The 70,079-nt window shown below is 54.2% G+C and overlaps 1 protein-coding gene and 1 non-coding gene across 2 annotated transcripts; one reads left to right on the top strand and one right to left on the bottom strand.

Moving 5' to 3' along the window:
* Positions 1-10,927: 10,927 nt before the first annotated feature.
* On the top strand, positions 10,928-54,664 carry BRINP2 (BMP/retinoic acid inducible neural specific 2). Its single transcript, XM_044439225.1, has 7 exons — positions 10,928-11,196; positions 34,561-34,751; positions 35,980-36,179; positions 44,213-44,318; positions 48,414-48,650; positions 49,951-50,173; positions 53,551-54,664. The coding sequence occupies exons 1-7, from the start codon at positions 10,928-10,930 to the stop codon at positions 54,662-54,664; spliced, it is 2,340 nt and encodes a 779-aa protein (XP_044295160.1).
* On the bottom strand, positions 37,487-37,559 carry TRNAK-CUU. Its single transcript has one exon. It is a non-coding gene; the product is annotated as a tRNA-Lys (tRNA).
* Positions 54,665-70,079: the final 15,415 nt, after the last annotated feature.

Here is a 70,079-nt window from a genome sequence, read left to right as displayed (position 1 = left end):
GAGGTGTTGCTGGGCCCCCAGCTGATGGAAGAAGGCCCACCATGCTGCCGAGGCCATCCGAGTCTCAAGAGAAGAAGATGACTCAAGGAGGACCTGCAAGCCAGAAACTGCTCCCTCCAGGAGCGCATTGAGTAAAGGCCGGCAGCCTCCACCTCCGGAGCATTAAATTGCCTCGTGGTTCTGTGGAGGGATTTTGTTGAGTGCCATGGCTTCATGGCAAAGCAGGCTCTTTGCCCACCAAAGGTTCCCTCCTCAGCCCTTGGCGTCTGCAGGCCAGGCGTGGAGAGAAGACGCCTGCCTGGCTTGGCCTGGCGGCTTTGAGGTGCAATGGTCTGCAGTCCTTAGCTTCCCAGCTGGTGTGCCCTGGCTGGGATGATGGGAGCTATAGTCCAAGGCATTTGGAAGTTGAGGGAAACATGACCAAGTTCTGGTCCAGTGCTGTGGCCTTAGGTAAGCCAAATGTCTTTTCCCAACTGGCAACACTGGTTTGGCAAATATGTTCCATTTCTGCAAAACTAAAAGTAAACAGCATGTTTGCATCTTTTCTTTGAAAGCCAATTTGCTGTTGCTTTTTTCCCTGCTTTTAGCAGATTCTTTGCTTCTGATCTCAAAACCAATTCAAAGTTTGCTCATCTATGCAGTTCTGCCTTTGCAGAAAATAAGGATAATTGGTATTGATGTAATTCTTTAGAACATTGAAAGTGTTCCTATTACCATCTGTAATTGTGCTATAGTCCTTCCTTTTAGGCTTCCTTTCTTGTAGTCAGATGTGTAGACTACAACCTCCAGCATCCCAACCAGCATGGGATGATGGAGGTTGCAGTCCAGCACATCTGGAGAATGCCAAAGTGGAGAAAGGCCGTGAGCTGGTCCCATCCCTGCTTCCCTCTGTTTCTAAAACTTTCACACAGCCATTTGAAATACCGCTCTTTTATTGAGCCTGCATGGATAACAGAACAGTTTGTGCTCTAAAGAGCCTTCCACCGAAGCTGGAAAGAGAAGCCTCTGCCCATGTAAAGAGCTGAATCCAAAGTGGGGATGATCCATGATCCCTCCCTTCCAGGAAAACTTGTGGCTCAACCCTCAGGGTGGTTCTGGCCCAAGAGCCCTTCCGCATGAGCTGCACTTTTCTCCGGATGCCTCCCGCCGGGTCAAGGACTGAGTCTCGCATCTTGTCCCGAAAACCTTTCCTCTGCTCCCCAAGGGGGCTGATTCTCATGCTTGGCCTGACCGGCCTGAGCTGAAGGAGCTTCCATGGCATGCACCACCTCCTCCAAGGAATGTTCTGCCATGGGCAAGAGGCGGCCCCCCTCTCAACAGGAAGGCTGAAGTGCACCCAGGCAAGCCAGTATTATTACCTGTCACCCTTATTCCAGATGACTGACTGAGGCTGAAAGTTCCTGGCTTTTCTACGGGAGAATCCCGTCCACAAAAGGGCTTGGACTTGTTACCGACAGAGTTCTTCAACACTGCAGTGCCCATTTAAAATAAAACAGTGAGCAGGTGGCCGATCTCTTCTCCTCTCTTGGGCTGGGAAACACCTGCCCAGAGTTCCCTTTGGAAGCCCGTTTCAGCCCGGCCACCGCTCTGCCGTCGGAACAGTTTATTCCCACTCCTTGCAGGTGGCTGGTGTCGCAGGGCCCGCGGGAGCGATGATTGCCGCTGTGTTGAATTGTTTGTCACATTTTCCATTTGGCTGCCTCGGAATCCCCCCGGGAGCTCGCGTGTGCTAGCAGAACCCCCCAGAGGTGAGAACCGTTCCCTGTTTGCAGCAGGGAAGTGGCAAAACAGCGGGCGAAGCATCGGGATGTGGAGAGCTCTCAGACAGTGGGCACAGCTTCTCTCTCCCTGGCAGGCCGGGGGCTGCATTTGGGGGGCACAGCATGGGTGGCTGAGGCCCCTCGCAAAGCAGCGGGGCCGCAGGCGGCACCTGCGAGAGGCGACCATTCCCTGGGGGGCGGCTGGTGTGTTGCAGGAAGAGGTGGTGGTTCAGGCACTGGAACAGAACGCGTCCGGGGGGAAATGGCGTGCGCCTCACCGGTCCCCAGGCCCACCTTAGCTCACCAGGTTTGGGTGGCTGGATGCGGAAGTGATGTGGAAGACAGGGCGGGCGGGCACTGGTGCACCTCCCAGGAAGCAGCGAGAGCAAGTTGCCCATGTGAAGAGTGCAGGTTTGGAAATCAGAGCAGATGCGGGGTGCGAGGCAGCGCATCCCTCCAGCAGGGAGAAAGCTGGCCTGCGTGGCTTCTCGGCCCGTGGCCCATGTGCTCAGGGCGACGTCGGGGCTCCCGGGCTTCCCGTATCGCTCTTCTTCGACGGCACGCTGAACCTGGGCTGGGCAGAGCCTCAGAAAGAGGACTCCCCGGGGCCAGTCCTCCAAAGCAGAGCCCTGGCCTCCACAGAGTGGGCCGGGCAAGCCCCTTGCGTAGAGGCGTGGCGTGCCTCCCCATGCAGTGCTGTGAGAGGCTCTGGACTTTGGGTGGAAAGACGGTGTGTGTGTGTAGGTGCTGAACTCTTCTCCAGCCGTTCCTCTGAAGCAGGATCCCCCTCCCAGCTGCATTCCAGCCAGGAGTGCAGCCCCAGGGCTTGGTTCTGGCTCTTGTTCTTCTGTGGGGAGGAAACCAGCTTGGGGAGGGATCATTTCAATGGCCAGGAGGCCCAGGGGGAACAGGTAGAGCCCCCCACTCTCTTTCCCCTAATGCCCCATTCATAGTTGAAGTCTCCGGCAGCCACACTGACCGTTGGCAAAGAAACACAAGGACCCTTTCTGTTCTTTGGCACCTTGTTTTAGTTGGCTGGCCCAATGTTTCCAGAACTGGAGTGGAACTCAGATTGTCTTTCCCAACCCTAGACTACAACTCCCAGCATCCCTCCCCATGGGTAATGTGAGCTCGGGCTGATATAAGGAGCAGGACGAAGCATCGGGGGCTGCAAGATGCCCACCACAGTTGTCCTCAGTGCCAGAAGGACATCTGTACAAGCTGCAGAAGTGACCGCTGAGTCATCTCCCCTGTCTGCATGCTGAAGCCATAGGCTCGCCCCACCTGTGCAGTCCAACCATGGGGCCCATGAGGCACGCCCATCATCCTCAGGCTAGACCGGATTGGGGGTTGAAGTGGAGGTCGCTTCCTTTGCAGCAAAGCAGAGGTGGGTCAGGGCTGAGCTGGCATTCCTGTGACGTTCCAGGAGGAACTGCTTGTCACCACAGAGCTCCCCGGAGCCCCTGAGCAACCACCACCGCAGCCACCTCCTGCCCTCCGTGGTGATGCGCTGGGGAGGCAGAAGTGCCGGTGCTTGCCACATAACCCTTTCCTCCCGAGGAGGCCCTGGATGGGGAGACTCATCCCCTGCAGGGGACGCTCCCCTGCAGCGAGCCATGGACTACCCTCTGGCCCAGTCCCTGAGACCTTCTGGAGAGACCATCCTTCCCAGACCGCCACCAGCAAAGCTGTGTTTGGTGGCAGTGGAAGGTTTGGTGCTTGCTCCCAGGCGGTGGAACTCCCCCCCGAGGGAGGCTAGCGTCACTTTCTCCGTGTTTCCTTCTGCTGGCCGGCCAAGACCGCTTTGCTCAAGAAGGCCTTTGGCCCGTAAGTGGCCCCGATGAGTCTGGTGCAGTTTTTATTCAGGAACTGCTATATATGCATCCTGCATTTTGAGCTGTTTTATTGTTTGGATCTATTTCAAATTGTTTCGAAAGCCTCCTCAAATGCCAGTTTTAGCAGAAAAGTGGGATCTATCTATCTATCTATCTATCTATCTATCTATCTATCTATCTATTTATTTATTTATTTAAAACATTTCTATGCCGCCCCATCGCAATAAAGCCTCGGGGTGGCTCACAAAACATCTAAACAGCTTAAGGAAATCTACAAATATTTAGCAGATACTGGACTTCCCACCAACTCCACCACAGTTGGGGAACTGGGATCGAGGGCGAGTTCAGAGCGCTGCCTTGCCCCCTTGGCAAAAAGCCTTGCGACTGGGCAACTAGCCTTTTCCTCGGATCCCTAGCCGTGCGGCGGTCGCCCACTGAGTCCCACGCTTCCTCTTCAGCTGAAGTCTCCCCAGGGTCACGGCTGGCGTGCGCCCAGCTGGGCTCTTTGATGTGCCAGCGCAAGGCTCATTTCGAACAGGCCTGGAAGAGGCCCCCCAGGCAACGCATGATGAAACCTCTCGCCTCCACCTGCTGCTCTCGCTGGAGCTGCATCCGCCCGCCTGCTTCGAGTCACGATTAAGGTGTCTCGGCCGAGCGGTCCGGAAACTCTCGACAGGGCTAGGAGAGGCTGCCGGGGGCCAGGAATAAAGCACAGCGGTGGCAGCTCTTTGTGCGTGTGGAGGAAGAGATGGCGTGGCGGGGGGAATGAAGGCCTTGATGAAGGGTCTGTGTGAGAGCGTGTGGGGATCCGGAACTCGAGCAGTGGGGAATGCGCTGGAGGCGTTGATGGACTCGCGTCGGCAGAGCCCGGACCGGGAGAGCCGGCGGAGGGGCTGCAGGCCCTCTCCAACGGCAGCAGGCCTGGCGCAGTGCATCCAAAGTGTCCCATTAGAGCTTTGCAGGAGCGGGGCACCCGTGTTTCTTGCAGCGGAGTTGGAGCCGGGGCGGGTGGTTCGCTCTGGGAGGGTTTGCCCCACCAGCATGTGGAAATAATCCCTCACATTGCCGCTTCGCTTCCCGAGGGGATCGATGGAGATTGTGGCTGGGAGAGCAGCTTGCCGGCTGCTCCCCACGGCAGGCTGTATTTCGGCAGAGACTCACCTCCGTGATGAATGCGGCTCCATCCCTGGGAGAGCGCTGTTGCCCAACTCCTCCGCCTCTGAGTGGCCAAAGGACCCTGCAGCAGAGCAGGGCAGGGTGGGGCGGGCAAGCCAAAATGTCTCTATTTCCCCCTTTTCGCAAACCCCACTGTACGCATTCCGTTGGAAATGCTGGGCCCACATACCCCTTTCGAAACATGACACGGGGAACCCTAACTGGCTTTCACACTGTTTCTCTCCCGCTTTTTTAGCTGCCACGGTTTCCACGGGGGCAGAATAAAGTCCGCTTTGGAGTTGCTTGCCTGGGAAAAGGAAAGGAGCACCAGGGCCCTGTGTTGGGGAGCCCAACAGAAGGATTGCCCAGCTGCCTGCCTGGCGAAAGGCCTGCATGGGTGCACGTCCCCACATCTGCTATTGCCCACATAAGTCATCCCTTCTACCATATTTCCCTGAAAATAAGAAAGACCGGGCCTTATATTAATTCTTGCTCCAAAAGACGCAGTAGGGCTCATTTTCCGGTGATGCCTTATTTTTTCATGTACAACAATCTAAATCTATTCATGTACAAAAACCTACATTTATTCAAATAGAGTCATGCCGTCATCTTCTGGAACATCGTCATAACTCTCCAAACCCCGAATTGTGTTTCAACGGACGTACTAAATGCATCTGTCTGGCTAACTATCTTAACTGGGGCTTATTTGAGGGGTAGGGCTTATATTGAGATCATCCTGAAAAACCACGCTAGGGCTTATTTTCCGGTTGGGTCTTATTTTCGGGGAAACAGGGTAGCGATACTTGCTCTTACAAACAGCACACTGGGAGTTGTAGGACTCTCTTTGCATGGGAGTAGCGGGTGTGAGCGCCACGGCCTCTTTCTTGCACCTCGAAGGGTGTGCTGCTGAAGGTGGGGATGTGGTCTGGTTGCGCGTTTGCGTTTACTCTCCTGGCTGAATGGAGTCTCTCACGAGGCTCCTGGCTCAGCAGGGTGCCTTCCCCAGCCAGCGCCTTCGTAAAGGACTGTCAGCTGTGTGGAAGCCCCCATGCAGCCCGCGGATCGGGGCACTTTCCTGCTGAAGCAACAAGGCTGGGTGGAAAGAAGGAACGCTCCACTGGGACCCGGAAGCCAATTCCCTGCCCTCGCCTCTTGAACAAAATGGAAATGGGAAAACATCGGTGCGGTTGCCCAGTCCTTTGATAGGTCTGCCGGCAGGCCGTAACGCACAGGAGCCAGAGACTGATGCGTGCAAGGACTCGCCTGGTTACCACCGGTGATCGGAATGGCATGCAGGCGAGCGCACGGCTCAGCAGAACAAGGGTGGGCCACTGCAGCCAGCCGCCCAGCCAGCCCAGAAAAGTAGCTCTTTGTTCTTCCTCTGCCAGTCCAAGCTGGCTAGTCATTCTACTTTTCTGGATAGCAACATTTCTGGCTTAAACTTGCTGAATTACTTCTGAAGCAGCAAGGAATTAATGTATAACATTTGGAACTGTTTTGGGACTCAGCCATTCATTTCTTCAGTAATAGCAGGAGTTACAAACAGAAGAGAACCATCTGGGTTTCTACTTGAAACAATAGGAAACAGAAATAAGTAGGAACAATGGAAACAAATGAAACAATAAAAATGACAGTAATTTATTAATCAAATAAGTAAGCAGATTGGGCTTTAAGAATAAAAATAGCTTGAATTTTAAAATAGGGCATCCTTAGAGGGGTCAGGATTTAGTGTCTCCCCCTTCGTGAGGCAAAATGAAAATCAGAATTAAAATTCTAAGGCTCTTTTAAAAATTAGCTAGGATGGATTGGCAGGGGAAAGATAATGGCTCTTTTTCCCTGTAGGGAAGTTCTGAAGTCCTCCCTCTTGTTAGTGGCTACTGACACTTTATGTGGGCCTTTCTCAATTAATAGAAGCTGTCCAGAAAGTACAGCTGGGCCACATGCAAACCAAAGTGATGCGGTGAAGCCCCCGGTCTGATGAAAATCGAAGCGAGGCCGTCAAAAAGCCGGGGCGTTTTTCCTCCGCAGATGGAGAGCAGTGAGGCACACCCAGCTTTCTGCAGCCTCCCTGTCAACTAACCGGTTCTTCGCAGCTTCAGATCTACTGCAGCTTGTAAACCTTCTGCCTTCCTTGCTTGCCAGCGACCGATGGTGGCCCAGCGAGCTGCCACTGTCTCTCTAGCCCTGGGACTCCGTGCTTGACGGCTGTCCCACATTTTAAACAAAGTAGACTTACTTAGACTGAGCAGCGCTGCACTTCAGTTAGGTGGTGGTGGTGGTGGTGGTGGTGGCGGCAGGGAGGGAGGGAGGGAGGGAGGGAGTGCTTCCGGATCCTATATTCACCCAGTACAGAGTTGGACGGGGGATCCAACCCCCAAGAACTTGGAACAGCAGAGGCAGCAGCCAGGCCCCCGGGTCCATGGCAGTCTTGTGCCCCAGCGCCTGCAGATGGTCCCCAGGCTCACCAGCCTTCCCCAGGCATCAGCCGAAGGCTCATCTTGCGCCCCGTTTCCGTTTGTGCTTGCGGTTGCTGCCCGGTTTGTGGAGACAGGAAGACTTCCTCAAACGTTGTGGAAGACTCCCCAGATCGGTGTGATTGTCCGAAGGGGTTTCAGCTTACCCACTGAAGTGGGGCTGCTGTCAAACTGGCATGTGGGAACGTGCACAACTCAGAGAGAAAGGGACGCTCCTGCAAATGGGGTGTGGGACGTGGGTGGTTGGTGAGTGGCTTTGACGCGCGAATTCTTGCACTCGCTTCGGGGGTTGCAGGGGATGCTCTTGCTTGTTTGCGAGTCAAAGCAACTTTCCTGGACATCCCTAACTGGCACCATGTGGTGCAATCGCAGACTGCTGTGGCAAGGAGCCCACCCCCACACAGGTGGGGAGGGGGCGGGTGCCCCGACGGCGAGGGGGCCTGCTCCCAGGACCACATCTGAGCTCAGCAGGCTGCACCCAGCAGGCTCGGAGCCAACTCTGGGGGATGCCGGGCACCTTGCAGGCGGGGGCTCGTGTCACGGTAGAGGAAGCCCGGCACAGGCCCAGATCAGTGGCCCAAAGCAGCGCCATTTTTATCATGAAGCATAAAGGGAAGGAAGGAGGAGCCCCGTCACGCTGAGCCCAGATGGGCCCTCCACGGAAGGCCCTCTGGGAGGACACGCAGCCTTCCTCTGGAGGACGATTCGAAATGCCCCTGGGGCGGGCGGTCTTTGCCACAGAGGGCAAGGAGGGGGGACCCGATCCAGCAGGAAAGGAGGCCATCGAGAGCAACAGCCCCCGGTCGCCAAGCGGAAGGTCATGAGCTTGGGAACATGTTGATGAGCCTCCAGACCCATGATGGGAAGAGGGGGAGGCCTGGCCCCTCGTGTGCCCGGCCCGCGGCCATCGTGCCAGCAGCGAAGGAAGACTGGCCAGGCCCTGGGCTTTCCTCGCACGGAGCAGCTGCTGCCCACCCAGCCCCGGCAGCATGTGGGGCCCACGCACCACGCATCTCTCCCAGCACAGCCAGGATGCCGGCCTGCGGCTCATCCAGGATGGAGCCCGCGTCCTGCTCGGCGGGCGGGAAGTGACCTCGCAGGGGCATCAGGGCTTGCTCCACCACCTGGCGACGCGTGGGACCAGCCTCTGCCCTGGCCCTGCTGTGGGGCAGAGTCCTGGGCTTTGGGGGGGGACCCTGCCGCATACCAGAAGTGCGGGGTGCCCTTTCCACTTGGTTATTTGCTTACGTTTGCTTGCCTGTGTTTGGTTTTTCATTTAACGCATCGCTCTGGTTTGCCAACGGGCGCCGCGATCCTGACAGTTCATTCCTGTTGCCCTCACGCAGCGTTTCATTTCCACTGAAATTTCATTTCGGTGACAGGCACCTGAGGACAGAGCAGGCCTTCCTTCGTGGGGTGCGTGGGTCAGCGTGGGGGCCGACAGCACTGGGTCTCCAAAAAGCCCAGTGCTGTGGGGTCAGAGCAGCGGCCTCTTGGAGAATAGCTGGCCAGGCGCTTGGCTGGTAGAGGCGCGACTGCATTGTAGCCCAGGGTGGATAAACGCCGGACAACGCTAAGCGCACACGAGACGTGACCTGAACCAGATGGCAGGAAAAGCGAGCCATGAGCACGGCAGGTGGCTGCAGCCACAGCGGCTATTCTTGCTCTGCATTAGCCCCGTGCCCATAATAGGATTCGGAGGCTAGCCTGCTTTATAGGGCAATCGTGAAGCAGGGCAGCCAGTTTTTCAAGTGCCAGGGCAGTCCGGTGTGTTGGCATCAGTGGCTGAAAGCTGTTGTGATGCAGCAGTTGCGAGAGCAAGCCTGGGACCCGGGCAAGCCAGCTTCTAGTCCCCGCTCAGCCATGGAGCCACTGGGTGGCTTTGGGCCAGTCATAGCCTCTCGCCCCAGCCTACCCCACAGGGTCGCTGTGTGGATAAGCCTGAGAGGAGGAAACGGATTAGGTAAAAGCGCCTGGAGTTCCTTGGAAGGAAAAGGTTGGCTAGAAATAGAATTAATCGATAAATAACCCATAATTGGCAGAGGCATATTTGTCCCCACCACATGAATACGCAATGCGTGTGGAAAGGGGCTGCGGGACTCTGGAACGGGGCCCTGCCGTGCGCCTGCTGGTTTGCTCCCGAAATCTCGCATCCTCGGCCCATCACCAGAAAAGAAACTTGCGTGCCGCCCTTGCCTGGCCAGGACGCGTCCCCAAATGGCGCCGCTCCGCCAGCAACATCCGTGGGCCGGGGGTTGTCTGGAGGCCCGGTCTGCACGCCTGCTGCACAATCCACTGAGCAAACGGGGTGGTCCTTGGGCGCTCTGCTCCCTGCCATATGAAAGGTTTTCCCTGACAAGGTTTGTGCCACAAGCTGGTCTTCAAGGCGCAACGCCAGGCCCAGCCCCGCAACCCAGACCTTACTAAGGTCACGTATGGGAGCAGAGGTGGGGGGAGAGCGCTTCCCCCTGCACAGTAGGACTCCTCCAGGTCGGGTTCCCAGCTGGCAAGCCCTGCGGCAAGACGGTGATCCTTACCGGCAGCAGCGTCTATTTTGGGCTCAAGCATGTAAGCATCTTCAGCTACAGATGCATGAATTTTCTTAAGTCTCTAACATCTTTCACAGATTCTCAGATGTCTTGCAATCTGTCATCCTCACATTGAAAGAACTGGATTTTTTGAAAACCAGGGGGTGTTTTCCTTGCACTAATTCCTGTTGCTGCTAAGGTGCAATAACACTAAAGCAAAGTTGTGCAGCCAACCCACAAAACTGAAAAGCTTGTCCTCGAATCTGTAGAATCCATTCAGAAAAAGCCAGGCAATCTGCTGGATCCTCAGATTGTTGGAAATCTGGAATTCCAGATCTGGGAATAGCAGAGCTGGAGGGCCACCCTGGGGCCAGCTCTTGCTCCGTGCAGGCCTCCCAGTTGCAGCCGTCTCCTCGTTGCTGTGCTCAGCCGCGGCTGCCTTGCGGTCCGTAACGCCCCACGCTGCGGATCATGTTCCTCCGCATGGTAGACAGCCGCTCCTTCCTCTCCCGCAGCTCTTCGCCCCAGACGGCTCGGGACCAAGAGGCAAGAGGGCGAGGAGGAGGCCGAGGGATGGCCACTCCCCTCGGGAGCCATTGCCCCCGAGTCACCCGCTGGTGCAGGGCCTGCAGAGGCATCTCCGAGCAGGCAGCAGGATGCCTCTTCTGGGGGGAGCCGAGCTCAGCGCCACTCTGATCATTTAGCAGAACTGGTCAGGCGCTCTTCGTGTGCCACTGAAAGTCTGTGAACGGTCAGTTACTCCATTTGCGTCTTTGTTACCCCAGGCAATGGCGACCGGCCTTTTCGCCTCCAGTCCCCCTTGGGCGATCCTTGCTTGGATCCGGCGTTCAGCGGGGCTTCTTCACTGCAGCCATCCATCCATCCGTCCGTCCATCGCAGTCCATTTTCCCTCCCCGGGGCCCTCCCGACATCTGGGACTTCAGCTCTTGCCAGCCCGAATGTGGTCAAGGGGATGGAATTCTGGGAAATCTCACTCAAAATGGCAGGAGGCCACTGGGCTGGAGCAGGCAGCTGCGGGCCACACACGGCGGCTGGCTTGGATCACGCGCGGTTCACCGCCTTCTCTTGTGCCTCCCCAGGGCCGGGAATCCTGACGAAGCGCCGAGAGGGAAGGAGGAGGGGGAGAATGAAGAAGCCAGCTGAGCCGGAGAAGCATGAGGTGGCAGCGCGACGCTCGGCGTGACGGGCTCTGGCGGATGGTCCCATGGGTGTCGTCGGTGTTGGCCCTGGCTCTGGGGTGCTGGGGACCGGCCGCCGCCGCCGCCCCCGCCCCACACGACCAGCATGCGCCCTCGGCCTCCTCCAGCCAAGTGCCTCTGGACTGGCTGCTCACTGACCGCGGACCCTTCCACCGAGCCCCCCAGTATGCCGACTTCATGGAGCGCCACCGCCAGGGCTTCACCACCAGGTACAGGATCTACAGGTAAGCCAAGGGGCCGGGCTGGAGCGAGCCGTGGGCAGCTGGGGAGAAAGCCGAACGCCCGTGAGGGCCCCATCCGTGGGCACCCCCGCCCTGTGGACTGGAGCCAGTGAGCGCAGGATTGGGCCGTTCGTGGCCCACAGCTCTCTTCTGCCCTAGCCGGCGTACCAGTGGTGAGGGATGATGGGAACTGTAGGCCAGAACATCGGGCGGGATACAAGTAGCGCGCCACTGCTGAGGGGTCCTTGCCCCAGGCCACAATTCCTGGGGCTCTTTAGGAGAGGCCAGAAGAGAGAGTGGTATGAAGCTGGCGTTACTGTGGCATAATCCCTTTTTTCTCATAGGGGTCAGGGAGCCTTGGGGTGAGGTGGGGTGAGGACGCAGGTCTTCAGCCCCATCAAGGGCACCAGCGGGAGATAGGGCAGGGAGCGTCCATGCACCCCACTTGCTGGAAGCTTCTTTGGTGCAGCCCCCTGCCCCCCCTGAAAGGCTGGGGAACCACTTCTGTCTTTGCACCGGTCTCTTCCTTCCCTTTGATGGCCCTTGGGCAGGAGAATTTCTGAGCGGATTGGTGCCCTGAGCCACATTCAGACCGGCCAGGCCGACTTCATGCGATCTAGTGCATAAATATTGCAGTGGCTCTTGTCAAAATAACCGAGCGAAGCTGCGTTATGAGGCAGGATCCGTGGTCTGGTTCTTGTCGCTATTTTTTTAACGGGTTGTGGGTGTTTGCTTGCTTACTCGCGGGCTTGCTAACTTGGGCGGGCTGTGCTGGAGCTGCCTGGCATCACATTCTGCGGGACATCCCGCCTGTCCATCCCTCGGGAGCCCTGGAGCCCTGCGTCCCGCTCTCCAGGAAGGGACTTCAGGAGTCGCCGCTGCTCCGGCGTCACTTCCACACCCACCTTCTTTGGGATGGCTGCTTTCGGGGTGAGCCGCTTTCGGGCGAGTCACACAGTGCACCGCTAGCATAATACTTGGGTGCAAAGCGCCAGGTTGCGTGTGGACAGGCGGGGGATGTGGGGCCTTCTCGCACGTGGCTCGCCACTGAGATCTGCGGGGCCCGCTCTTACACGCCGCTGTTCTTGGCAAGCGCTCCAGAGCAGCTCGCTTTCGAACGCTGCAGACGCTTCTTCGTGGGCTTCCTCCCTGAAGAAGTCTGACTTCTTTTCCTCTCTGCTGTGCAGTCCTTCTGTGCGTTCTTTCCACCTTCTCTTTACCTCCTCCCGGTCAGACCCAGTGTTCCCCCGTTAGTCTCTCAGCATAACTGAGCTAGGCCCAAAGTTCTCTTTGACTTCCTGGAACTTCTGCAAGAGGGATCTGGCCCCCCGCCTCCGCCTTGCTGCTCTCTTCTTTTTCTTTGCACTGATCAGTGTAATAGGTTTTTTGGTTTTTAGAATGCAGGACTAGAGGCTTAGGGCCTGGTTACCCGAAGGAGCGTCTCCTTCCATATGTGCCTGCCCACCTCTTAAGATCTGAGGCAGAGGTCCTTCTCCCGGAGCCCTCCTTGGAGCAGATCAGGAGGGTGGCTACCCGGAGAAGGGCCTTCTTAGTGGCGGCACCCCGGTTATGGGATACACTCCCCAGAGAGGTTCACCCGGCGCCATCCCTTGATGCTTTTCAGCGCTGGGCTAAACCTTTTTATTTCTCCAGTGTTTTAAGGTTTGACTGGGGTTTGCTGTTGATCAGTTAAGAATTTGACTAGGATGCTGTGTTTTATTCTACTTTGTCTTATCGTTAATCCGTCCCAAGACTACAGTAAGGGACGGTTGAAAAAAGTTTTAAATAGATCAAGACGCAGCGAGGCCTTTGGCCAGGGCACGCATGGCTCTTCTGCGGCTCTTCCGAGACCCGGAACGGGGCGGTGCCACGTCTTCGTGCAGGTCCAAGGGAGGAATGACTGGCCAGGTCACGGTCACCGATCAGGGTAACCCTGAGCCTCACAAAGTCTTCCAAACTCACTGCAGCTCCCCCTGGCGCCCTGACACTTCTGGCGATCCCTTCTCTAGCTTGCAAAGGCCAGGTGAGCTCATCTGTCAAAAGCCAGCCGCTTGGGGCTGGAGTGGCAGAAGTGGGCCAGAGACCCCAGCCGCTTTGATAAAGTTCACAGTAGGCTTTATGGCCAGTAGTAAGAATTGCCATTCGGTTAATGACGCTTGGCTGTCCAAATGACCCAGGGCTTGTTGGGGGGGGGGGGGGGGGGCCCTTTTTCCCTTGCCTGCTACAAAGGGAGCGTCACAGATGGCTTTTTTCTGCTGAGCAAGCACCATTTTACGTATCAATTCTATGTCACAGCAAATCAATAAACCTTGCTAATAATAATACAGAACCTCTGTGCACCAAGGGCGACAACTGAGACAGGGAAGCGGTGCATCACCCTTCCCTTACATGTTTTGAAGGAACTCTGTTCTAATTCTACCTGTAATGGTGGCCTAAAACCCATTTTAATTGATTAAAATTCCGTGACTTGTGATATGGGGCACATAAGAGCTATTCCCCAGACCAGAGAACGTGTGATGGTAGTTGTATTTATGTATCCAAAGCTCTCCAGATGTCAAGGCTTCCAGCATGGCTTGCAGATCAATAAAGAAGCAAGACATTTACTGCTCTAAAAAGCACGATATGAAGGGTTAAAGGGATAGGGAAAGAGGAGGAGAAAAGCAGGGACCAGCCGTTCAGGGTACCCATAATGACCACTATGGGGGGAGGCGATGAAAGAGGTGGAATGACTGTTGCTAAGGACTGGAGGCCTTGCAGCAGAGCTGGTCTCTCAGTTAGACCTCCTGGAACCTCAGCGCTTTCCATCACTTGTAGAGAGAGAGAGAGAAGCACGCACCTTTCTGTGTAAACAGCCTCCGTGGAATAGTACTGGGGGTCTGAAACATGAAAGGGCCAAGAAGAGCTGCGCTGCAACAATTCTGGAGCCCAGCTTGACGTCGCCAGTAGCGTACAAATAGGGAAGTTAATCAGCCGGACCTGAAGGCAATAGTCCTTTCCTGCTGCTTGCCACTCCACCTCCTCAGCAAGGTGCGTGGCCTTCCTGGAAGATGCGTTCTGGATTGCACTCGTCTTCCGTCATGGGCTGCACACACCAGCACGGTGCATGTGAGGCGAGGCCTCTGGCATTTCGTGCGGCAAGAAAGCACAAGGTCGTGTGCTATAACAGCAAGACTCCTCCAGGACCCCCGGCATGTGAGACGTGACCCGGAAGCTAATATTGGAGGAATGTGGACAGACAGTGATGCCAAACCTTTTCCAGAGTGCAGCTCTGTGGTTCTGTCAGTCTCCTGATTCTGCCTCATGAGGATTGAACCTTCATGGTTTAAGCTCCAAAGGAGCTAAAGTTTTTAGTACAAGTTCTGTTTTTTAGTTGATTTAGTGTCATTTTCAATTTACAAGCCGCCAGGGAGGTTGGGGTGAGGCGGGCTAGAATCTGGACTTGCTGTTGTGTGGTTGTTTTGTCTGTAAACTACACACGCATGCTTGCGAGGAGTCTCCCCTGAAATGAGTATGCGGTGATGCACTTTCCGGCTTGTGTTTTTGAGGAGTCAGTGGGGATTCTCTTCACGTGCCCAAGTCTAGTGGCGCCTTTGTGCTCAACAGTTAATTTTTCAGTCCTTGTGCAAACGCTTTCTATCAGGAAGCCGGGGCTGCTAATAGAATAAAGATTTACGGGGGAGAGATATTAAATGTGCAAATATTTTAAGTCAGTTCACATATTGCTCCAGGCATCCTCGGGCCCTCGTAGCTCCGACGGAAGCAGGCAATTGTCTGCGTGGCAGATGGAGCTGCTGTCTCATTGAGGGCAAGGATGGCGGAAAGGAGACAGGGCAGGAAAGGAGAATGCAGGGGGAAAGGGCTTCCTTGCACATCGGGAGCACTGGAGCTCTTCCGGTTTAGGTGGCTCTTCCAAATGAGAAATCCCTTCCAAATTAAAAAGCAACAGAGTGTGGCAGCAATGGAAAGACCGATGGTACAGTCACAACTGGGTTCCCATATCCCACCTAACGTGGAGGACTGCAGGCATCCTACATATGGCAGTGAGAGTGCAGAGGTGAAGAAGCTGTCAGGGCACATCTTGCCATCTCCTTCTCTTCCCAACCCTCAAGCTCAGCTTCTTCCCCAATTTTTCCGAGCAGGGTTGAGGACAGCTGAGCTTGGAGAGCAGCTACAGAACCAGAGCGTCTTCCCACCTCATAGTGGGATCTCTGAAAAATCCCATAGCCATCTGAATACTGCCTACTTGGCCAGAAGATACCACTGTCCCCTAACCTATTATGGGATAGCTGCACATTGGGCAGGTTTGCATGACAGGACAACCCATGGTAGTTTCTTGTGCGGGATGGTCTGTTGTGTTGGCCAAACCCTGTTGTGGCATTTCAGCGTGGTGCATTTGGGTTGTAGAAACCATGGTAAGGAACAACAGTCTGTTCTCTGGTTCCCATGCTTTATCGTGGTTTCTCCAGGTTGTCTTAACCTGGCATTGTGGTTTTGCACTGGATTCTCATTCGATGCTCCTTCCTTCAAGAATGGTCGTTTCAAGTCAACTGGGGATTGACTGGGGAGGCTGACATGGTCTCCCACTGGTTTCTGATGTAGGAGTTGCGTCCATGGATTCTTTTGGGTAGATACTGGCATTGAAAGCATTTATTCAATTGGCAGCTGGGCAGAGGAGGAAACTTTTGACGTTATTAGGTCCTGTAACTGTGTCTCCTAGTCCACCAAGAGAAAAACCTTTTCCTAGTTTTCTTGGGTTACTGTTAGGTGATTAGGTGCATGATGTGAATTCAGTTGTAAGCCACACAGTTCCACCTTGAGATGTTTAACTTCTGCAGAGCTGAGAGCCCCTTTTGGGGCAGAAAAGTCACTTTAAGAACAAATTGAAATACAGGCATTTCTTGCCAAACACAATCTTGTTTTACTCTGGCGTGGTATATTGCAGTCCTGGATGAAACATCAAATGAAGTATATTGTATATTCTGAAATACTTCAAAGTACTATTCAGGCAGCAGTTTTGGAGGCTGCAGTCCTATGCAGACTTCCTCTGGGGTAGATATACATATCACTGGGCTGCGAGGACATCGCTTGCTAGCAATTCAGTCAGACGGAGTAGTATCACTAACATGATGACTTTTGAATTTACGAGAATTGCAGCGGTGAGAATTGGCTGTCGCAATCTTCGTTTAAAGCACAGTTTTACAAAGCATTTTACGCATGCTGAAAAAGAAAATATTTCATAAAAGAATGTTTCAACTCTACTCACCCCATTTATTTTTTTTCACTTGATGCCTCTGGTTAAAACAACAGCAACAGGAAGCTGGTGCGGCTTATGTCTTGACTCCCCCTGCGCCAGTCCCTTGAATTCCATCTCTTTAAGGAACTGACAGTAACAATATTTACATGGCCAATTATGGCAATATAAATAAACAAGAAGAAAAAAACCCACTATTGTTCATGAGCCCTTCGGCTTGCTAATATTTCAAGGTTCGTGAGAGTAAACCATTTAACAGAGTGAAGGAATGCAAGCTTAGAGGAGGAGTCGAAACAAACATTAAAAGGAAATGCCAGGTTTCTAAATTATTGATATGGATGCAAAGTTTTGTTACACACAAGACTTTCAGGCTGTATTGGCTTCTTGATATGTGATGCTTCCCGTGTTGCTTAGGGCTGGTCACGCTGCTTGGGGTTGGTCTCAGTGACCTTTCAGGCCGGCTTTACAGCCCAGTGTCTCCGGCTGCAGAGAAATTTGGGCTGGCTTCTGGCTCTGGAATGCTCCAAGATCCTTGTGCATAGGAGCCCAGTGTGGGAGCCCTGAGACGGCCTCTCTTCAGACCTCATGAAAGGATGTTAAGAGCCGGTAACATTTTGGTGGTGTGCTTCAGTGGGAGGAGGACCACGAATCTCAGTAGCCTCCATTTTATGGACTGTGCCCCAGTAAGCTCTGGACCCCTGAAGTGTCTCACTGCTTGGGAGTCGGGTGCACCCATGAGCAATATCTGGCTTATCATCACCTCCGTCCTGTGTGGGTTCCCCATGATAATAACGGCCCTATTTGGCTCGCAGAAGCAGGATCTCTGCACTGCCGTTTCAAATAAGTGAGCCTTTTCCTTGGGGGAAAATGTGAGCCTCGGTTACAGGATTGTCTTCCTGGGTCTATATAAATGAGCTCAGTGAAAGCCATAACCGCAGCGGTAATGCAAACCAAAATGTTACCTGCTTCTACTTCAGAAGAGCATCACTCAGCATTTATACGATACATTGGAGTGTGCAAAGCACTTTCCACGGACGTCTTCTCCTGCTCAGCCAGTCCTGCAAAGTGAGCTGAGCCAAGAGGAAGTCCGCAAATGCTTGTGGAGACCTCTTTGCACACCCGGCAACCCTCCCCGTTGGGTGCAGTGGCCCAAAAAGTAGCTGCAGGAAGCAACGGGTGCTGCCAGCAGGGGCACCTGGTGCCATTCCTGGTGACCAGCTTGCACCAGCGATGGAAGCACTGGATGCGGATGTCCTCTTGCACAGCAGGTTCTTGCAACATGGACCGGAGCCCAGGGAATCCCGCAGGTGCCCAGATTCCAACTCCCAAATGGATTTCCTGCACATCCCGATTATTCTCTTGCTGAAACCTCCAGTTTGGAAGAGCAGCATTGGTGCGCCCATGCTGCAGATCGGAAAGCTGATACGGAGGGAGCGTGGTGGGCTGAAGTCCGTCACCCGGTGAAATCAAGAACAGCAAGATGCGACTGCGAGCCCTCCCGAGTCATCGTGCCGTCTTTTAGCCACTGCACCAAACAGCTCTTCACCAGCACTATTAATCAAAGGAAACCTGATGGTTTCATACTTACTCATCTGATTCTAAGCCAATTGAGCGATGGGCTGAAAACAACAGACTGAAATTTCATAGGGAAAAATGCCAAGTTCTCCACCTAGAAATAAGAAACCAAATGCATCATTACAGGATGGGAGATCCGTGGCTGAATAAAACCACAAGTGGTAAGAATCTTGGAATTGTTGTAGCTCACGAGCCGAATACGAGTCGACAGTGTGATGTGGCTGCGAAAAGGGCTGATGCTGCTTTGGCTGCATGAACAGAAGTCTCCCTTGCAAATCTTGTGAAGCACTGATGGGGTTCCTCTCCACTCAGCACTGCCTACGCCTCACCTGGAGTCCTGCATCCACTTCTGGGCACCACAGTGGAAGAAAGACGCAGGCAAGCTGGAAGGGGTTCAGAGGAAGGTGACAAGGATGATCCAGGGACTGGGAACAAAGCCTTGTGAGGAGGGATAGAAAGAACTGGACATGTTTTGCCTTGGGAAGAGAAGCCTGAGGGGTGATACGGTGGCGCTCTTCAAGTACTTGAAAGCTGTAAGGCCGAAGAGGGCCGGGATCTCCCAGAATGCAGGACAAGGAATAACAGACTCACTTTACAGGAAGCCCGATTCCAGGTAGATCTCAGGAGAAATGTCCTGGCTGTTAGAGCAGAATGGCAGGGCAGCCAGTGACCTTGAGAACCCACAACGATGGATGCAGGGGCTGATGCCTCCCACAGTGGAGGCATCCAAGGTGCAGCTGGCCAGCCCTCTGCCTGCTTGTGAGTGGTGGGCCATGCAGGGCCCACAGCCCCAGAGCCCCTCCCCGGCCTCCTCGCCTCTCCTTCGTGTGATTTTTTTGTGCAGAAGGAGCCGCCCCCGCCCCCCGCCCCGACATTGACGAGTCTCCGCTCCGTGGCTCTTCATGGGTGAAGAGAGAACTCCCCTCCAACCAGCCCCTTTCCAGTGCCCCCGCCCCTGCGTTGCATCTGTGCACGGCACACGCTCACGCTTTCCGCCACGCTGTGCTCATTCGCCGTGATCAGTGAGTTTTGCTTCCGTGGGCTGCGCTCCCCCACAGGCAGGAGGGACTCTAGTGCAGGGTCTCCTCCAAGTCCCCAAGATTTCTTTCCATCATATGGACGCAGTATATTGCAGCACGGAAATCGATTTCCCCCAGCCACTGCGAGGATTGCCTAACTCACAGCGAATGGGGAAGCCCGAGTGGGGTGGCCAGGAAGCCACTGTGGCCGGCTAGTTAAGCGATACTGGTGCCGCGTTTCCATGAGCTGGCTCCGCTCCCTCACTGCTCTTGGCCCTGCGCTCTCGTTGGCTGCGTGGTGGTCTGCCTGGGGCAGGATGAAGTGCGTCTTGCGATCCCGGCACGTCAGTTTGTGCTTTCCACTTTCCCGGTCGCAAAGGCCGCAGCCCAGTCCGCCAGGATTCCAGCCAAAGTGAGTCCACTGGGAAATAAGGAGCAAGTGTGAGCACGCCTGGGGAAAACTTGAGGTTTCTCTGAGCGACAACAGCGGGAAGGGGGATGCCCATGGAGAAAAAACCTGAAGAAGCCTGAGGGCAGAGGAGGGATTGCAGCTCCCCTGGTCCCTGCCCACAGGCCCCATTGGCTGCGTCCTGCGCCAAGCCATCTGGCGTGTGCCATGCTTTATGTCTCTGATGCAGAGCAAGAACCGGGCAGGAAAGAACCGAGCGTGGCCCAGGCGGGGGAGGATGCTGGTGGGAGCGCTGCCCCACGGGGCACGTTAGCCGCGGGTGCCGCTCGTCCTGCTCCGTCCCTCGGCCTCAGGCTGGATAATAGCATTTCCTTTCCTTGCTCTTGCTCACGCTCACGCTGGGAGGCGGGTGCCCACCACTCCGCGTGACAGATTGGAAGCCATATGGAAGCGCCGTGGCGAGATGCTCCTTCGCCCGAGGCAGGCAGATTTCCGTCATGCGTCGCTGAGGCAGGCTCCGGATCTTGCGTGGAAGATGTGGGAGCTGCGGTGGCGGACGCGAGAGGGAGGGGGCCGTCAGCGCGGCCCTTCGCCTGCCAGGGGGCTGAACTGTGGGGCAGAACAATGCTGTCCTGGAAGGAGCGGTGCCGGCTCGAGCCTCGGTCCCGGAGAGCAGAGGCCCTTTCAGTGCTCGCCCCGGCCCGGCTGGCCCTGCATGAACCAGCTGCCTGCCCGTCTGGCCAGAGCAGCTGGTGTGGAGGAATTCTGGCAGACTGACAGGGGCCCCAGCCAATCGCATCTGGCCCTCCAGGCCCGTGCGCACCCTTCAGGTGGCCGCCTCACCTTGGCTAATGAGGCGCTGTTAGTGCGCTTGTCCTTGACATTGTTCTGGTCCTTGGCTGCTTTCCCAATGGGCATTTATGCATTTGGCTAAAAACTCCTTCCAGCTTCTCTGGCTTCTTCTCGTCCCTCATTTTCACAGGCTGATGCATCCTGGCATCCTTTACTGTGTCCCAGCCAGCAGGAAGGTAGACGGAAGGCGGCACCGCGGGCCTTGATGGACGGGCTGCCGCAGACTCCCAAGCCAGGCAGTTTCTCACAGTACTGGCTTGCAAGCCCCCTCGCTCTAATCAGCGTTGTCAATTTCTCCCGTTAATGAGCACCATCAAAGCCCAACGCATTAGTCCTGAAAGAAATGTGTGTGTTTCTCCCTCCCCCTGCTTACGAAGCGCCAACAGCCGGGAGGTGTCTTTGGAAAAGACACAGAAGCGGGAGCAAGGGACCGAAAGGGAGCATGTCTGAAAACACTGCCCAGGTCAGAACCGGGCCTGTTGTTCTCTCAAGTCCTGCGCCTGGAGGGAGCTGGACTTCCAGCGCGCCTCTTCCTTTCCACCGTGGGATCCCAGCTCTCGAGGTGCTTCTGGTGACCAGAGCAGCCTCCATCTTTCTGTTCCATGGTGCTTCTGGGCAGACGACAGCCAGCCTTTGGGGCTTTCTCCGAGGGCAGCAGCGCGAAAGTAACCCAGAGCGGTTTCATTTCTTAAAAAGCACACACAAATCCTTCCTGCAGCATTTTAACTGAGTGCTTTGGAAACGCGACAGCGCGCCAATATGTCTTCCATTCGGTGGCATTGTTGCTCCCTTCCTCTCTTCGCCAACCAAGTGTCCTCATTTAGCCGGAGGTGCTGCATTCTCGCTAGGGAGGGTGTCCAGCCGCTGAGAGCAAACGTGTTAAAATTAGGGCAGATCGCGGTTGGGGGTTTAGTGTGGGCAGAGCCAGAGGCCAGCGTGGAGGGGCAAAAGTACACCGGACACCAGCGTACCACAGTTAATGCCCTTGTGGCCAGTCGCTGATGATTTCTAGAGGCATTTCAAACATATGGGATGGGAAAAAAGCTGTGCAAAAGCCAGGAGACCTATTCGGGGGAAGGCCGTGGGACCAGGGGAAGCTGGTGTGCTGCGCTGGGAAGCCCCGGAGAGCCCCCAGGGAAAGGCAGGATTCAGCTCTGCCATGCGGTGCCCCAGGCCTGTTCTAGGGTTTGCAAGATGCCCCAATTCTTTCCAGCAGCAAGGTAGGGCCTTGCGTTTTAAAGCCGAGAAACAGATACACCCAAGGAACTGTCAGAGGTTTGTAAAGGCTGGTTCTGTAGGCCAGCCAAGCAGAAGAATCTGGAGACTACAAGGGAGATGCCCTGGGAGAGCGAGGGGGCCAGGCATAAGTGCGTCAGCAGCTGGGCCCTTTAGACAAAGAAATGGAGGTAGTGACAGATTTTATTTTGCTGGGCTCCAAGATCACCGCAGACGGGGACTGCAGCCAAGAAATTAAAAGACGCTTGCTCCTGGGGAGGAAAGCTATGGCAAATCTAGACAGCATACTAAAAAGCAGAGACATCACCCTGCCAACAAAAGTGCGTATAGTCAAGGCTATGGTTTTCCCAGTTGCAATGTATGGCTGTGAAAGCTGGACCATAAGGAAGGCTGAGCGCCAAAGGATTGAGGCCTTTGAACTGTGGTGCTGGAGGAGACTCCTGTGAGTCCCTTGGATCTCTCGATCAAACCGGTCAGTGCTTGAGGAGATCAACCCTGACTGCTCTTTAGAAGGCCAGATGCTGAAGATGAAACTCAAAGACTTTGGCTACCTTATGAGAAGGAAGGACTCCCTGGAGAAGAGGCTAATGCTGGGAACAATAGATGGCAAAAGGAGGAGGGGACGCAGAGGATGAGGTGGCTGGACGGGGTCACTGGGGTGATGGGCGTGAGCTTAGGTGGACTCCAGGAGATGATGGAGGACAGGAAGGCCTGGAGGAGTGTTGTCCATGGGGTTGCGATGGGTCGGACACGACCCATTGACTAACAACAACAGCAACAGGGCTTGCCCAGGCGTGCGGGGGGAGGGCACTCGTAGGGAGGACAGCAGGCAGGCAGCCAGGTATTTCCTAGGCCAGGCTGAGTGCAGGGGAGCAGATGGCTCCGTCTATTCCAGGCCTGGCCATTTTTGCCTCTGTTGATTCAGAAGTCTGTGCCACTCAGTTCCACATTCATCGGCAATTCTTTTAAGTATGACACTGTATATTTAAATACATGTGTTCCGACAGATTTTTATGCAAAATAAACATTCTAAACATATTTCCTCTCGAAATGTGCTGTGCTGAATGCAGTTTTAGCCTCGTTGTTATGTGCATTTTGGTACATTCTTTGAGCAGAGAAATGAGCCAGAGTTCAGAGAACGGCAGTATTGGAGGAATGACTGCTCCAGGCGGCACATTTCTGTGGGAAGAGCAGATCAGGCCAGCTCACTTTGGAATCTGCTCCAGGGCTACCCAGAGACTGGGAAAGGCGAACCTGGGAAACCTGACTCCCTCCTTATGTCTACCGAATTTATGTATTTATTTATTTATTAGCTTTATAGCGCCCTTTTTTCTTGCAACAACCTCAAAGCGGCTTAGGTCATTCTCCTCCAGCTCTCAGTCTCATCCTCGCGACAACAGCCCTGTGAGGTAGGCTGGGCTGAGAGCCTGTGACTGGCCCCGAGTCACCCAGTGGGGACTGGAACCCAGATCACCCGTGTCCCAGGGCCAGGCTCTCAACCACTCCACCCCACGGTCTCTCTGAATGTCTCCTGAGCCGGAACTCTGGATTACCACAGCTTCTTGGGCTGTTTTCAGCCCTTTCCTGCTTCCATCCCAGTGAGAAATCCAAGGGCAGGTACCGAAATTTGTGTGGAAGGGCCCAGAAACAACCAAATATAACCTGGCATGTCTCTGGAGAAGGCTTCGTTATGCCTCCCCCAACCTCATCCAATGAGTCTAGGTGAAACATCTTCCACTTGTAGACCTCATGTTTTCTCACTTTGCTTGGCAGCCTGCCTGCCTCCCAGTTTCCTTGCAAATTTAAGGGCAAAAGTAGAAATCTTGGCTTGAGAATTAAGATATGAGGGTAAGTACCCCTTCGATCAGTCTTCATACCAGGGTAAGCTTTCTTTTTTGCAGCTTGTGATTTTTTCGGGGTCTTTTTTTCCTCCCATGAGTCATAAATGAGTGAGTGGGGAAGCAACTTTCTCACCGGGGGAATGGCTGCTGCTTTGGTTTTTCTCTCTCTGCTTCCTTCTGTTCTGTGCATTCAGTTCTATGCAGAGGGGAACACTCCTAAGATGTGAAGCGTTGACCTCAAGTTATGAAGCAAATTACAGTTTAATTGCAGTATGAGAGGCCAGAATCCTATTAGATGCAATTATGACAAGATAGTGTTCTTTTATATTTTAGGCTTACTGGAATGTTTTTCTTGCCTTGATAAAGTGTTGACAAAAAGAAAGGCAGTTCTCTGTGGCTTCTCCAAGCATAAATCGGATCCATATTTCCTTCAAGTCCATATTTCTTTTCCTTGCACTTTTATACCATCAGCTGTTTGGAGACCGTCTCCTGCTTTACGCGATGCTGCATACACTTGTTTGGAACTGCAGAGTAGAAATGCAGGGCTGGCCTGTATAAGGCTCTGTATTGCCCCCCCCCCCCGCCCCCAAAAACCTGTAGTTCAATTTCCTCCATGATTGCTTGTCAGGGACTGGAAGGCATTTAACAGAAGGATTTCAGGAGAGAGCATTCGGGGTAAGTACCTGTTCTGCAGAGGGGGAGAAAAGTTCAGTGGACATGCTCTCCAGCAACCTAATCAAAGTCTCTAATACTACAGAGTTTTGCCCTCAGCCCCATCTAAATTAGAGAGATCTACTTCCAAGTCTGGATTGGGCAGCACGAATTTTTGTCACTGCAACTGTGAGAACATTTGTGCACATTCTGGAGTACAGAAAGAGGATTTACTGTGCCAGAACAAGGGCAGAGATTCAGACTCTGCAACAGATAATACATGAAATGGACCCAGGCACCAAAGAGGTTGCCCACTGCATCTCTGTATGATACACTGCTCTGGCTGTATAATATACTGCCCCCCTCCAATTCATGCTTGCTGCAAGTGGGTCATTCTTCACGGTGTGTGAGCAGCACCTTCCGTTGCTGCTGGTGCACAAGAATAGCCGACTTCAGAGGAAGGGTTTCTCTGCTGAGCTTCTGTGTGAGTCTCTGCTCAGAGCTTGCCTTCTTTAAGTTAGGAGACACACCTGGAACAGTGACCCAAGCGGAAATGGCTGGGCTGCATGGAAGATGCTTTATACTTAATGTTCTAAAAGTGGATATGGTTCAGATTAAAAGGCTGATGCACGCCTTTCTTTATAATACGGACTGAATACGGCCTGAGCAATCGGAAGCACTGTCTTAGGGGCGCAATCTTGCAACTGGCCGTTGAGCCAAACTCCCATCTTCCAGCCTCATGTCACATTTCGCCGAGCTCAGCAGGCGTGCGGGTGGATATCTTGGAACCTGGCACTATTGTGGGCTCTGCCAGCCATCCCTGACTCCCCTGCTTCTCCTCCATCTTCCCCAATCAGACTTAATTAAAGTGTTTGCAAGCCACAGCCTGGTTTTAATTACGGTGAAATTGTCAAGATTAGAATGAAATTGGCCAATCATTGTTTACAGGGCCATTGTTCCGGGAACACAGCGGGCTGTCGAAATCGTGCCCGTGCCAGCCAGCCAGCCAGCCAGCCAGTGCCATGCGAAGCCTGGGAGAGCCGCTCTGAAGTGGAGGTCAGCCTGGCTGGCTGCCTCTCGCCCCATTTGCCTCGCGGGCTGCGAACGCTAAGCCGGTGCCTGTAGAATGGCCTGCTGCAGCCTGGGGAACTCCAGGTGTGCTGAACCACAGGTCTCCTTTTCCCAGACAATGTATCTGGACGGCACCAAATTGGGGAAGGCCTGTGTACAACTAATGCGCATGCATCTTTGGCAGCGCTTTCTGCGACAGACGCCCTGATAGGTGGCCAAGAACGGGTTCTAGTCTTGTCAGTCTCCTTTTTATTCCATCGTTCTGAGCAGCTCAGGGTGGCCTATGCAGGATGTGTTTCTTCCACCTTGCGTTCTAACCCAGTTTTCATAACAATCTCGCAAGGGCCGGGTACTCAGCATCCGAACTAACCCTGCATTTTACATGCAAAAAGAGCAATACTGAGAAAGTGCCAAATAGAAAAGTAGTTCCATCACCGGGGAACAAAAGGAGTTATTACCATGTACTAATATTTTGGAAGATGCAGATACATCGCTCCATCCACGTCTGTGCACAGGTGTGCAGGAAAGGTGTGCAGGTGGAAGGAAGATGGGGGGGGTTCTACTTTCCAAGGAGGGGCATTTTGGCAGGTGCACCCCTTCTTTCTTTCCCGTGTGGCAAGGTGCCAAACCTCTCTCTGTTACACAAGCACGAAAAGGCGTGCAAATCCTGCTGGCTTTCTTTGCATATCATAAGCAGGTTGTGTGCATGCTGAGAAACTACGGGCCTAGTGGTTGGACAGTTGGACTCGGGCTCAGGGCATGCAAGTTTAAGTCCCCGTTCAGCCATGAAGCCACTGGGGGGCTTTGGGATAGTCATGGACTCCTAAGCTAACCTACATCACAGGGTTGTTGTGAGCATGAGATGGAGAGGCTCGTGTAAGTGTCGTAGCTGTTATCTCATTAACTAAATTAACTGCTGAAGAATATTTCATCTGAAATTCCCTTGTACATTTGGACTGCTGGACTGGTTTGGCCCTACTGCCCTCCATCGGGGATGTCAGCACAACATAACAAACCATGTGGTGTGTTGCTCAGGATGGTGTGTGGTGTCATCTGAACCCTGTTGTGGTATTTCAGCATGGTAAATTTGGACTTCAGAGACCACAGTAAGAAACAATGGTCTGTTCTATAGTTACCACATTTCACCATGGTTTCTCTGAGCGTCTGAACCCAGCATTGTGGTTTCCGTAGTCCTGCAGTTAGCACCAAGTCCCCTGGAAAGAGCAGCAGGACCTGTTTGTACCAGCCAGTGTTCGACTGAAGTTCAGGTGCGGTGGCTGATGGGATATGTGGCCACAAGGAGGGCGAAAACCACACTAGCATAGAAACCACTTCATCATCTGTATGTAGATCCAGGCCAAAAAACCCCCACCACGGGAAGCAAACGGGTGCTTGTCATGACATGTGAACCCAGCCAGCCCGAGTGGCATTATTTTCCAGTGCATTTTTAATGTTTAATGGTCGTGTTTGGATTTTGATAGGCCGATTGTCTCACTGTGGATGCTTTGTAGTTTCATGTCGTTTATTTGCTAATGTGTTTTGCATTGCGCAATTTTATTGACGGGAAGCTGCTCCGAAGGCCACGTGTGGTGGCAACACTGCACATCAAGGCTGTAAGGACATGGCTAATGCATAACCCTCTCCCAGCTCCCAGGGCCATTTCTCGTCCCGCTGCCTGAGGGCTTTCTGAACGCAAAGAAGGAGTTCGGCCTCCGGGTCAGTGCAAAAGTCCCGGTGTCCCCAGAAGGACGGATGAGAAATTCACCCCTGCTGCGGTTTTTAAAGAAACGGATCTGGCCAGTCCAGACCTTCGAGCACAGAGCACAGAAGTGGGCCCGGCTTGTGCTCGGAAAGCCCCATGGAGCTGGGCTTGTGATGCTGTGAATGAAAGGAGATGCATGCTTCTGAGTCAATGTGGGGCGCCCCCCCCCGCCCCACAGTGCTCCATCCCCTTCCTGTGGGTACTGGCAGAAGCAATGGAGATTAGTGCCCCTGCCCCCAATTATGTAAATATGAGGGAGCATGCCAGGTTCTCAATTAGAATTATTTATGGGTTGCAGCAGAACTGAGGCAAGCCACTGAAGAAGACTGGCACGTGTGTGTTTAAACACAAAGACAAAACCAAGTGTAATTCTCAGAGCAGAACAACGGTTGCTCCGGCACAGAGACTTTGAGCTTTCCTTTGCACACGCCAGAGCTTGGCCTCTGGTTTTGTGGTCCTTGCAGGCGGCTGGCCCATCATTTGCTGTTGGTGCTGTTCCATCCGGTCGCTGCCCGACAGATTCGCAGCAAGGGGCCTGTGACGTGTCCCTGCATCTAACTGCTCAGCCCGGAAGTGACCCCAGGTGACCTTTGCTTGACTGCTTGACGGTCTGCCTTCCTCAGTTGGGGGCATTCCAGGCATTAGTCCCAGTGACGGGTGCTTTCCAACAGCAGGACAAAAACACCTATTCATTCATGCTACCCTACTAAATTTATATCACTATATAATACTGTGTGTTTGTCCTAGTTTTATATATTTGTGCAAGTATATAAAATGATATGTGCATATATAGAAACATAGAAATGGGCGATCGGCCTGCTTCCTCACCCAAGAAGAAGCATGAAAAACGGAAGCACACTGGTTCTGATAAGCCGACTGACCACAAGAAGGCTAAAAAGGATAAGACCGGGAAGTCACCTTGGAAGCCCAAGAACCCTGAGCGCCCTGAGCACTGAGACTCGGGTTTGTCAGCCCCTTCGGTCCCGACGGCTGTCGCGGTACCGACACCACCAGGCCCGGCGCTTCAGGCGGCTATGAGGGTTACCCCTCCGGGGTTCCCTTGACACACGGCTGAGCTTAAGTCGGAGCCTCTTCCAGTTCCACCGAGGGAATCGATCTCCGATGGGGAGATTCGGGATTCCCCGCCGAGGGCTAGGTCTCCCACGCCCGTGCCCTCAGCTGCACTGGAAGCGGACGTGGAGATGTCTCCTCCCAGGAGCCGCCAAAGTCATTCCTTTGAGAGGGAATCAGAGGGATGGTACCATCCTCGCCATCCGTACTACCATGGGTGGGGTGACTCCTGTTCTGTCGGGCACAATCCGGCCTCAAGGGGACGTTCCTCTCCACCAGCACCTCGCGACCGCCCGACTCCTTCGGTACCGAGACGTGCCTCGCCAATACCGACCAGGGAGAGCAGCCGGTCCTTATCACCGGCAGAATCTTCCTCCTCGGCTCCTCCATACTATGGCATGGACTCTGACGACTCCGAGGTCGACTCCATCTCCCCGGACATCGCAGTAACTTCCCAGGGACCCGGGTCGCCTGACGAATCCCACATCTCTTTTGTGGAGTTGATGTCGCGTCTCGCCCAGTCCCTTGAAATCGACGCTATTCAACGGCCTGGCCCCAGTACAGACAAATTTTATGACGTCGTCCGCGGGGAGCAGTCGACGTCCTTCGTACTGCCGCTCATCAGCACCTTGTGGCAGGCTATGACCCAGCCGTGGGACCTGCCCGCACATCCTCAGCCAACTTCACGGAAGTACAAATGCATGTACCGAGTTCGGAAGGAGGACATTCCCTTCCTCCTCCGCCATCCTAAACTGAACTCGGTCATGGTGGAGTCCTCCCAGGGCAGAGAGGCAAGAGGTCATACCACGCCCCGAGACAGAGAGGGAAGAAAGATCGATTCCCTGACCCGACGAGTATACACTGCCTCTGGTCTCAGGCTTAGAATATCCAACTATGAAGCGACACTGGCTAGGTACCAGTACTTCATTATGCAGCACCTCAACAATGTCGTCTCGGCCCTTCCAGATAACCAGGGCAGTCTAGCAAAAGTTTTTATAAAGGAGGCAATGCAAGTCGCGGTCCAGCAGCTGTCCACTGCTTGACACCACGTGGACACGGACTCAAGGGCCTTGGTTGGTGCCGTCTCCCTCCGGAGGCATGTGTGGCTGCGCAACTGCAATTTTCCGGAGGAGACGAGGCGAATAGAGGAAATGCCCTTTGACGGGTCCGGGATCTTCCATTCAAGAACCGACCACAAGCTCAAGAAAATCCACGAGTCCCGTATGATGGCCCGGCGGATGGAGCTCCAACCTCAGACCAGACGTAAGTGGTCTTGGACCCGACCCTCCTACAGGCAGACGTACCAAGCCAGACAGCAGCCTCAACAACAGCAACAGCAACAACAACACGGCTGTCAACAGACCCCGCAACGATACCAAAAAGGCTGTCGTCGCTTCGACGGTGATAGGAGGCAACGTTGATGGGACGGGCGAACCATTCCTCTCCTTCTTACTCTACCCACCCCCCTCTCATCTGGGGACTGGTTGAGAAGCCGACTCCCCATTTGGGAGTCCATCACATCTGATCGGTGGGTATTGTCCATCATTCAGCACGGATATCGGATAGAATTCGACATCGTTCCTCCATCGAGCCCGATCCGGTTCACCTCATGCTGGCCGGTATTGCTCGATGTAGTTCAACAACTTCTTCGTAAAGGAGCGATTTGTCAATTAACTCAGACGGACGGACTTCACGGATTCTATTTGAGATATTTTACGGTCCCAAAGCAGGATGGTGGTCTTTGTCCAATCTTGCACTTGCAAAATATTAATTGGTTTAGTACAATGAAAAAATTCAGGATGACCACCCTTCAAAATATCCTACCGTTGCTGAGGAAAGAGGATTGGTTTGCCTCATTGGACTTGAAGGACGCTTATTTCCACATTTCCATTCACCCCTGTCATAGGTGTTTCCTTCGTTTTGCTGTCGCATCCCAACTATTTGAGTTCACAGTGTTGCCCTTCGGACTGGCTACTGTTCCGAGAGTATTTACCAAGTGTATGGCTCCTGTCTGTGCCTTTTTACGGCTGTGGGGTGTGCAAATTTACCCTTACCTTGATGACTGGTTGCTAGTCTCCCAAACCAGACAGGGACTTCTTGCCTCGATACGTACGACCTGTGCCCTGCTAGAGGATCTTGGACTATGTATTAATACTGAGAAATCTTCTCTTCTCCCGATACAGACGATTACTTTCATCGGAGCCCGACTAGATTCTACGGTGACAAAGGCCTTCCTTCTTCGGGAGAGACAACAGACTCTTGCCCGGCACATCCATCGAATGCGACGAGACATGACGGTTCCTGCCCGGTCCATCCAGAGACTCTTGGGGCACATGGCTGCATCAGTTGTCGTGGCCCCCACACACCAGACTTTGCCTTCGTCCTCTGCAGCTTTTATTCAACAAAATGTTTCGGCCACAGAGGGATCTTCCGACAAAGTTGATTCAGATTCCATCCTCTGTTCTCCACTCTCTGCCCTGGTGGTTGGTTCTGGCCAACCTAACCGTGGGGGCTCCATTCCGACCACGATGCCCTTCAGTGACTCTCGGTACCGATGCATCCCTACTGGGATGGGGAGCAGTGTGTTCAGATCTATGCACTCAAGGCGTTTGGAATCACCGAGAATCCAAGAATCATATCAACTTCTTGGAACTCCTGGCTGTATTCAAGGCTCTACGTTCGTTCGAAGATGTTCTTCGCCAGCGAGTCCTTCAGATAACTTCAGACAACGTTGCTGCAGTCTTTTATCAGAACAAGCAAGGTGGGACAAAGTCACCGACTCTGGCCAGACTAGCGATACAAATCTGGGAATGGTGCATCCCGAGAGACATTACTCTGGTGGCAGCACATCTTGCCGGCACGGACAATGTGGTAGCCGATCTTCTGAGCAGACACATGTCCACATCCCACGAATGGGAACTAGACCCCCAGACACGCGCTCACCTCTTCCATCGATGGGGTTTCCCAGACATAGACTTATTCGCCACCCGACAGAACAGGGTATGTGAGACTTTTTGCTTGAGAGCCGGAATCGGACAGGGGTCATTAGGGGACGCCTTCATGATCCCTTGGAATGATCTGAATTTTTACGCTTTTCTTCCTATTCCCCTCATTATGAGAGTGATATCGAAGATAATCCTTGACAGGGCCACGGGACTGCTCATAACCCCTTGGTGGCCATGCCAGGCCTGGTTCTCGACACTTCTTCACATCTCTCAAGCAGAATATCTTCATTTTCCACTCATTCCATATCTCATAACCCAGCGAGGAGGCACAATTTGCCATCCAGATTTAACGTCGCTGAAATTGACAGTCTGGCGAATCCGATAACAACTAGCTTGGTACCAACAGTATTTACACTTGATTTGGTTCCTGCTCCTGGATCCAACATGTTGCTCCACGTTTCAAATCCATTCGTCCTCCCCACGTCGTCGGATTCAGTGAATGTTTCCTTGGATTCGACAACTTTTCCTCCGGACATTCAGCACATCTTAAAACCATCAACACAGAAGTCATACGCAGCTAAATGGCAAAATTTTTCTACTTTTGCCGAGTCTCGTTCGTTTCCCCCACTCTCCGCATCCATACATCAAATCCTTCAGTTCCTATTAGAACTTCACCATTCCGGACTGAAGCTGTCTTCTATAAAAGTGTATATGGCAGCAATTTCCTATTACCGTGGCACAATTCAAAGCGCACCCATTTTTTCTCAACCACTTATAAAGAGATTCCTTAAAGGACTTTATAACCTTAACCTGACAGTTTGACCAGTGATGCCTACGTGGAGTCTTTCTGTGGTCTTACAAGCGCTTACAAGGGCTCCTTTCAAACCCTTGGCGACAATCAATTTGCGTCTTGTCTCTTGGAAAATGGCATTCCTTGTTGCAGTAACGTCGGCTCGAAGAGCTAGTGAACTCTGTGCTTTGCGGGTAGATCCTCCATATTTGAATTTCCGCAGGGAGAAAGTTGTCTTACGCATGGATCCATCCTTTCTTCCTAAGGTGGTCACTTCTTTTCACATGGGACAAGACATTGTCTTACCGGCCTTCTTTCCATCTCCCACGAATCCACTAGAGAGATCCTTGCACACACTTGACGTACGGCGCTGCCTGGCCTTTTACAGATCAAGGACTGAGTCTATTCGACATTCCAACAGCCTTTCCTCAAATACTCTGAGCAAAATCAGGGCCTTCCGGTTACCCCTCCAAGACTCTCCAAGTGCATAGTCCATACAATTATCCTCTCCTATCAGCTGGCTAGGATTGACTTGCCTACAATGCCAAGGGGTCATTCTCCTAGAGCTTTTGCCACGTCTTCTGCCTTTGCGTTGGGAGTTCCAGTTGATGATGTCTGTAGAGCTGCCCCTTGGGCTCTGCCGTGTACATTCGCTACGCATTATCGGATGGATGTTCAGGCCAGACAAGACTGCTCCTTCGGTAGAGCTGTTCTCTTGTCTATCCTTCGCTAAAGACACCTTCTCTCCTCCGATAAGGGTAAGCTTGCTAATCTACCCATATGTGTGATGCACAGAGGCCATGACGAAGAAAAGCAGGTTGCTTTCCTGTAACTGATGTTCTTCGAGTGGCCATCTGTGCAGCCACACAACCCACCTGCCGGCCCCGCTCGGTGTCGGTGAGTGGAAATATTTTCATAGGTACCGAAACGTTTTTCTTTCATGGTGCCTATATTATCTATAGTAGAGATCCTTTCTTTCCACATGGGGGCGAACGTTCGGTCTTCAAAGACTGAACAAAATGGCGGACGCTTCACTCTATATAACCTATACTGGGGAGGGGGAGCGGAGCTTCCCACCAAAAACCGTTAGCTATCAATCTTCCGGCCGAAGGCACTGCGCAGGCACAGCACCCATATGTGTGACTGCACAGATGGCCACTCAAAGAACATCAGTTACAGGTAAGCAACCTGTTTTTGTTTTTGAATATTAAACACATGAAGCAGCAATCATTCGGCGTCCAACCTTTACTGGTCCTCACCCAGCCCTAATGGGAAGTCAGCTGGGGGCCCATTTCAGTTCCTGTTCATGGGAAGCCCCCTCCCCAGGTAAAACTTTGACACATCGCAACCAGCACTTCTGTCTAATGTGATGCCTTCTTGCTTGGCATTAGGCGCTAGCTGTTTACTTGAAAGAAGTCACTTCGTGCATTATTTCGGCATTGTTCGGTTCCGGGCACCACCTGCACAAGTTGAAACCTTCGTACAGGGAAAGAGGAGCTGGTGTTTCACACAAGAGCAATGCCTTCTGCCAGATTTGCAGTTCCTTCAGCTTTTTAAATTGCGAAGACAACCCTGCATATCGTGGCCAGCGCCTACAGAGGGGAAGCTACGCGTGCGTCGCTGTTCCATCGCTCTTGGAGCAGACACCTGTGGCAGCCGCAGCGTGACCCCGGCACAGCTCCACTTGCCCTGGCGGAAGGGCTGCCGAGGTCACCTTTGCCCTCCCCCTGCGCCCCCCTGTGTCTCTCCAAAGAGCGGGGGCACCTGCCCTGAAGCTGTTCTGGGGGGGGGGGTCTGCAGGGGGATGCACCAGGACCACCAGGGAATGGACTCAGCCCGGTGGCACCATGCTTGCTTCTGGCGACCTGGCTTAGAATTAAGCAGAGGTGCAGCCGTCTGCTGTGACTCTTCCAGGAGTTCGTGCATCTTTGGGGGAAGGAAAATGCACCCCCCCCCCACCTGCTCCTGATACCTGGACCCCACTGGCCTTTGAAGTCTGCCAGAAATGCCAGCCTGCCTTGGAGAGCCCAGCTGGGAGGGAGCCCCAAGCCTTTTGTCTGCCTAGCCCGGCCGTGGCGAGGCTGCCCAGACATTGCCTCCCATGTGCTCGCCAGACTCCTTTCCCGTGCCAAGCCCTGGCCTCGGAAGCGGCCAGGCCAAGAGCAAGCCTGCGAACGCTCAGGAGCACTGGCGGCCCCCTTCTTTGCGCTGAATTCTCGCACGAGTTTGCCAAGCCTGCGAGCCCAGTGTGCCGAAGCAGAACTCTGCTTGCCCAGCGGGCAAGTGGGTGGCAAGCCGCCTGTGCGCCCATGGGCCTCGCTCGTTATCTCTGTGCAACTGGACTCCTTTCCTGCCACCTGTCTGTGCAGACACTCAACGTGAGGCAGATTCAGGGCAGAATTTGGGGAACCCACCCAAAGCCCTACAAACCCCCAAGCAAGACTCCTCCCGCCTCGCTAGTCTAAACCTGCAACGGCCACCCGCTTCTTGCCACGAAACTGCTTCATGCCAGGTCCATGAATTGGTCCATCTAACACAGTATGGCCCGTTCTGATTTTAGGGTCTTCGGCTCAGCTCAGTCCTTCCATCATCCCAAACCATGCAAATTGAGCTGTCACTCCGTCAGGATGTTCTCTGTGCATGACAGACAGGTGGCGTCAACAGAGCATTTCTCTTTCCGCGGCGATTCTAAATGGCACAACACAAAGGAAGACTTGTGCGTGTAAAAAGAACGTAGATGTGCCCAAAATATTTAGCAAAATCTGCCGGCACTTTTTCAAAGGCTTGCTCTGAGGGGTTAGACACTTGTTTCTCTTTGAATTTCTTTAGAAACGGTCCTGGGGACTTCTAGATATTCTTACCTTACTGGTTGTATCTCTTGGCTTTCCCTCCAGAGAATTTGCTCGCTGGAAGGTGAACAACCTGGCACTGGAACGCAGAGACTTCTTCGGCTTGCCTTTGCCTCTGGCTCCAGAATTCATCCGCAACATTCGCCTTCTGGGACGCCGGCCCAGCCTCCAGCAGATCACGGAGAACCTGATTAAAAAATACGGGACCCACTTCCTGCTCTCAGCCACTCTGGGAGGTGTGTTCAGCTTGCTGCTGTGAGCTTTCTCTGTGATGCCCGCAAAACCTAGGCTTACGATGCTGCAGCAGATGAGTCATGCCCGGGCACTTTTGGAAGGGGCGTAGCGTCGCTTGGCGTGGCAGCTGCAGGAGAGCAGGCCGTTGGGCGACGTTGACGCTGACTTGTGAACACTAGCACATGAAAGCCGGTGCTCCTGGGTGTTTCTCCCGAGGAGGAAGAGGCCTGGGGCTGAGCGGGTTGCTCCCCAGTCGCTGTGCACAAGGGTGTGCGCGCAACCTGTCCTGGGTGGCGGCATCCCCTCGTCGGAAGCCCTCGCGGTGTTTTGGACTGGATGTGCATGGATGGGGAAGCAGCTCCAGGCCGCATGGCCAGGGGCCAGGACTCCGGGGAGGTGTCGCTTGAAGCACCTGGAGGGTGCCGCGCTGGGGAAGGCAGCATGCTGGGAAGCCGGTCCTGCTGGCGGATTGTGCGCGCTGCGCCCCTGGTCTAACCACTCTGTTGCTAGCCATGCAGAGCAGCGTGTTCCATTTCTAACTGGGTGGTTCAACTCGTGGGATTCCCTGCCACTAAGAGGGGGGGGCACCCATTTTTATGGCTGTGAAAGGGGATTGGAGAGATTCACGGAGGAGGCGGCTCTCTCCCCGTGGCTCCTCGCTGGCTGCATGCTCCCTCCGTCACCCTCCATTGCTGGCCTCCCCCGGTTGCTAAGGAGCCTAGCCAGGCTGTGGCCTTGCACCCCTCCTGCTGGAGGGGCCCCGTGGGCAGCTGGCTGGGGCCCTGGGCCTGACCCAGCAGGGCTTCTCTTCTGACCCCGCCTGTGCTCTATAGCAAGGAACTGCAGGAGGCGGAAAGTTGGCCTAGTTCATTTGTGGAGTGAAAGCTCCCTGAACGGACGCCCGATTATCCTAGCAAGACGACACCTCGCACAGCAAGTGCAGTGGGCTCGTTCCCAGAGGCCTCGGGAGCAGCATGAACTCCCCGCTCCTTGGGTTACCCAGGCTGCCGGGTGAGGGACAGCATGCCAAGCAGCGTGGGCTGCGTCTCCTCCGGAACACCCGGAATCCGCCTGCTTTGGGGACTCGGTCCCTGCGTGGGGTGGGGGCAGTTGGGTCCGTAGCTGCCAGCTCTTTGTCCCCCATCAGTCCGCGGAGGGGAGGGTCACTGCTCTTGGGGCTCCTGGGTTCCCCCCGAGGGCAAGCTAAGTAGGCGCCTCCTGTCTCTGCAGGGGAAGAGTCCCTGACCATTTCTGTGGACAAGCGCAAGCTCAGCCGGAAAGCAGAAGCTGGCGGTCCGTCTGGAAGCGGTGGGAGCAACGCCACGGTCTCCTTGGAAACCCTGCACCAGCTGGCTGCCTCCTACTTCATCGACCGCGAAAGCACGCTGCGGCGTCTCCACCACATCCAAATCGCGACCGCAGCCATCAAGGTAACCCGAGCAGGGCGGTCGGTGCAAGGGCGGAGCGAAACTCTGAAAGGAGCTTGAGGTGCAGCTCAGCGGCGCGGGCGGTGCACAGATAGGGCGCGATGTGTGAACTTCGGTCCAGACGTGGCGGTGGTAGGAACGATGGTGAGCTGACCCCGGTGCCCATGAAAGGGGGCTGTGGGTTCTTTGCATGCTGCAGCAGGTGGAAAGCATGCCAGGCCACGGCCTGGACCTGCCTCCCTCCTGTTCCAGCAGCGGACGACTCCTGATTCCATAACACTAGTTCAGGGGACTGGCTGGGGGAGAGGCTCGGGCGTGCAGCCACCTGGCGCGTGGACTTCTTCCCTTTCAGAGCAGGGAGATGAGACCCGTGAGGCTTGCTCAGCGACAGGGCTCCCCGTTCTGCGATGGGTGAGCAAGCGCACGCTCGCTGTTCCACAGCAGCGAGGTGGTTTCTTCAACAGGAGTGAATGAGCAGGTTTATCGGAGCAGGCTGGCCCCGTAGCCACAGACCCCAGGAAAAGGCCAAACATCTGGGCAGCTGTGCTGATCTGTAGCTACCTGTGTGTGCGGCACTGCGCACGCAGGTGTGTCCATATTCGCCGAACAGCCATGATGCCCAGGCGGCAATCTCTGAGGAGCAAGCCGGTGCAGGACGGGGCAGGTTCCCCTGGTGGATCCCGGCTGGAGAGACTGAGATTGCCCGCGAAACGGAAGGGGAGGGGCGTGCCAGTTCCTCATGCAGATCAAGACCATTGGCGCTGGATTTTGCAGGAGTTTCTTTTCCCAGCCTCAGGGAGAAATGCTTGATCTCTGAGTCAAGGAAGGCGTTCTAGCAGTTTTGATCTCCCCGAGGAGCTGGTCTTTTTGCAGAGCAGATGGATCTTTGCAGCTAAACTGTTCTCGAAATACCTTGCTTTGCAGTCAGAATAGCTCGCAATAAGATGCTGCTTCTGGGGAAGCGTCTTTCCCGTCCCGGCATGGGAAGGATTGCAGCTAAGTTCTGCGGGAGCTGGGAAGCCTGAGGTGCATGGCAGGTGAGGGCCCCGCCCCGCCATTTCAATGTCCTGGTGCCCCCCCCCCCCCGTGCTCTGCGCCTCCACTGCACCACTGCCGTTTCCCACGATCACGACCTGGTGTAGAGGCCGGTTGCTCCCATTTCAGACCTTTAAGCTCAGAACTGGGGGAGAGTCAGGGACCTGGCATGGGTTATTTCAGGAGGAGCAGCTTTGCATGTTGTGGTTACAAAGGCGGGGTAATAAGAATGCAGCTCCTTTCAGTGGACCGGCGCCCCGGGAGAATGAATCTGCCGCCCAACATGGCGTTCGAACCCGCGACCCTGAGATTAAGAGTCTCATGCTCTACCAACTGAGCTAGCCGGGCTGCTGGTAATGCTTCCTTCTCTGCTGTCCATTGTCCAGTTTTGCTGGAAATGGGAAGAACATCCATGTCGCCATCTCGGGATGCCAGAAGACAAATGAGCATTCGGTTTTTATTCTCACACGTATTGCTTGTGAGCCACCCAACCATGACCAATGTGTCGTCGTGGAGAACAAAAACCGAAGAGTCGTCAACATGACCGCACGGAGTGGGGAGTTCCATGTTTTGGGGTTCGCTACTTCTGCCGGCATAAATGTGGAAGGATACGATTTAGCCTGCCCTTTTCATTCCCATCGGCAATGACTCCCCGAATGGCATGCGGGGAGAGGCAGTGTGGCACAATGGTTAAGAGTGCTGGACTGAGACTCCGGAGGTGCAGGTTCGAGTCCCCACCTGGCCCTGGAGCTCTCGGGGTGACTTTGGGAAAGGGAAAGGAGAATTTCATAAGCTGCATTGGGGTCCTTGCGAGAGGAAGAAAGGCAGAATATGAAGATGAAGAGGATGATGGCCAACTTGGATGACATGGCAGCCCATCATGGGTGCTTAAATTTTGGGGTGCCATAGCCTCATCCATCATTATGCACCCTCCAGCCAGGGGTTTGTAGTGTGGTGTGAACCTGGTTGGGGGGGTTACTTGAGTGGTCGACAAACCTCCAGAAACTCCAGACGACACAGTGGGCCTCAGCTGGGCTGCTGAACCCTTGGGCAACGCTCTCGGCAGGGCCTGCATGTCTGGCCAAGTGTTGGCTGCCCCGGGAAGGCCTGCCGTGCTGTCCAGGCAGGTGCGCACTGCTCCTCTGCAGCCGCCGAGAAAAGGGGTGTGGGGAGGAGGCACCCCGTTGGCTGCAGTTCCTCGTGGGGGCCGCCTCCCTCAAACGCTCTCCGTTGCACTCAGGGCAATTTCAGGCACGGCACAGCGGGCAGCTGGGAAGAGCGCGGCGTGCGGGGCCTGGCTCAGAGGTGCAGGTCCACCGGGCTTCCCAGGCTCAGCTAAAGCAGCTTCATTTATGCATGCACGGAGGACGGTTTTGGTTGGTTTTGGGGAGCCCCAAGATTTGCAGGGAAAAATAGGTTTAAACCTCAAACTGGCTGGTGGGGAGGTGTAACCCACAAACAGCATAATGCATGGAATGGAGTATTCTGGAAGGAGGCATGGCTGGCTGGTGGCTGGTGGCATTTCTTAGTGCATTTTCTGCTGCAGTTTTGGTGTTTTAGGATTAGACTGCAGAGGTTGTTTTAAAACAGTTAATTCATGGTTTTATCCTGGTTGTTAGGCACGTTTAGAAAAGGAATTATTTTCAGCAGCCTTCTCAAAATAAAGTCCAATTCTCTGTTGTACCTAAGATGCCACCACACTCCAAAAGCAAGTAGCATGAAAACATGGTTACTTTCCCACTGGTACATCTTTACACTTATTGTCCACCTGCGATATGAATCACTGCATTACAAGCAAACTCATTTGCATAACAATTACTACACAGCAAGGTTCTTGTTCCATTTGAGCCTTTGGGGCTGACAAAAATGGAGCTCCAAACAAGTCCGAAAGCAGGTAAACGAAAGCAGAGGTGTCCAAATTGTGCGCACAGGTCCAGCTCACACGGAGCTGACTCCTTGTGGCGGCGGTTCTCGAAGGGCACTGTGCTCTGCCGCCCAAGACCTTTGGAACCACGAGCAACACTGTGGCCTGGCCTACACCGTCTTCTCCCTCTCCCAGCTCAGCCAGTGGGACAGGTGCAATTCCAGTACTTCCCAGGGCACTCTCTTTCCAAACCAGGGAACAGGGAATTGGCTGGGTTCACACATCCCCACAAGGGAGCCCATGTGGTTGCCACAGTCTACCTCCTGGTGCGAAGCCTTCCTTCTCCTGCCTCCAGCTGCAGCGCAAGCCCTGTTCGGCTCACCACCGCTGTGAGAAGACCTGCTGCCCAAGTGGGGCCCATGTCCTGAAGGGCAGGAGAGCAGAGTACCTTCTCGCCTCCCACGCCAGAGGGGACCACTGGAGGGGGTGGGGGTGCCAAATCCACACTCAGACAGAAGAGGGGGGAATCAGCCGCTCCACCCGGCTGTCCACCCATCCCTTCATCTTTGGGGTGGGAAGCCAGAGGAGTGGCGTTTCCTTTGAGAGCCATGCAAAATGGCGGCCGCCAGTGGCGCTCTCCAGCTCGCTGTTTGGCAAGAGAGCGGGCATCCGCTGAGGATGCTTTAATTGGAGTCCTGCGTTGAGCAAGGGGCTGGACTCGGGGGCCTGAGAGCTCCCTCCCAACTCTGATATTCCATCTTTCGGCGATTCTGGCCTCAGTACTGTGATGAGTCGTATTTTCCGGGTTCGGATGTCGCAGCACAGAGGGACCATGGAACAGCTGTGGTTGCTGCTCATGGCTTTTAAAGACCAAGCACACCATGTGGGCACCACGGTGAAGTTCAGAAGACACAGACCAACAAAGGGGAAGAACCAGAACCACTGTGCCTTGTTGTGTCGCAATATCCGAGAGGAGCAAGCGAGTCCATATGGGTCCACTCCCAGGTTGCCTTCCGCTGCTGCCCATATTTTGCCTGTCCTCGTTTCCAACCGCACGTCCTGGGGAGGGAAAAACTGAAGCACCCCACCCTTGGCACTCCCTCTGGAGTGCAGAGCATGAGCCAGGCTCCTGCCCAGAAAAGACGCTCATTTCCCAGTTCTCTCTGCAGAACTGGCGTTCCTTCTCCGCTCCACCCCTCCGTGCGCCTGGATTTTAATTTGCAGGTTGCTTGAGCAGGGCCGCCACCCCGGAGATCGGTTCCCGGGGCCTGCAGTTATAAACCCGTCACCGTCGGCATCCTCCTCAACTCCCTGCCGCCAAGGAAACAGGAGGGGCAGCGAGGAAGGGAGTGAGTTGGAGCCAGCCGCAACTGCGCCTTTGTGCCGATTCTGGGGACCTGGCCCTGCGAACGATGCCGTGCGTCTTTGGGTGCAGGTGGGGCCATTCTCTGTGAACAGAACGAGCCGCGTGGCCTTGTCCGAGGCCTGGAGCACTTGGTGCTCGTCTGCAAAGCACCTCCGCGGCTCCGCGGCTCCCGCGTTGCCTGCATTTCATGCCCCTTTTTGTTGGCTCTCCATGTTGCTGCTCCAAACTGAAGTTTGGAGGCTGATGGGGATGTCACTCTGCAAACAGGGAATGCAGCTGCCCCTGCCTGCCTGCATGCATCTCCACAGGAGCGCCGTTCCCCGGAAATGTTTCCCCAGCAAGCCTCATGAAAGGAGACGCCAGCCACCTGAGGCGGACATCGCTCTTGCGCTCCTCCCCTGCTCTGGGCGATGCGTGCACAGAAGCCCTTTGGACCCTGCCTCCTGGCACAGGGGCCGCCTCCTGCCCTGCCGTCGTTCCAGGCACCCCAAATCTCCTGCTCGGCAGCCTCGCTTCTGCGTATAAAATTGAGAAGAAAACCATATGGCTTCACAAATTAATTTATACTGAAATGATGTCACGTTCCACCCCAGTTCGCTGCAAGCTGGCGCTATCAACATTCAAATGGATGCATTTCTAAAGATTTCATCACTGTCTTTTCCCATCTGCACCCTTTCGAAAAGGGGAACCAGCCGGCAGGGAGGGCCTCTTCCTTTTGGGAGATCAGGGCTTGCCAACCTTGGGACGGGGACAGAGCTGCATCAGTCATGAATGCCAGAGAAGGCCAAGTTCCCTCGGAGAGCCTGGGCTGAAGGTTTAGGCTTAGGAATCAACACTTGTGGGCCAAAATAGGTCCAAGGCAACAGATACATGGTGCATTTCCCAAGAGTTTGGTTTGAAAAATTGTAATGCAGTTGCTGGGGGAACCCTGATCAGGCCAGCAGTGAACGCTCAGCCTCTTTTTTGGAGGCATTCCCAGTCTGGATCAACCCACTGCTGCAGCTGTACCTTCAAGAGTAAAACAGCTCCAGGAGAGCAGTTTGGAACTGACAAGCAGTCAGGGGCTGTGCTCCCCCTTCCTTCCCAAGCACCCCCCAATCCAAAGCCCCTTGCCATGGCAGAAGCTTCAGATTTTATGAAACAAAAACCTAGAGGTGCTTCCTGGAGGGCACGGCTCGCATGTTGGCTCTACGGGAGCCCCAGGCATTCTCCATGGCCCGGGAGGCTGCATGTTTGCTTCTAGAAGCTTGCGCTTACTTCAGAGCAGTTGCTTATTCCAGGGGAGATATGGATAGTGCCACAGGTGACTGCGGGAGCAAGACTTGCCGGTGTGGCGGCGACAGGTTGGGTAGCAACTCCCTTCAGCAGGAGGCGGGCCAGGTGGACAGCAGGGCCGGGCAAGGTTCTGGGCCCACAGGTCAACTGGCATTGGAGCAAACGCCATGGGAGCCCCCCAGCAAGAGCTGCCGGGGAAGGCACGCCCCCTCGCACGGGCGAGGCAGTCGCAAGAGGTGGAGGGCACGGCCGGGGTGGGGCCGGCACACTCGGGCTCGCTGCCTTCCGGGGCAGCGGACGGCTCTTTCACCCAAGGCCAGCGCCTCCCCTTTCTGCTCTTCCTCCCGGCAGGTCAGCTCAGTCTCACCCTTTGGGTCACTGCCCTGACATCTCGCCATCAGCACCCCCCCCCCCCAGCACCCTACCGATCAATCACGCACGCTCACTCCAAGCTTGTGGAAAGCCACAGCCCCTCTTTCCCAGGATCCTCCCGATCCCCTCAAAACCGGTTCCCCCTCCTCCTCGTCTCACGCAGCTGAAGCGGCCAGCCACCGGGGCTTCTTGCTGGCCTACCCCGGCCCTTCCTAGCTGCCCCTGCACTGTGACGCCGGGGCCTCGTGGCTCGGCCTCCGCTGGCCTCCCGTGTTACTGGACAGAAGCGAACCGTGTGCCTTTTCTCCGCCGCCTCACTTTTCCCATTAGCTGCACACACCCCGCAAATTGTCCTGCAGCTTCTCACCATCTTCATTTCCTGGGAGCATCTCCGAGCCCCGAGTGGCCCAGCCGAGACATGAGTGGGCACTGAAGGCGGCTAGAGACCCCCCCCACACACTCTTGAGAGCAGTCCCAGCTGCTTGTCAGAGGATGTGCTGATTTTTTTGTTTTCAGTGGGAGGGTAGTGATCTCGGCGGGTCCCGAGAAAGACCACCTGGCCCCACGGCGCTTTCCCCTGATTTACAGCATGGTCCGGAGCGCTGTCCTTTGATCTGTCGGAGATGAGCAATTCAAAAGGAAAAGAGGCGTCTGTTCCAAGCATGCTCGCTGTGGCTGGTTGGGGTCGCGGCCTCCGGGCCGTCTCCGGGAGAGAAGGGAGCTTGCGGATTGGGGCAAGTGAGGTTCCTCACAGGCGCATGCTGGGTTCTGCCCAGAGACCACAGCCTGGCTTGGCTGGAACGGAAGAGGAAGCCTGCCCTGCTGGCCCCTGGACTGCTTCCAGGTCGTCCTTTCATTTTTTTTTTTTTTAATGTTATTAAGATTTTTAAACTAACACTAAAAACATCGATCATCAAATACATCAGACATACTGGGTCAGCCCCCTACTCAATTTTTTTTAACATTCTATAGTCATATTCAAATCCATTTATAATAACTTAAAAACATCTTTAAATCTAAGCCAAGTCCTGTTTCTCCAGCCAATAATAAAAAAATCCCAAGTTTGATAGAAGTCAGTATCTTCCTTCTCCTTCAGTGATAAAGTCAATCTATCCATTTCTGCACAGTCCAGGATCTTTTTTAGAATCCGTTCGTCGGTGGGTGGTTCTTCACTTTTCCAGTGTTGAGCGAATGCAATCCTCGCCGCAGTGATTACATGCAAAGTCAAATACATTTCTTGATTACTAATATCTTCCGGTACAATGCCTAATAAAAAAGCTTCAGATTTAAAAGCTAAGGGTTTTTGTAACATTTCCTCAAGCCACAGGTCATCCTTTCATGAATGAACCATGGCGGCAGGTAAACTGCCCCCCCCCCCCGCCGCCATGTTTTGGACCATCCCTACGGTAGCTGTTTGTGCATCACCAAGAAGAGGGGGCAAAAGGGTGTAAGTGTGCAGGATCCTAATTTATACATATAGTTGAAGATTCTGTGATTTCTTCCCTGAGTGGAAAATCCAGTGCAGCGCACCATACTTTGCTCTCCAGGAGACTCCTGTTGTTCAGCCACTTCGAGGCAAGCCTTGCTCTTCCTTCCTTCTTGGACTTCTTTATCTTTAAAGCGGACTTGGACCGTTCCTCCAAGGGAGGACCGTCCTCGGTAAAGTAGGACACACAGCCACCCCAGAATGGAGGTGCATTTGAATGCAGGAGAGTGTGTTCCGGCAGAGGGGTTTGGTTTTGAAGTGGAAGACGCAGAATGGATCGTAGGACTGGCCCCATTCATTTAGGGTGCCCCTGAAGTGAGCACGGCCTTAAAGACCAGCTGGAGAGCCTCTGTGACATGCCCGGCCTGACCTGAGCGGGACTCAGATAAAGAACCGCCCTCCATAGAGTAGGACGTGGCTGCCCTGATGACCGCTCCCTTCAGGCCCAGCCAGCACGCCGGTGGCCGAGCTGCCCAGAAGGGTCTGCCGTACCATCCAAAAGGGATGCCATTTTCATATCTCCGTTTTCCATAAGCCGCGTCCTCTGCAGGTCCCGGCCAGCAGGATGGGGCAGGTGGGCAGGCTTCCGTTCGGCTGTCGCCCTCAGGTGTTCACAGGTGTGCCGTTCCCTTCCTCAGGTCACTGAAACCAGGACGGGGCCGCTCGGCTGCAGCAACTATGACAACCTGGATTCCGTGAGCTCAGTGCTGGTCCAGAGCCCTGAGAACAAAGTGCAGCTGCTTGGTAAGCGTCTTCCCCCTTGGCCTCCCACAGGGTGCCGCTCTTACTCTCGTGCAAGGTGGGAAGAGCACGCCTTTGCAGTGATGTGAAGAACACTGCAGCCCGTAGCAGAGGGCATGGCGTGGTCCAGGGACCTTCCGGCCACCAACGTTGCTTCTTTTCCTAGGAAGCTACAGGTTGAAGGGCCAGAGAACGGGGACTGGATTCGATGAGCGGCACCTCTTTCCCACCAGCATTGTGAAAGGTTCAGATCCAGCTTCGTGGGAACTATGCCTCCCACAGGAGCCGAAAACTGTTTCCGTGCAGGAATTCTCCTGGCTGCATCCAAAGCCAACCCTATTGGTGCTGGCTGGATCAGTTGGGTCATGTGAGACCCCGTAGGCCATTGGCCATTGGCCAAGTCACGTGACTCCTACAGACCCAGAAAAACGAATATGGTTGAATGCGTGTCGCATTTCCCTGGCGTGGCAGGAAGCGCACATTTTATGTACGTGGAAAGAATTGCTTGGGGCCGATGCGAGTTGTCTGGTGGCGCCTGTAAACACTGGGGAAGGTGCCGGTAAGTTTGGCATTGACGGAGCTGACGAGGCGCTTCAAGCATTGCCAGTTTAACACATATCCTCACACTAATGGACGCTGTAAAATGTAAATTGATCCGAGGCGTCATGCACTTTCCTCATCAAATGTGCTGCCTCTACATGCATTGCCGGCATTGCCCAGGCAAAGCCCATCATCCCCAAGTCTATTCACCCACCAGCCCATGCAGCACCCACTCGGCAGCTTCCCTGGCCCGTCCAGTGTGACACTGAGGCTCACACGTGTCGACGGCACAGCGCGTGCAAGTGCTCGTGAGGCGCATTCACCGGTTTTTTGCGTTTTGGGAGAGCTCAACTGGAAGGAGAGTGTCCTTGGCATCTGGAGGAGGAAGCGTTCCTTCTCCAAAGCCCCAGAGTGGCTGATTTGGTGCAAAGCGAACTAAGCAAATAGACACACGTGCCCTCACTCTGTAGCAGAGATGGAAAGAAAGCCAGGCAGAGAAGCCCCGTGCCTAACCAGCGGCCACCCGACAAGATCTGAGGATGAGGGGTCCCCTCCCACGATGCCCACCCAGCCACTCCTAGGCAAGGCTGGGGCAGGGGGAGCAGCAGAAGCGGCTGAGATTGCCCCAGCCGCCTTCCTCCCCACACAGGCAGCCGGCAGCTCCCTGCTCCCCATATGTGGATGGCAGTCTGCTTCAGCCAGCCCCGAAGTGCAGCCTAGCCCCGCCTCGGTTCTTCCACCGGACCCCCCCACCTACTGCTGGGCCCATCCTCTCGCCAGCTCCCTTGGCTGGAAAGGCATCCAAGGCCATTGGCAGCATTTGTTCTGCAGTACCTCCCAGCGGCTGCATGGGGGCGGCATGACGGCCCCGGTCGCTCCGCGGGAGGTCTGCCTTGTGGCCCTTACCTCGAGCGGCCGTCTTCTCCTGATGCGGAAGATTCCCCAACAAGTCAGTGGGGCGACAGGGCAGAGCTAGGCTAGTGCAGCGGGGACGCCCATGCCTCTGCCGTGGCCCTCGGAGCAGCATCCCAGCCGCCATGCTTGCGAAGGCTGCGTGCCGCCTTCACCTGGCCTTAGATTGAGGCTAAGAAGATGCTCCAAATGAAGGCATCTTCGTGAAAGTCTCTCTCTCTCTCTCTCACGCACACACAGCAGAAGGTGGCAGCTGGGAGCCAGATGTTTGGCAGCACCAGTGTGGTTGCCAGCAGACATCACAAGTTGAGGTCATCTCCTTTGTGACGCAAGACAATACGGAAGTGTGTCTGGAGAGACACTGCCAGGGGCCTCCAGGTTCAGTCCCAGGGACTGTCGTTGGGGTACACCTGGCACTCATGAGACAATGTGCTCTGGTACCCATATCTGGAAACCCCAAAGAAAATCCAAAGATTCCCAAACCGCCCTACACCAGCTGGAGATCACCACCATGGATCCCGAAAAGAGCTTTTTCCAAGTGTGTCTTCTGTGTTTTCACCAAGCTCAAGGAAGAGAGGGCTTGAGTATTCCTGGATCCAAAGCCACTTGGCCTTGCATTTGGTTTAGCTCCTCAGCCTGCTGTTTTCCAGAGCGGGGGACCCCCTTTCCTTCCCTCACCAGGGTGGAGAAAGCCAAGCTGTGCCGACCAGCTCTGCACCCTTCTCCTTTTCAGCCAAAGCCGGGTGGCTCTCCAGGCACGCATGGCCAGTTGAGGCTCTCCCCGGGGATCGAGGCCGGAAGCATCTGGGGAAGAACAGGCCTACTCTTTATTATCACAAATTCTTAATCAAGGAGAAAAGTCTTCGGACGCCCTTACGGTCATTTCACGACCGGAAGGTGGCTCTCAACAGTGCTATAAACCGAGCAGTAGTAATTACTACCACAGATTATGAAGTATCTTGAAGAGGTTGACCTAGAATAGCATTTATGCATTGTGTCCCCCCAGAAGCAGGTGAAAATACTGTGTAATTTGCATAAAATTTGCATGTACTATTATACCTGTGTGGGTACACATTTAGAAAGAATGGCTATAATTTGAATAGAAGCACAGCATGCCTCACCATCACCCAGAAGGTGGTGGAAGGGGGTGTGTGGCGCCGCTGTGCCCTGACCACAGATGGGCAGCCCTTCCCGCTGTCCCTTCGTGGGGTTCGTCCTCCTCATCGCTGACTGGGGTGGCTAGCCTTTCAGGCAGAGGACTCCCTTCAGTCGAATGGGACACGTGGCCACCCTGGCTTGGTCCACCCCAGGATGAATGGCTTTCCAGTATCCGGGACTAGCCGTCCTCCGTCCCGTGAAGGCAGAAGCAGCGTTTTTGACCTACCTGCGAATTCTCTTCTGCTTGAGGGAAGGATGCCAGCCAGCTAGGCTCAGCCTTGACGACGCCATGGGCCTCATTCCCAGGCTCCGGCTCCAGCAATCGGGTGGGGAGGTTCTCACAAGCCTCGAGGCTTTATTTATTTCAGTTAATTCATTGGTATATACCGCCCAATAGCCAAGGTTCTCTGGGTGGTTAACTAAAGTTAAAAGGACACACGCACACACACAAGAGCATTCAATGATTCAGCACAGAAGCAAAGCTGCAGTACAGAAATAAAATGGGATATATAAGAGCAAAGTTGGAGGTTAGACTGTCAAAATGCTGTGAGATTAAGAAGGTCTTCACCTGGCACCAAGGAGGATGCCGAGTAGGCACGAGACACACCTTTCTGGGGAGCGCAACCCGCACCTGGGGTGCCTCGACCAAACAGGCCCTGCTTCTAGTAGCCACCCACCTCACCTCCTTCGGAAGGGGCTCCTGGAGAGGTCCCCCAGGGGTGGCCTCAGGGTCTGGGTCATTATATGAGAGGAGGCAGGTCCTGTGTTTGCCATCTCTCCCTCTGTAGCAGCTGAATACTCTCCGTGAAACCCTTTGCAGGTTTTGGAAGGAACAGAACAGAGCCTTCATTCATTCATTTTGGAAATTGGTGTGCTGCCTGCTGCGCCACAGCACCTCTGGGCTGCTCACAATCATAAGATAAAAAACCACAATAAAAATAAGAACAACAATTTAAAAACACAATATCAGTAAAATTCAGATAAAAATACAAAGCAAAGGTTTAAGGGTGTCAACTATTGAAACACTTTTTAAAAAGGAAAGCCTTTGCCTGTCACATAATATATATATTTGCAGCTCGTCCTTGCCCTTTCTTGCCTTCCTGCACACACTGCTTGCGATCCACTCCCCGGGAGATGCTCAGGATCGCCCCGGGGGCCACCCCAAGCGGACTCTGCCATGGGCCCGAGCCCTGGCTGGCTTGGGCCCATGCTCCACGTTTCTTCTTTCTGTATATGCATATGCACTTTCTCCAGTCAACTCACAGAAGCACCATGGGGGCACGTGCTGGAGCGTGTATGCGCACGTGTGCATGCGTGCACATACAAAACACCAACCAGCACACTGGCTCGGCTTGCCAGAGCTCAAAATTTGGGCTTCTGCAGGGGGCGGCTGCGGCAACGGGTGGGTCAGTCGGGGAGCAGCCGTGTCGGAAAGGGGCGCTGGAGAAGCTCTCCGTCGCTGAGGGAGACCCGGGTGTGCTTCCGCAGGCCTGCAGGCCCTCCTGCCCGAGTACCTGCGGCAACGCTTCGTGGCCGCCGCCCTGAGCTACATCACCTGCAATTCCGAGGGGGAGCTGGTCTGCCGGCAACATGACTGCTGGTGCCGCTGTGGGTTCAGCTTCCCGCAGTGCAACTGCCCTGAGGCTGACATCCAGGCGATGGAGGACGCCCTTCTCCGTATCCAGGAGGTCTGGGAGAATCACAACCAACAGTTTCAGGACTCAGGTGAGTTTTGAAAGGTAGATCTTCTGCAGCAGTGGCTGCACCTGGGCGCAGATTTTAGACGAGCAGACCGGTGTTGTGTTTGAAAGTGTCCTCGGTGCCTTTTCTCTCAGGGCCAGCTCGGAATGACCCTGCAGCTGCCTGGGCAGCACCCAGAATGACACTGCAGGTGTTCGTCTCCAAGGTGCCTTGCAGGCTGCGGCTTGTTCTTTGGGACGATCAAAGGCAGGACGCATCCTGCGGAGAGGTGGACGCGCGGACACTCGCAAAGGTTTCAGTCATTCCATTCAGGAAAAGGATCTGTGTCGTGATCTGAACAGTAACACTTGAACGTTAAGGTTCTCCTTCACAGTCCTGGGGGGAAGTGAGTTTTCTGCAATACCCTCGGTGTGGAGGCTGTTTTGCAGAGTACCGGCAAAGGGCAGGCCTGCCCCTCCAAAGCTTATTCCCCAGAGGGTGGTTGGTTCGGAAGATGGGCAGCTGCTTCTCAGGAGCACTGTGCTCACATCCTTCCTTGCACCAAGGAAGGGCTGGAACTGACCTTCCATTCTGTGCCTCCATCCAATTCCATGCTGGAAGATGTTACAGAGGGAGGTGGCAGCCGGGAAAATTGAGCAGGAAAACTGCACGTTCAGTTGAGCTGCATGTACTTGACCTCATTTTCAGTAAGGGATGAAGACATTTTTATTCATTTTAAATATGAGCTCATATAAAAACATGGCGGTCAATACAATTACATCAAATGCACGATACTTACAGAGTTTATAAAATGTATGTGAATATCACAGCTCCTAAAACAAGATGCAAAATATTGGATTCATCTTCAATAACATTTATCCAAGTAAAATTGTTTTTCCAATAATTTATTTCCCAGTGCAGCATGAATTTCCAAAGACTGTCAAGGTGCAGGGTTTCTAGGGGTGGGGGTATTGAATTCTCCTCTTCCTAAGTCAAACGCGGTATGTCAGCTTTCGTAAATCTGTTGCAAGCTAGCAATGATTTAAGCATTGCTGAGTGGAGGTGAGAGATGAAGGCTATTGTCCTCCACACACGAGTGGGCCCTTCCTCCCCGAATCCCTTGGGACAATGACTGGTTGCTAAAGGAAAGGCCCGATCAACTCTCGCCTGCGCCCCATGGGAGCTTCCCATGTGTGGGGTGTTCTTGGGAGAGACCCTGCCTGCCCTCCAGCAGCCCGAAGGAATGCCAGTTGGCCATCCCCTTTCTTTCTTAAAGAAGTTGCGCCATCTTGGTGTTGCTTCCCAATGCCTTCTCCTCGCTGACATTCCTTTCCCTTCCTGGCAGAGGAACTCCAGTCCTTCGTGAAGAAGCTTCCAACAGACCGCTTCTTGAACTCAACGGCACTCTCCCAGTTTTGGGCCATGGATCTGGATATTCAGCACCGCTATCAGAAACTGGGCACCACGCTGAAGATGCTGTCCAAGAAGACCCACCGGATTGTCCGGCGCCTTTTCAACCTGGCCAAGCGCTGCCGCAGGCAACCTCGCTTCAGGCTTCTGAAAGAGAGGTCCGGTGCATTTCCACTTGTGCCTCGCTGGCCCCCATCCAAGACGGGAGTTGGGCCTTGGGGTCTGGGATGCTCAGCAGGCCCAAGCTCAGGGTGGGGTGCAACCAGTTGCTTTGGGGAGGCCTTAAGAGAAGTATTGGAATTGGAGCTGATCATTGCAATCCGTGAGAATTCGGGAGAGGTTCTACAAGTTATGCAGAAGGAAGTGAAAGACAGAGCGAGGAGCAGTGGGGGTCTGAAGGGAGGAGGTGTGGATGCCAGTATGTCGTATCTTCATAACATGCTTCCATGTAAAAGCAAATTTCCCTGCACAGGGTAAACTAGCATATTGCCAACTGTTGATGTCCATTTGGTGCCTGAGATCTGAAAGCGGGGATACCCATTGTGCGATTATGGCCAACGTCCATTCCAGTGAGGAATGGAAAGGACAGCGCATTTTCCCGCTTGCCTTTCATGCTGGCGTACCATAAAACAGCAGAGATCCAGAGGCAGGGATGAACAACCTGTGTCCTTCCAGATCCTTTGGACTGCAGCTTCCAGTGTTGCTCTGGCCAGGGCTGATGGGAGTGGTAAGCCGAAACATCTGGAGGGGCACAAGCTCTGGAAAAGGAAAAAGAATAATTATTAGGGGCGGCAGAATGCTTTGACAAAGGCAAAACGTTTTGAGCTAAAACATGCACACGGCATATTTTATGTAAATAAAGATGTAAATACATGCACAATTATATACACTGTTAGTAATTATAGATTTTTAATAATCACATAAAATGGAAATTGGGCCAGTTAATTTACTAAACCCTTTCCTCAGACTGCACTGTAGAGACCATAAAAGCATAAACACCAGGGCGAAAGCATATGGAAGGCTTGAACTCGCAAGTTGCAAGCAGGAAAAGTCTCCTCTTCCATACTGATTTTCAGATTTTAAAAACAATCTGCACAGTGATTGATACTTCCTTAAATGTCGCTTTCTGGTATTGTCATTATGTTCAACTAAGCATTCAGCCCTGTCACCCCTCACAACTCATTCGCATCGCTGGATTGCAGCTCCCAGATTGGGTGCTCAGCTCTCACCCAAAGAGGCTGAGCCAGGATGGAAATGCGAGCAACATGTCCAGGAATCGCTGGTGGGGGGTAACTTGTTTAAAAATCCAAGGCCAAGCATCTCTCGAGGGCCGGGATCCAAGGGCCAGGGGAAGAGCATGAAGTGTTTCAGGCACCACGCCACTCCGACTCTGGCGAATGGAAGGAATGGACAGTTTCTGGCAATCTGACCCCACCCCCCCACCCCCAGTGTAAAGTCAGTTCGGACCTCCAACCCAACCCCTAACACTGCCAAGAGCAACATCCTCCCAGTACTGTTTTGGGTGCCGAAAAGCTTCCGTTGCCCCCCTCCTATTCTAAAGGAAGGCCCAGAGCGGGTCCCGTCCATGCTGGGAGCTTCCCAGGAAGGCTTCCTGTCGTTTTCTCATCCGAGGGCCCCAAGATGTGCCTGAGGGGCCCTGGGTCATTTCGCCTTTCTTTTGTTGCTGAGACTCATTTCCAGAAAGGGGCTCGGAGCCCTGCTATCTTGGAATCCAGCAATCCCCAGATCACATGGGTTTCCTTTCCGTGGCATGCTTTAATCCCAGCGTGCCTGCCCTCTGTGCCTTGAGAGCCTGGAAGGAAAAGGAAGATGCCCACCAGAAGCGGGTCGCACGGACAGGGCCGGCTGGCTGCCCATCGGTGTGCTACAGCAATGAGCCGGGGGGAACGACCTGTTGGATTGTGCCGGCGCCTTCGGTGACTGCCTGATGAGGGGCCCTGGACCGGGGTGCAGCTCCTTCAGGCACAATCCACAACTCCTGGGCTACTGCCGAGGGATGCGTGGCAGGCTTGGCCTCGAGGGGGAGGGCTCAGCCAGCACTCGGGGTGGTGCTCCAGTGGGAGGGGGTGCCCGGCATTGCCTGCTCCCTTGGTGCTTGTAGAGCGAGTTGGCTGCGGTGAATGCTGACAAAGGGCAGCCGCGAGGTTCTGGAACCTCATCCCTGCTTCAAGGTTGTTTGGGTACTAAACATCAAACCAGGCTTCTATCCGTTCTCTTTCAGGCGTGCTCCCTGGCCCATTTCAGCACTCAGACCCTTCGTTTTAGACGGAATGCACCAGAGCGCTGCTTGAATTTGGCATGCTATCCTGTGCTGTAGGATCCATGGGAAAGAAGCTGCCAGTTGACCTGGCGGGACGGCGCCCAGGCGCCATTCATCCGGGGAGGCCCCCTCTCTGTGGACCTGCATCTCCACCCATGGCTGCCCCCCCGGACGCTGATGCCATTTCCTGCCCCTCTGGCTGCTCAACTGGTGAAGCTCCAGCAGCACCGGGGGCCCAGAGAGGCCGCTTAGGGTGCTGGGGCTGCACCGAGGCATCTCCCACTCCCCTTCCACCCCCAGATGGACCCGGAAAAGTGTTCCCTTTTGGGACACACGTGCAGCTTTGGCTGAGGTCTGCCCTGGATGGCCTAAACCAGCGGGGCCTCAGAAATGGTGAGCCCGCCCTGGCCACGCTCCAGCTCAGCAGAAAGCAGGCTAATCCCACGTAAAGCTGGAGCAAATGGATTTCCAGATACTCTACTAATTCTCCACCGTGGGTTTTATGTCCTCCAGATGTAGTCCGACAGCCCAAATATTTGCTAATACCTGAAATTTGTATTTGACATCAGATAGTTAATCCCATTGTTTGACAGCTGATGTGGCTGTGTTTGATTGTTTACCTGCATTTAGTGTTTGACTATGCTTGATGGTTGGAACTAACAGGTAAGAATACTTAATATGTGATGATATTTTGACAGTAGATAAAGTAAAAAAAGTCTAAGCTGTATTTCTCAAATGATCAAGGCATTTCAAGTTTAGGACTTCCCTTTCTTAGGTGGTTGTAGAGGTAGTCTCGGAAGAGGAGATCTGGCCTGATAGACATTCCAGCCATGAGGAATTTTTCACAGTTCTTGCCTCCGTACAGTAATAGGAAAAGATGCTCATTTCAGTTTCCAAATGGGTCAAAAATGTCGCATTGCACCCCTCCGTGCGAGCACAAATGGGAGCACACGCTCTCTAGCAACGTCACCAAATTCCCAAACTTGTGTTGGGATTCACAAGGTGCACCTTAGACATGCAAAGCTGCGTTTTCCAAAGTGGGGGAAGCCGTGCTTCAAAAATGTACGCATGAAATAAAATGAACCATTTTTAAACGCCCGAGCAACACTTTCATGTTCGGCCTGTGCATTCAATGTCAGGTTCCGCTTTTGCAATTCTGGCTGATTTCAGAGAGGCGCCCAGGTTTATTTCCACCTGGAGCGTTTCCCTGGAGAAGGGCTGCTAACGTCCTCCTCTGTACCTTCCCGCTCCTAGGCCGCTGACCCACTGGTGGAGCCGCGCTCAGTCTCTCCTCTACTGCAGCGAGACCCCCGTGCCCGGGACCTTTGTGGAGGAAAGCCTGGGCTGCACCTGCCCGCCGGACCAGCCCTCCTGCCAGGGGACCCTCCCCTGCACCGTGGGCGATGGGCCGGGATGCGCTTCCTGCGCGGAGGACAACGCCACCCAGTGCGGCTCCTGCAACGTGGGCTACGTGCTGTCCCTGGGCCTGTGCCGGCCCGAGGTGGCGGAGCCCCTGGAGCACTACCTGGGGCTGGAGACGGACCTGCAGGACCTGGAGCTCAAGTACCTCCTGCAGAAGCGGGACAGCCGCGTTGAGGTGCACTCCATCTTCATCAGCAACGACATGCGCCTGGGCACCTGGTTTGACCCTTCCTGGAGGAAGCGGATGCTGGTGACGCTGAAGAGCAACAAGTACAAGCCGAGCCTGGTGCACCTGATGCTGGCCCTCTCCCTCCAGATCTGCCTCACCCGGAACAGCACCCTGGAGCCAGTCATGGCCGTTTACGTCAACCCGTTCGGGGGCAGCCACTCGGAGAGCTGGTTCATGCCCACCAACGAGAGCGGCTTTCCCGACTGGGAGCGGACGACTGTTGATGGCTCCGGCCACTGCCAGAACTGGACCCTCATGCTAGGCAACAAGTGGAAGACCTTCTTCGAGACGGTCCATGTCTACCTGCGGAGCCGCATCCGGTCCCTCAACGACAGCGCCAACGAAACCATCTTCTACGAGCCCTTGGAGACGGATCCTTCCAAGAACCTGGGCTACATGCGGATCAACAGCTTGCAGGTCTTCGGCTACAGCCTGCCGTTCGAGTCGGATGCCATCCGGGACCTCGTCCTTCAGCTGGACTATCCGTACACCCAGGGCTCGCAGGACTCCGCCATTCTGCAGCTGATCGAGATCCGGGACCGAGTGAACCGCCTCTCCCCGCCCGGGAAGACTCGCCTGGACCTCTTCTCATGCTTGCTGCGGCACAGGCTCAAGCTGGCCAACAGCGAGGTAAGTCGAATCCAGTCCACCCTGCAGGCCTTCAACGCCAAGCTGCCAAACCCAGTGGAGTACGAGACGGGGAAGCTGTGCAGCTAGCTGCGGGCGCCGGGCAGAGCGACTCTCACGTCCCGGAGGAAGGCTGGGGAAGAAGAAGATGAGACTTCCAAAGGCCTTACTTTCGTGCCAGCTGAGCGCTTCGGCCGGGTGGCAAGGACCAGCCATCCAGATGCCAGCGGATGGGAATGAAATTGCTGAAACCATGTTTTCCGGAAGAGGCCGAGCCGTGGGGCTGCCGCTGCATCTTGCTTCGGATGCCGAAGAGGCGACTTTTTCCTCCTCCCCAGCAGGAGAATGCCTGGAACATGCACAGGCTCATGAAAGATGCAGGAGAGGGGCTGGAGGTGGGGGGGGGGGGGGGGGGGGGGGGGGGGGGGGGCTCCGCTGGGGAGATGGGGGCAAGAGCGACCTGGCTTTTGTGCTCCGGTCGCCTGTTCTGCAGGAGCTCCCAGAGAAGGATGGAGAGAGGAGCAGCAAAAGGGCTGGAGAGGATTCCCGCAGGAGCATCCAAAACGCCCCCCGGAGAACCCTTCTTTGGCCCCAGCCCTCCTGGCACCGTTTACTTTTGTATTGTTTTTATGGCTGTTTCTAACAAGGGCATCGCCTCCCCGCCCCACCCCATGTTTCTTTTTCCAGCTGCAGCCTAAGCGCACTTTCTGAGAAGTCAGCCCTGTGCGACTCGTTCCTCCCAAAGAAACGCGTTCAGGAACCGAGTTTCTTTTGCCTTGATGCGACCCTGCTCCACATCCCCATTTCATTCTCTGACCCATTCCTCTATGGGGTGAGGGTGAGATCCTTCAGGAACTCACGAGCAGCAGCACTGGGGTCATGCGACGCATGCCGAAATTGCCCCTTTCTCCCACACACAACCAGGGAACACATCTCACGACTCATGAGATGTGATCCTGCCACATTTCACTACTTTCACCAGGGAAAAAGGCATCCATGAAGATTATCCGCCCTGACCAGAGGCAGTTGTTGTTAAATGTGTATTTGGAACCTGATGGATGATTGAATTTCTTTATTGACTTGATTTCGATTGGTTGGCTTTTTTTTAAGTGTTATTCCGTTGCATTTTTCAATTTGGAGCGCGATGTTCCATTTCTAGCAGACTGCTGCGGTGGAGGCATTCATGGTAGCCAAATGTACGATGTTTTACTATGTTTTGTAAGGGCAGGGGAAGAAAAATAACTTTTTGGGAAGGAAAAAAGCAGTAAACAATCAACTTCTCTGGATGATTTCTTGAATAGGTGCAGTTGTGTGGTGTTGTGTGGACGTGTGAACCATACGTGTGCGTGTCTGTATTAGCCTGTGGGTGCAAAGAATGACGTGGCGCTGGGGGTGTGTGTTTGCACTTCTGCTCCTACAATAGCAGACATTTCTCCCGGCAGACATTTCTGTGGAAAAGGATCTCAGGTCTGCTCCATCGGCTTACTCTCCTCAGACAGCACAGAAGTGAAATTCCGGAGGGGTTTTGAGAGTGTGAACATGCCCCTGTTCAGGCCAGGGAATGGATGGAGAACGTCGTGTGTGGGGTGAGAGATGGATAAGAAGAGCGTTAGATAAATTGGGTGACCCTGAATGACACATTTCCTCCACAGAGCTCCAGGGGGTGCATTCTGCCCCAGAGCAGCCCCTGCTGGTAGGAGGCGGCAGAGCAGGGCGACCCCCTCAGCCACTGCTCAGGGGTGGCACAGCACTGCTCAGGCAACCCGAGCTGCAACGGCGTGACTCGCCTCAGGAGTGGGCGCCCACTGGCTTTGCAGCTGCAACTGGCCAAGGAGAGCATCTGCTGGCCCCCGCAGCAGTGCTTGGTTGAAGCCCAGCCGGGCTCCTCCGTGCCCCCGTCTCTGCAGCTTTGCCAGCCTTCCGGTGAGCTGCTGAGGCCGGGAGCCCCGGCGGGCCCTCCGTCCCTTTCCCGCTGGGCGCAGCTCACAGAACCCTCTTCCCCTTTCCAGCCTCCTTGCTTCCCTGCACCTGCTCCTCCCACAGCATTCCTGCTTGGTGCAGTAGAATTCCCTATAAAGGGGGGGGGGGGTCTTTTGCTTGCTGCTGAAGCTGCCCCTGCCTGCTGCTCCACCCTTCCCGTCGCTACCCTAACCCTTTGCTCCGCAATGTGGCCGGCCATGAATAAGCCCTGATAATAGTCCTGATATTACCCAATTGTACATATTTCATCCGGGTGGAAATAGACTCTGTCCTCAAGAAGGATATAATCCCTGATTTAAATATCAGGGTTGATCCCCAGTGTATAGCTACATTAAACGCTAATGTAAACGTTAGGCATTGAGGCTAGTTGGAACTTGCAGAGGTTGCATGCTCTGAAAATCGGGTGCTGGTGGTGGGGATGCAAGAGGGGTGTGCACCGCCCTCGTGCTGAGCTTGGCTTGCGGGTTGGCTTTCCCCTGTCGGAAGCAGAACACTGGGCTGGGTGCAGACGTGGGGGGCTTGATGGGCCTAGACCTGGAACAGAACTCCGGGTGGTGAGCCTCTCTCCATGCTTCTGGCATGCCCTCCCTTCCTCGCCTGGAGCAGGGGCCCGAGTTTCACCCAAGCTGCTGCTCCACTCCGCTTCTCTTGGGCAAGTTCACCTCCTCCTCAGCATGAGATCCTGGAGAGGAACAATTAAGCTGCGCCCCCAAATAATGCCGGAGGACTCAAACCTCCAGCAGGAAGGGATGTCTGCCAGCTCGCTTTGCATCCCAGCTATGACTCCCTCTGTGCACACCTGCTCCCATGTGTGTGCCAAGTGTGCGCCATTATTCTGCCGGCAGCTGTGCACTCTCGTTCGGCCCTTGTAATACACACCGGCTGCTTGTTCCAACTGCTCCCCAGGAGAACTCACCTGCCTGCCACAAAAAAATTGAGCCGAGCGCCGTGTCCAAGTAAAATTCGCTCAGAACGCCTAGGCAAAGCTTGGGCTTTCTGTGCTCCAGGAGGAGCACCTTCCGTGATCAGCCCAGGCTCATCCAGCGGGATCATACGGCTCTCAAGAGACCATCGCAACCGGTCCGTCCAGCCAGGAGAGGTTGTGCACAAGGCAAGCCGGGCGGCTGTTTGACCCCCGTAGGGCATTCCACCCCCTCCTGCGATGGCTGAGGGTTGGCCGCTGTGTGAACACAGGGCTGGGTGAGGTGAACCCTGGCCGTATCCAGCAGGGCTCTCCCTGTGCCCTCGAAGGCGCCTCTGATGACCTGGGCCTTAGAACAGGGCAGCTGAATGGCCATCTGTAAGCTGTGGCTGTCCCCTTTCCTTTCTGCACCATGTCGAAGGGCAAGACAGCCTCCTGGGGAAGAAGGCAGAGCCAGCCTTCAAACCTCCAAGCAGGGCAACGGCCGCTGCTCTCCAGGCTCTGGAACCACTTCGGTGGCCTAAAATATGATGCTCGGGAGACATTCAGGAGGAAAACATCTTGGTAGCCAAAGAGCCCGAATGGATCTCGCTGGCAACAGATGGACCCTGCTCATCCATGGGTCCACAAGGTGGTGGCCGGCTTTCCTTGCTCTCCCAGCATGCTCCTGACCTTTAGCGGTACTTTCTACCTCTAGGAAACTGTGCCTTCCTCTGTGGATGCCGCATTAAACCCCCTGAACTTACATGCGCGTGATCCCATGCCAGGCTCTGGCCCACAATGGCCCCTGGTGTGAGGGATATCAGGAGGGGTTCTGTCTGGCACTTGCATCTTATCCTAGGCGCTGGAGGAAGCTGCCAAGAGTTCCCGTTGGCCAGTGGGGGGCAGCCGATGCTCCTTGGCACCTTATAAAAGCTTCCAGGTCAGCGTTGTCCTTGTGACCACAGAGATGGTCGCCTCAGACAATATTCGGAGGGCCGTACAATTACAAGAAAGCTTCAGGGCAGGAGGAGGCAGTCTGACGACCTGCGTCTGGCTTCACCTCCCGGCAGCTCCAGTAAGCACGGCCGGTGGTCAGGGACTTGTGGTCAAATACAGCTGGCAAGTACAGGCTGTTTGCCCCATCATTGAAGCAGACATTGGATACTTCTCTGTATAACTCTTGGCTGTGACCTTGAGTGGTTTCTCTTCCATTCAAGAGTAAGCATTTATAGGCCAGTGTTGGTGTGTTTTCTGTTCCTTGGGGAGCAAGGTAGGGCTTGTTTAAGTTCTCTACGTATTTGTTTCAAGGAGTTTAGCATTTATTTTAATTAAAAGATGTCAAGCCAATTGGCAGCAGGAACTTTAATTAGTGCCACATCAAACTGTCTGGAATCCACCACAGCCGAGACCCCTAAATGCTTCCGGTGGCTGGAAGAGGGGGCCACAGCCCTCCTAGAACTGCAAGGGGGCGCCACCTTGAAGAACACTGTTGTCACATCCCTTTTGAAGGTCTCTGTGGCAGGAGTCCAATGGAGCAAAACCTGCGCTTTCAGCATGGTGCCGAGAGAGTTCCGCAGAATATTGTGCAACCCAGTTGAAAATCACGTTGTTCTGTCTCAGGAGCCCGGCTGTGAAGGCACTGAGCTGCTTCCGGAAGGCCATCTAGGAGCAAAGCTCTGCTCTCGGCTCAACTCATCCTGGACCAGTTATTACGCACGAGGGTTCTCTCCCACTGGTTTCCAAATTTACTTGATCATGCCGCCTCCTTGCATCCCCAGACCTCTTTTCCTGCTGCTGCTGAAGCGGGCTTCTGCCTTGCGTCCCGGCTCAGCTGACACCCGTCGCGGTGCTTGTGAGGCCAACGATTCAGCAAATGAGGATTCAGTGCCATTTGGATAGAACTGTAAAGATGCTCTATTCCAAGCTGCCCTGTTACTTCGGAAGGGTTTAAGAACCCCACAAAGCTAACCATCTGGGGGGTGGAAGGCTGGGCCGGGAATCCACCGCATCATCCTAGTCACCCGCTTCCTTCTCCCTGCTTGGTGTGGGATACTCCGTTAGGTTGGCTTGTAGCAACAGGTCACCTAGACCGCACCCTCTTCGACTGGTCTGAACACAAAAATAACACCCCTGGCCTGCCAGACCTGCGGCATTCTTTTAAAAAGTCCTTGTTGTACCAGCACAATGTACCTTTCCCACATTTATCCTGGGAACCCCAATGGGAAGGCAAAATCCCTGTTTCTAGACTCTGAATAGAACCAGAAAAATTGTGGTGCTCCAAGAGAGCCTATGGGGAGACCCCTTCTACAGCCCCACAAATAGCGCAACGGGGAGGCTACACCTGGGAAGGGGAGGTAATTTTGTCAAGGGATGCCTTCTATTTGCTATAGGCAAAGGGTTCCTATTCTCATCAGTAAAAGACTCACTGATTCATTTTGAAAGTCCCTCTTCTCATTTCTGAGCGTGGGAATAGAAGTCCCTTCACCTTCCTCAGGACGGCGAGTCCGATCAAGCGCTTTGGACATATAGGAAACCTCGGACAACGCACAGATGCTTCCTTCCCGGTTGTACATTCCCAGCAAAGGGAGCTCTTCTTCCCATTCCGGCCTGGAAAGATCAGGGCAGTTTCTACCAAGAAATAGCAGGTCAGTGATCAGATATTATGAGTCAGTTAAAAAAGCAGTCGGGTCAACAAGGGCTATGCTGCACTTTATAAAACAAGGGGAAAAAGAGCTCTCTCTCTCTCTCTTTCACACACACACATATTTTGTAGCTAGGCAACAGAAGTTTTGCTCCCAGAAAAGGTAATCCTACAACCTGAATCTATTGAGCACATTGAGTGCATAATTTATCTCCCTGCCCCCAAATTTATTTGGCGGTTTCCACCACCACCATCATCCAAATTAGAAGAAAGCGAGGAGCTAAGCCTGGATTGAAATCACACTGCCAATCACTGGCAATCTTACTAAGCCACCCTTCCTTCTTCTGCATTGCTCATGTATTTACAATCATATTTGAAATCATAAGGACTAGAAACCTGTTATTCTAAAGATTAAAAGCTGAGCTGCTTAGGAGTTGAATTCATCCAATACTGCATCACGGTTTTCCCAGCCACCACCTGCGGCATTGCTATGGAGCCATTGCTGATACATCTCTGAGTAAATTGCAAAACAACCCAGGCATTTTCGGGAGCAAAACCAGGGAAATCAATCACTATGATTAAACCAAGCGATGTTGCCATTGGAGTAAGAGATGCAAAATGCACAGTGACTATGAAGTAGCTCTAGAGTGAAAAAAGATGCTTTGCGTTATTTTGTAAATCACTTTGTAAATGCCCACACAAAAATAGCTTATTTTACAGATTTATAGCCTATCTATAAAATAGAATAAACATGGTTTTAAACATTGCGCGTACCTGGGAGAACTTCTTGTGGATGCAGATCCAACTTGTGCACGGCCTATGCTGTGGCTTAGGTGTATTTGCAGAAAAGGGAACTGGCCAGGAGGAGACCGTGCTTAGATTTTGTGTCCTCTGCAGCCCCACAGGCGGCTGCCGGCAGAGATACACGGAAAGACACATCAAGAAAATTCTCCGGCAGCCCAGGATGAAAGCAATTCCCAGTTTCCTCAGCGGCCCGATTCCCATGCCAGTAGCTGCAGCTTGCAAGCAGGTGCACTTTCCCTCACATGTTATGCCAGGGAAAACCTTGCCTTGCTCGCCTTTCCTCGCTACCAACCCGGGTGCAATAACATCAGGAAAACAGTGCATGCCATTCCCACAACCACCCAGAGTTGGCGTCTGCGAAGGCGGGCAGGGGCTGGTGGATCGTAGGCCAGTGAGCTACAGGAGTCCCTGCAAAGGCTTAATGACTCTCTAAACAGAGCAGTAGTTAAATCTCGGCAAATATGCCTTTAATCATCACTTGCAATTAAATTGCCTATCCAGTTGAAAGGCAGGGAGCTGACTTGCCGTTATTGACCCAGGAAGGAAAATAAAACGATGACATTCAGCAACAGCCGGCAAGTTGGGCAGCTCCAGGGCTGTTTGCGAAGCAGGTTGCGAGGTGCCCCCCCCCCCCGCTTGGACTGGCTGGGGGGCACGCACGCGCTCTCCTCCTCCTCCTCCAGTGGGAGCCCCCTCCCCAAAGGGTGCTGCAACGGGAAGTGTCCCTTTTTCTGCAGCCGTCATCCATCAAGCAGGATGATTAAATCTGCATCAGTCATTCAGAAGTGCTGACAGTCCCTGCTTAGGGCAATTCCAGGGTGCTGCAAAGATGCCACAGGGCAGTGGGGGAAAGAGCCTGGCACCTCATCTCTCCGCCCGTCTGTCCGTCCGTCCGAGCCAAAGGCTGAAGAGCAGCTTTCTTGCTCTCTCCCCCAGAGGAGGAGTTAACAGCTGGGGTTTAAGGGATGGAATCAGCACATGCAGTCGCAGGAACACACAGGGCCCCTGCGGGGAGGCAGTTCAGCCGGCAGCCTGGCCCGCCACCACTCCTGCCGCGCGCAGGACAGCTCCGGGGAGAATGATGCAGCCCAAGAATCGCCCTGCAGCATGTGTCTTTAGGCCCCTTCTTGTGTCTAGTGCTCCCTATGGCGAGGACTGTACCACACTTCTGGATGCAACCCAAATCAGTAAAAAAAAATATATCCCTGCACGAAGACAACTAGTTCACCAGGGAAAAGGTTCTAGGCACCTCTCTGACACGCTCACTTTCTATGCGGAGAGATGTGTAGTAGTAGTTGTTGTTCTTAACATTTATTTGTGCGTGGAGGAGCATTCAGTCATGCCAGCAAGTGCTGCAGCCCAGACTGAGCGAGAACCAAAGCGAATCGTGGCCGCCACCTTCCTCGCAGGACCGAACTCAAGGACAGCTCCTGCTTTTCAAAGCGCTGCCCCAAAACTTCCTAACACCCATTTGCCTATGAAGGGGCGAGCTCCAGAGAGGCTGTTTTCAGAGCGCTTCTGCTTCACATCCTCCACTGAAATGGGCCCCCCACAGAGAAGCCCATGGGCCATGCAAAGGCATCTTGGGGAACGGGGGGACTCTGGACTTGCTGCTGGTCAGTTCATTCGGGGTGGGGTCCTCCTCCCTCCAGGCGCTTGTCTCAGGAAGCTCCGGCACCCTGGAGGAGAGTGCTCCATCCGGGGGAATGCCAGTGGGAAACTGAGTTTGGTCCAGGAGCTGCTTCCCCTGACAGACAAATAAAGGGGCAAAGACCACTCCCCTGAAGCAGCTCCCCACCAATCTCTTTTTCCATGCCCAGAGAGCTGGTGCTCTGGGAGATGCATGACCAGTGCGAGAGCATCCCATGGGTGAAGGGACTTAGTGTGTGTGTGAAGCAGCAACTCTCGCCTTGGCCAAGATGGTGCCAGACACAACTCAGCAACTTTCTCCATGCAGAGAGAGGCCCGGAGGTCTGGGATTCTCTCTGCACAGAGGAAATTAACATGGGGAGAATGATGCCAGAAGGGTCTGGGACCTGGGCGAGAAGAGCCCTGCCCCTCGTCCACCCGAAAGAAGGGTGCGTCACCGTGCACGACAGCGAGTGAACACACAGCCAGAGAAAGGGTTAATGCGGGCCGGGCTCTTTGGTCTTTGAGCCCAGGTGGTCCTTTGCTGCAAAAAATGCCTGCCTGAAGTCTTTTCACTGGATCCTTTCCCACACCAAGGCTTGATTTTCATTGAACAGCCCAAGAAAGAGAAGGCCCAAGTGCATCGGTGAGGAAGGGAAGAACGGAGGAAAAAGAAGACGACGCTCCGTTCAGAGGTTTGCTGCAGGAGAACATGCAGCTGGAGAGCCCTGGCTGAGCCCGAAGAAACTGGGCTGCCTTTGGGGTCCCAGTTTTGGAGAACGGACCTCAGCCAGTCCGGAGCTGCGAGGTGGCCTGTGAATGTGGATTGTGTGGCCGCCGAGATGTTGCTGGACACAGAGGGCTTTTGGATCTCTCGGAAGGCTCCTGGACTGTGCCTGAGGTGTGGAAGTTAAACAGGCGACTTCCACCCGCCTCTTCGCTTCGATATGCATGTCACCTGCTAGATTGCCGCGAGCCTGTCATGCTTCCTGTTCAAAGCACAGCTGCAGTTCCAGAACAACCCTGGCAACCCTGAGCCCCAAAGAGGGTATTGAGACAACGAGAAGTGCCAGAAAATGGAAGCAGGTGCAGCGGCAGGAGAGGTCGGGCACGGGCAGTGAAGGCAACAGACGAAGAACGGCAAGCAGCGTTGCTCCTCCTGTGAAACGGTTCTCCCATTTCTGTTCCTGAACGCTTGTTCTGTGTCACCTTGAGCTAATGCAATTGGCACAAAAGCAACCGAGAGCGTTTCTGTCTCTCCGCTTTTGGCATGGGGGAAATGGAAAGGATCGAGACAGCGAGGGGGCTGGTGGCAGGGCACCCAAAGGATGCCACTTCTAGTTAAGGCAAAACTGGAAATGCACGCAGGGAAAATCTGTCTGAACTCTAAAACTGTTTCCTGACCTTCCCCGGGCGCTGTCTGGCCCCACACATCCAGGACACCGTTGCAAGTTGGCCTCTGAGCCACAGGACGCGGCGAGCTTGCTTTGACCGGGAGTTTCGCCACTCACCCGCTCACCTCCGCCCCACTGAGCAGGGGAGCTTCAGAGGGTCACATCTGCACTCAGAGCAGCAGTGTCTCCAGATGGCCACCAGAGCTGCCACTGCTGCCCCCTGCTGCCAGAGAACGCATTTGCAACGGGGGCAATCCATCTGGATATGCAGATATCCATATATATATAGAGAGAGAGGGAGGGAGGGAGATGAAGGGCAGCCAAATAGCCGTTGGGAGCTGCTGATCAGGCTCCACCTGATTGAAAAGGCTCTGAGTAAGCCCCACTCAGCCCCGAGTGTGGTGCTAGTCCTCATGAAAAGGTGTGTGTGCCTGTGCAGTGGAATGCCTCCCCTGCTTGTGTCCCCCCGAGCTGAAACAAAGTGTCCCCAGCAGTTTCAATTATGGTGGACCACAGAATGTATGTGTGCATTGATGGACAGACAGACAGATGGACGTATCTGGCATCAGTTTTCAAATACAGGCGGCAAAGTCTGAAATATCATTGGAGGTCTGAGTGGGCCTTCGCTTCATCAAGGGGAGTTAGCAGAAGAAATGGCTAACTTGCTACATCACATCAGATGCTGCAGGTGAAGCGTCTCCGGGTGTTAAGAATGGGTGGCCATGCCCTGGTATGTATGTATGTATGTATGCATGTATGTATGTATGTATTTGGAGTGCTTGTATGCCGCCCCATTTGCATAGGCCTCGGGGTGGCTTCCAACAAATAAAGGAGAAACCTGGTAGGCACGGGGAATATTAAAAGAGTGCATAGGACTGGGTGCCCGCACTTCTAGTCCCGTGAAGCTCCGTGGGTGACTCTGGGCCAGTGCCCTCCACCCCACGTGAGTTGCCGGAGGTCCCTCACGGGAGAGACAAGGGCAGGCTATGGATGCCGCATGAGCACCATACCATCATTTCAGGGGCAAATTTGCCTCTGCGCAGTTTGCTGCGTATTAACGAGTGAGTCAGCGTGTGTGAGGCTGCTCCGTCCATCAAGCATCTCGGGCCAAATCCAACTCTGGACCAAATCAGGAGGGCATGTCGAGCCCGAAAGTGGGATTTCGGCTGGACGAGGGTCTGTGCAGGTGATGCATGTACAATGCTGCCCCCTGCTGGCTCCTACGAGAATAGGCCAGCTTGGGAAAGAAAGCCGCAGCTAATTTGCATATTTGCATAATTACAGGCTTTCCCCCTCACGTTTTTTGGCCAAAGAGCAAATGCTGGCCTGTAGTCAGAAGGCCGTTTGGTGACCTAGGTTTCTGATGCATTTCGCCAGGTCCTGGGTTCCATCCCACGCTAGCTTGACCAAGGACTGGAACCCAACCAGAGGGCTGCAGGAGTAAAAGAAGGGAGCTGTATAAACAGGAGCCCCCCAGCTCCCAGTTGGCTCCCCTTGAGCTTGGCAAGACCAGGTCATGGACCAGTCAGAAGAAAGGTGAATTCCGGGGCTTCCTGCTAGCAGAACTGAGCCACCCAACCGCAGAACAGCTTTCGTTTCCTGCCATGGATTCCGACTGGGAAAATAGATGCTGTGAGCAAGGTTTCCTGGCTTTGGGAGGGGAGGCAGGGCTTGGCACCCATTGCTCTGAATGGTTTCTCCTTCACCAAGAGGGGATCCAGGGGTGGGGTGTGGTGGGAGGTTGAAAGTGATACAAACCCAGTCGGATCCCTGCATTTCAAGGCACCATTGCCCTGACATGGGCATCTGGCCCGTCATTCAACAAGCTCTTTGCTCTCGGCTCAGAAGTACCTTCCTATTTGGATGGAAGTAGCCTGGTGGGTGAGCACACTTGGTTCCAGGAACCGTGGGACTAGGACAGTGTTCTTTCTGAGATCCCTCCTCTCCACACCCTTTGTGCCATCGCTCCAGAGAATCGGGATGGCAGAACGGACGGCCAGTTCTGCCCAAGTCCACCCAGGCACCATCAATTCCACCCAATCAGCTGATCCAACTGAGGCTCAGTGAATGATCTTGCCCAATGCCATGGCCACTGTCGATAACGGGGCTCCGTCGCCCCTGCTTGGACGGAAGCCCACTGGAGCCCGCTCCGACCTGCCTTTTTCAACCTGGCGCCCTCCAGATGCCCTCCAGGGCAACTTCTTTTATATTGTTATTTATTTTATATTGTCAATTTTATATTGTTATTTTGGCATTTTATTGTATTTTATTTGTGCTGTGAGCCGCCCCGAGGCTTCAGCAAGGGGCGGCATAGAAATGTTTTAATAAATAAATATTATTATTTAAAACATTGGTCTGCCACCCAGTTGTGCTGTAGCACTTCTGGGCGGCTCATGACACAAAATAAGAACACAGCAAAACATAATAAAACCATCATGTACTATATATTAAAAGCAACAATACAGTAAAACATGCAAAACAAAGGACTATGGCAATTAGTTACCAAATGTTTTTTTAAAAAATGAAGGTCTTCGCCTGGTGCAGAAAAGAAAGTAAGGAAGGTGCCAGGTGAATCTCCTTGGGGGGAGCATTCCAGATATGGGGGGCAGCTGCAGAAAAGGCCCTGCTTCTCGCGACCGTCCCTCTCATCGCCATAAGGGTGGCTCACACAGGAGGGTCCCCTGCATAGATCTCAAAGGCCGGGGAGGACGGCACCAGCCTCTGCAGCCACTATTGTCAGAAAATAAACAGGGGCTAATAAAATGAGTAGAAATGCTCCTGAAGGACTACTGAAGGTAAAGGGTTCTCAACTATTATAAACAGAGCTACCACCCAGGGGTGGAATGTGTTCCAATGCCAGTTGCAGGGGCCACCCATGATCAGCCCCTTCCTTACGAGCTTCCAGGAATGGTTCTCTGGCTGCTTTTGCAACAGCGGCAATGAGTGCCAGATGCTTGGCTGGGTGGCTTAATCAGGCAGGGAAGCCCTTGCATTTTAAGCAGAGGCAAGCACCTTTTTTTCAGAACAATCATATGAACTAGCAACTTAACTTAAAAATGGGATAAAAATGACACCTTGGATGCTCCGAGAGTTCAGCTCTCTGTGCATTTGCAAGTGTGGCAGAGGGAAGGATTTTAACAAGTGCGGGAATTTAGCAGGCGCCTCCCCCCGAATCGCACGGTTTTGATGAATATGTTCCTGGGATGCAGCATTGCAGTGATCTGCAGAGTGGGTACCAAGCAACATCTGAGATGGCTTGATTCATTCCTAATATTTGCTGGCAGAGGAAAAGGTATCCATCACACATTATTTCTGATTCTCAAGATAGGCATAAGCTATAGGAGTCTATCCACTGAATCTCTGTGCTGAGAACAATTATAATGGCTAACATTTGCTGACCAGAGATCACCAAGGAGGGTGGATGGACACGGGAACTTCTCAGCAGGAAAGTCTAAGGTTGCTTCCTGGCTTCTAAAATGGCACTGAAGCAGCACTGGGCAACTGCTCTCTGGCCGTCTGGAAAGAGCTGCACTTTGGTCCCCTTTGGTATCTTTTATAACAAATATAAAAGACGATTGTCTTTCCAGAGGTAGGGGTAGGCATCCTTTGGGGGGCCATGGACACATTTCAGAGTTTGAGGAACTGTCCTGGGCACCATCACAAAATGGCTGGCCAGTCACCACGGAGCGATCACCCACTGAAAAGGCTGTGTGCAAGGCCGAGGCAGCACACCTCTGAACCCACGTATGTGAGAAGGAAGTGTGTGCTCACACAGGGGGAGGCAGGGTCGCTGGTAGATGTGGAAAAGGTGGCAGGGACACCCTAATTTCTGAGGTGGGCACGCTCCTCTGAGAGAGGGCGTGGAGGCAGACCTTAGCCTCGTCTGCAGAATGTCAGGCAGTGGGCAGTTGAAAGCCACCCTGATAAAAATAACAGAGTTCCTTCACACAAAAACCTAGCATATCAAGGAAAAGCCGCAGCTGGAACCCTTCCTCCTGATAGGCTAGCTTTCTAGTTGCAGGAGAAGCATTCAGTCGTGAGCATCCAGCCACAGATCAAAGTGCCACGGTCCAGAGAGCAAGAGAGTTCTCCATGCAGAGTCCTCAATTCTGAAGCGTTTTAAAGAAATGTGTGTGCGCACGTGGGTGAGATAACACGATGATTTTTGCCTACTTTTCATTTTCACAGCTGCTTATTTATTTGTCCTTCTGAAAGAATTCCAAACATCAGCTTCTCTGGTGAATTATATATAGCTCTTAATGCGAAAATCAATTTACGTGGCAAAAAACGTCGTAATTGCCTGCTTTAAGTTTAATAGATATGCTTGCTGGCAATTTGGATGGAACACATGGAAGGGAAGCGTGTGGGGCAGAGCGGCCTTTGCCGTGCGCACCCCTGAGTTCTGCACAATGGGGGCAGGAGGGCCGCCAGGTCGACAGACGGGGCACTGCCCAAACTGGTCCTGGGGATGCTTCCAGGGGCGCTTAAACCAGATACATCACCCTTCACGGAAATAAGACTCCCAATCCTTCTACCAGCCCCTCTCTGTAAATTTCTTCCTGGCAGAAATGAAACGCTCGATGCTTTTCTTGGCGTGAAGATAACACAGCAGAAAAAGCCTCCCGGAGTGACCCTGCCGACCAGCCAGCTTGCGGAAGACCCAGGGGCTTGGCCGCTGCAGAAGCGTTGGCAACCCAGTGACAGGGCATCCCCCCTTCTATTTATCCAGACTTCCATCCCTCGAGAAGCGGACGGGGATCAGAACTGGCTGTCGGGGAAGCGGCTGGTTGATGAGCAGAGCTGTCTGCCTGGCAGGCCGGGGAGTCGGAGACGGAGAGCCTGGAAAGGCGGATTAGCCACCCCGGCCCCCCGGGAGGGGCTCTTGACAGCGCCGGCAGTGGAAGGAACCTGCCAGCTGACAGTCTGCATGGGCGCTGGGAGACTTCCAGCTATTTCTCTCCTCGCGCACCCACACCCCCTTCTCTTGCTCTGGGAGGTCTCGGGCACTGTCTGGAATGTTAAGCAGTGCTTGCCGCAGAGTTTCAGGGTCGTGTTTACACGGGCAAAGAATGCACTTCACCCTGAGCTGCTTCTTGCGGCTGGGGGGGCAGCAAGCTGGGGGACAGAAGCCACCTGGCAAACACCAAGAGCCACGTGGCCGGGGAGTTCATATCTGTATCGCAGGAGTCCCCCTGCGTGGGGGGGGGGGGGGGGGGAGATGCCCCGCAGCAGCTTTGCCAGATCAGAACTGAGAGACCGCTGCTTGCTCTGTGGCTCACCGCTCTGGGTCAGGAGGGGACAGCGGTGGAGCGTTGCTCATCCATCCACCCCAGATGTGTCCGACTGCTGTGAGGTGCCATCAAGTTGCCTCTGACTCGTGGCAACCTGGTGAATGGAAGCCCTCCAAAAGGTGCCGTCCGGGACAGCCCTGCTCTGCTCGTGGAAACTCAAGGCCAGGGCTTCCTTCAGGGAGTCTACCCGTCTCCGACTGGGCCTTCCTTTTCTTCTTCTGCCTTCTTTCCCTCGCAGGATGGATGATCTTCTCCAGGGAGTCTGGCCTTGTCATGATGCGCCCCAAGTAGGACCGTCTCATTTTCTCCTTTTCGCCTTGAGGAAAGCTTTGCCTTGATTTGATCTCGGACCCATTTGTTCATCTTTCTGTGGGTCCAGAGTATTCATAGAATCATAGAACAGTAGAGTCAGAAGGGGCCATGAAGGTCATCAGGTCCCACCCCCACTGTTGCAGGACACCAAGTCACACCACCCCGCTCAGGTGGCTGCCCAGTTTCTTTTTGAGTGTCTCCAGTGTGGGGGAGCCCCCCACCTCTCCAGGCAGCTGGTCCCACTGCCATATTGCTCTGATAGTGAGGAAGTTTTCCTGATATCCAGCCTGAATCTGGGATGTTGCAGCTTGACTTGATTATTCCGTGTCCTGCACTCTGGCATCAGCAGGAAGAGATCTTGACCTTCCTCTTTGTGGCAGCCATTGAGGGACTTACAGAGGGACCTCAGCCCCCCCCCCCCCCCCCCCCCCCCCCCCCCCGGGGCATTCCCCGGGTCCCCCCCCCCCCCCCCCCCCCCGCCTTCTCTTCTCAAGGCTGAACATGCCCAGTTCTCTCCGCCTCTCCTCGCAGGGCAGTGCTTCCAAGCCCT

Source organism: Varanus komodoensis, unplaced genomic scaffold (assembly GCF_004798865.1).
Source record: "Varanus komodoensis strain SLA01 unplaced genomic scaffold, ASM479886v1 scaffold34_1, whole genome shotgun sequence".
NCBI classification, from domain to species: Eukaryota; Metazoa; Chordata; class Lepidosauria; order Squamata; family Varanidae; genus Varanus; species Varanus komodoensis.
The sequence above is the reverse complement of the archived record's forward strand: the minus strand, read 5'-3'. Positions and strand labels throughout refer to the sequence as shown.

Bases quoted from the DNA above. Each gene is read 5' to 3' on its own strand.
- BRINP2 (XM_044439225.1), top strand. From the start codon at position 10,928: ATGAGGTGGCAGCGCGACGCTCGGCGTGACGGGCTCTGGCGGATGGTC. The intron at 34,752-35,979 runs GTGTGTTCAGCT...CTGTCTCTGCAG, and splicing joins GCTCTCAGCCACTCTGGGAG to GGGAAGAGTCCCTGACCATT. The intron at 50,174-53,550 runs GTCCGGTGCATT...TCCCGCTCCTAG, and splicing joins TTCAGGCTTCTGAAAGAGAG to GCCGCTGACCCACTGGTGGA.